We start from the raw sequence: 72,089 nt of genomic DNA, 5'->3' as shown, positions 1-72,089 counted from the left end.
GAACCATAAAAGTTACAGTCTCTCTAGGGAATGGAAGAGTGACTGAATGTTTTCTGAAGGAACTTGTCATATACTTCTGGGACAGGAAGAGCCGTCAGAACAGACCTAATGCTTAAGAAACAGCGTGGGAAAAGTTCAAAGGCTCATTTGGACCTATGCATCTCATGAAAAATAATTGAGACGGTAAAAATGAATGTAACAACTAGGAAGAAAAATAACCAAAGTAAAAATTTTCAGTGGCAGAGGGTTGAGACAAGAATGAATTATTTTTGTAGTGTGGGCTTGAGAGTATGTGATTGTTCATCTGCAAATAAATACCTGCCATAAATATACTAGCCATCCTAATTAAATTAAAAGGTAGGTAAATATTTGCTTAAAACTATTTTGGTACAAGAATTATATTTATGATAATGTCCAGATTTATGTCTCCAGAAATTTTATTTATAAGTTTTTCTCCTGATATATGTAAAGAATCAGTTAAAATTCAGAGCATTTTTATTCCTGTTGTTTCAGGCTTTTGCAGATTGCAGTTGCAGAAAGAAAAAAGAATGTGTGATCTGTAGTGATGATGGGAAAACAAATGTTAATATTCAGTCCTGGCTAGTCTGGCCATGAAGGAAGCAGAAAGGGACATTTTTCTAGAGGGTGCAATTCAGATTGTTTTACAGAAGCAAGAGAAAGCTTAGAGAAAAAAAAGGAGAAGGAAGAAATGGTTATAAGAACCAAAATCTTCCAAGCCCTTTTTCAGTTCTGATGCAGATCATGAATACATTTGCCTGACTAAAGACTAAGTTTAAAAGTAATGTGCTAGCATTTAGCTCTGAACTTTTTGCAAGACTGTCACTGGGAGTGTTGTACAAGATAGGACCTACATTCTTTAAGTCAAATAAACATAATGAACAGATACAAGTTATATCCTGGAACTCTATGCTTTCTTCATATTTTTTAAATGTTAGGAGGATAAATTGGAATTGGGAACTTTTAATCACCTTTGTTGTAAGCCAGTCTCTTCAAGGGGCTTCCGGAGCAAAGCAAGCCACAGCCTGATTGATCATTTTTAAAGGGATTCCATTGGCCACACATGTACTCAAAGCCGAGTCTTTTATATTTTCTGTGACAAAAGTAATCCTGGTTAGGTTCACAAGGTGAATATAGAAAAAAAACCCAAGAGAATGAGAACCAGAAGAAACTTGTATTTCTCATTTTCAGGCTTACCATACACAGTGTTTCCCACCTTCAGTCATATGGGAATTCCTCTCCCACAAAAATAACTGAGTAACCAAACCTTTTTGCTCTTCTTTTCTCAGGGGACATGAAACAACTAGAAGCAGTCAGAAATGCTGGATAGTCCTAAATAAGAAAACTGTGGAAAACAAAAACAACTCCTAAAAACTTTATACAAACCCTGCATCATCTTCATGTAAAAATTGACTTTATTGTTTACTGCTGCGCTCTGTTTTAAAAACAGCAGTAATAACAAGGAAGAAATTTACAGTCATTTAAACACCACGGACAGGCTTTGCTAAGCTGCAGTGCTTTGGCTACTGATAAAACAAATTAGCATCAGAGTAAGAATAGGACAAGATAGTGCTATGACAGAAATAATATAAGGAATACTAAGAACCCAGGTGTACATAATTAAGATTGTAATTCAAGCAAAGGGTTCTGGTGACATCATTTATCAATGTCACTGCAAACTCTCAATGGAATTACAGCTTTGTATGTAGAATTCAGATATACGCGATTTGTTAGAACACATGAGGAATGTTTCTATTAAAAGTAGACAGACAATGTGTTAACCTCAACTAGTGCTGGTGACAGGATGAGATACAACAAGAAGAGCTTTATTCCCTATTCCATAGCAAAAGAAGGATGAAATAGTCAAAGTATTTATAAGATGTTTAGAAATGAAATGTATTTAAAATACTGACTAAGAACTTCTTCACCCCAAAAATAAGCAGAAAAAGTTTTAGTTCTAATGTAATTCAACATGTCAATAAAAAACAGATTTTTACTGCAAAAATAAGCAAAGGAACAGCCAAAACTACTGATTTGTCCATCTCACTGTGCAGCACAAAGTCACATTAAAATAAGTTAAAAAAAAATTTCCATTAAAGGGATCATATAAAATATTTACAATTAAACATACAGTAAGACTAGTAGTAAATTATTAATTGCAAATTAACTCATTTTTAGGAGGAAAAAGAGTGAACATTGGTGCTTGTAAATACATGTGCTGAAAGGAGATTATAATCTTTACTCTTTCTGAATGCCTGATTCTGGCTTTATTCTTATAATCAGAATACTTTTATGAACATAATTATGAAACAGACAGTCCTCAGTCCATGAAAATTTTAAAAGCTTTAACTGAACTTAAATGCTAATTAATGTAAAATCATTTTCTTAAATAATGCTTCTAAATATAATTTCAATGCAAAACTACTTTTTAGTCAGTTACATTGTGGATTTTTCAGCCTCACCCAGATGCCCACAGACCTTGCACAATAAACGTGAACAGCATCTCCTTGGGAAAACATCACTCAGGAACATAGTGATGCATCCCAGAAATACAGTGCAGAATGGTTTGAGGCATGATGGTCTGAGGCTTGACGCCTAAATGATTAGAGAGAAAGATCCTAATCAATGCAGTGCAGAAAAGGCTTCCTTTGACTTGGTAAACTTAACGCTAAATCTCACCTGCATGAAGTGCCTACAGCTATAGCTATAAAAATTCATTAAATTAGTCAAGGCACTATGGGTTTTTCAGTTTTGGTAACTTTCTGAAGTACTCTAATTGAACCCTATATATTGCATTGCATTTTAAGTGTTTAAGCAAAACTTGTGATGCTCTTGAATACAATCTGAAATGTGTTTCTCGATTCTATATGGTCACTGATAATATCATCAATTTTTCAAGCTTGTCATTTGTACACTGCAATGCTATCTCAAAAGATAATATATTCTCTGAAACTTTCAGGAAGTGCTGACTGACGTAATACAGTCATGGGGTATTTAATTCTCATTAGAGAGTTGTGGGGGTTTTAGTTTTCTGTTGCTGAAGTGCATAATTTTTATGAAAACTGAAATGCACAACAACTTGGGAACTTGTAGAGTAGCAACACTTCTAGTCCAAGTTCACAAGTCTCAAAGTCTAGCTTTGTATATTATGCTTGAAGAGAATAGCTTGAACAGGAACAGTTTTGACCTTGAGTAACTTAATTTGGAAAGGAAATTTGGCCAAACTAGCTCAATGCGGGAGTTCTCATCAAGGATTAATGCAGGGGATCAATATGAACTTTTTATAGAAGACTATTTTTGAAAGAGGACAACAAAAGGTTAGAGTACTTTAAAACTCAAAAAAGCAAATTAGTATGACTTAAAGTGGGCAGTATAGGAATGAGAATGGAAAAAAAGCAGGGATCTTGATTTTATGCCAACATTTAATAATACCATACAACTAAAATACAGAGAAAACTGACTTTAAAATTATATTTTTGTATTTTTTGCAACCATAGCTGAGTTTATAAACATTTGGCTACTCTGTCCCCTCGCCTCTTCATGGTGGTACTGAATGACAAACACTCGTGATTGCAAGTGATTGATGTTACTGTCACAATTTTTCTATTTTCTACAAGGTCAAAATTGCATATAAACATATGTCTTTATTTGAAAATATAAAGACTTAATTACCTCCTAAACAAAAGAGTTATGGAAAACACGTAAACATAGCTCTTCCTTAAGTTCCTGTATGCACAAATCCCACTCCTGAAGTGTAAGAGCTCTGGTAATGGGGAACCAGGCCCCTTAATAGCCCTGTCAGTGGCAACAGATATTTATGCATGACCTTATGTTACCTTACCTAAGGAGCAAAAGGAAAGATTGATCCACCTCCCCATCTCTGTCTCCTTTCCCCTTGCCTCTCCCTTAACTACAAATCAAACTCTAATATGGCTTCTTAGCCCAACTCACATCTGACATTTTTCTCCACTGTCATGTGGCAGACTCACAAGAGCTGAGTACCTACCCATGTGCCATTGCTCTTCAGCAAGCTCCATGAGCACTGGGGGTGTTTAGGAAGTCCAGAAGGCATGTCCAGCTACCTGCAGCCGTTCCGGCACAACCATCTGTGACAGATTCCAGTGCATTTTAATCCATTTCAGAATACTGTTAAAAGCCTGGTTAACATCTTTGTAGAAGGCACTAAGGGTGTTTTAAGAAAAAGTATTCAAACCGTCTGCAAAATTAAAAATTTTCTTGCATGGTTATTTAATTCAGGGTCACAAAATGTTCTGCTTCTGACACTTGCTAAGGCAAGTTTACAAGTAGTCTCCTTTCCTTAGGCCTCTTCAGTCTTGACCTGTGCTCTTTCGAATCAGAGCAAGCTAAGTTCCTGAAAGACAGCAAATGGTTTTGCCAGATAAGCTATCTTATTGGGATCTTCCTCTCATCTTCCCCTTACATGGGCTTTTTCCCTGAGGATGAGCCAGTGGCACCAATTCTCTTTATTCAGATTGAGGGGAAAAAAAGGATGTTTATCAGACAGTGGTCTCTCACCCCTGAAATTTCAGTTCTTTGTTCTCCTTTTCCTCACTCATTTCTGTCTTTCGTAATCCCTGCCTCCCATTTGGGTTCCTATACGCAAATATTTGGTATTTCTGCTCTTTGGACTCCAGTTCTTGTCTCCCATCTCCTTGAAGTTTACTGTATGTTTGAAGAGAGATGAAGATGCTTCAGGTGATGGAGAAAGATCATAATCCTTTTTCTCCAAACCTCTCCATTCTGGTTTGGAAGTTAACTGGGGTTTAGTGGCATTTTCAGTAATGGCTGGTTGATATGCTGTTTCCAAACATGAACTCTGCTTTCAACAGCAGAACAATAAAGATGTAGTACTTAATAATGAAGAACAGCATTTTTTATTTTACAAAACAAGCCTCTCAGCTTCAGTGGTGTTATTCATGAATAACACCTTGTGCATATGCATTATGAGACAGTGCTTAATTGAATGATTGCATAATATGTTGTTCCACAGAATAAAATATGAAATATTCATTAGGCCAGAGAGGGAGTTAGAATGCCTGGTGGTTAAATCACTCACCAGGGAAATCCAGCTCCTACTCCTTCCTTCTAGTGAATATGTAAGTAGTTTATACAAAAAGGCTTTAAAAGCAACTAGGATTGTTTTCCCCAAAATCTGTTATACCCTCATGGCCAGTGTATTATCCCAAAAGGCAGAAGTATGCTCTGACTGGGGCATGGGAGGACACAGTTAAACACAGATCACCTACATCCTTTCATGTAGTTAACGGAGTCAGATCTGCCTTAACCGGGCAGCTGGGTTTAATGGAACCAAAAACTCCCTACTGTGTTTACATTTCAGGAAATGATTGTCTTGGTATAGGTGCCTCATTCAGGAAAGGGTTTCCAGATGTGACTCCAGAACAGAAGGAAGAACTTTATGCAGTCTAAATCCACGCTCAGTGAAGTCCCTCTGAGGAACATGGTATAAGCAGTCTGTGCATATCCTTAGCTGGAAGTGAAGGGTTCTCCACTCACTTTTAGCTGCTTTGAGTCAACTGCTAAGAACCCAGCTCACTTCATGCCTTGAACTGGGAAAAGGGATGGTGGTAGGATACCAAAAATATTGTAATAATCTGTAATTCAACATCTAAATCCCATCGAAGATCTAACCTTTGCTAATCTGTCAGGTGGAAAAATTTTAAGGAGACATATTTAGGTAAAGTAATACCTACATAATGCTCTCAAAAATTCAATAGATCTCATAATCATCATGCCTGTTGGAATTTTAAGAAAGCTTATTGAAGTGATAGGGGAAAAGAAGTATGAAATGGATAGTATTAGGAGGAAAATAATGCTTCTTAAAAAAATAATTAAAATTATTTACATCTCAGACAACAGTCAGCACTGTCAAAAGTTATGTACGTGTTTTATGAGCTACTGGTAAATAGCAATAAAAAAAAATGGCTTTTGATTTTGTGTAGAGTATCACAGAGAGGCATTCTCCTGGCATATTTATTTTTGCATTCATTCAGGAAATAAAAGAGAAAGTGAGATTGGGGAAATAGTTCACTCTGGGGAGACAGAATCAGTCAGAATAAATAAATATGCCCAAAACAATAACAGAAGCAAATGTGGCACCAAATATCACTGATAGACAAAGAATGCATTAATTCAGCATTGCAAATTACTTTTGCTTAAGGCAGATGTACTTGGTATACCCTCTTAATTATTGCTCTTCTCATCAGTTTGCAACTCAAAGCACATTATCTCAGTAGCAATTAGGAAATGATATAATTATATGAAGCTTTAGGAACAAGAGAAAGCTTCTGAATCAACATGATAGATAATTTTTTTAAAAAGTTTGCATTGTAACAGGTGCCTGGTACACTGTCCATCTGGAGAACCCATTCCACATCTTTGGAGGCTCAGGAAGCAATCTGCGTCAACAGACACTTGATTTTTATGCCATCTTTTCAACCCACCTTCTCTTTGAGTGCTCAGCCTCTTCCCAGGCATGGAGAAGACACAAGTAGGTGTGTGGTGAATTAAAGGGTTCAGCTTCTTGGCTCCTGTTCATCCACAGAGTGGTTTCCCTCAAGGACATTCTGCTTATATATACACATATGCATCTATAGCTCTAGAGAAGATCTCTCTCAGTACCTGAGTGGTCCTAGAAGAAGCAGCTGCTGTACAAAGGCAAGGAGCAGAAACACCTGTGTGTTTGTCTGCTTTTGTGTTTCCAAAGGATTAGAAATCTATTAACATCTGTCATATTAGCAGGACAAAGTCTGAGAGCCTATATGCTCTCTCATATCATCATCATCTCATATCATCACCCAGGGGCCAGGAGTCTAAATCACTCTTTTCATTCTTCACTCACCTTCATGCTCTGATGAGCTATAACATTATTAAGAATATTTCTAAATCCACCTTTTACTAAAAAGTCCAGGTTGTTTCAGCAGATCAACCTGAAAGATATGCAGGTTCATAGAAACACACTAATGTGAATATTTATCAATATATGTGGACTGGCTAAAGTTCAAGGTTTTATGAAAGTCACCATAGTGAACTTCTCTTCAGTGTAAGAGCTCACAAGAATAAAAAAATTTGCTGCCTTTATATTCTTTTCGCCAGTGAGTTTAGGATACTGCCCATGAGTGAAAAATAGTGAGTTGCCTTCTCTATTCAGTGGTACAATTAGTTAATTCAGCTGGAGACTAGCATAAATACTCACTAAAGCTGTTAGTGCTGTTAAAATCATCAAGATGACTGTGGTATTAAAAAAATTAACTACAGATATGGTACCCTTAATATTTTGGGTAGTCACTTTGAAATTGATACTTCCCCATCTGCTGTGAGTTATGTAGTGACCAGATCAATTTTCTTCTTAAAGACAAAACAAGAAATAGGGTACTTAGTTTTGAGAGGTACTGATTTTTTTTCAGCTTTAAATGGAACAGTAGGTCTACAGTCAGTCATAAGAGCCATTTAAAGCAGGTTTATATTTTGTGGGGCAAGTAAATTTTCCCAGTTGTGGCAGTAATTTTATTTTTAGAAATAGTAAAAAAGGAGATAAATATTTCGCAAATCAATCAAAGAGGGAAAGAGCTAAAGATTGAGAGATTTTCCAGCAAGGAGCCTATTTATTATTTTATTTACATTTGGCCTCTGGAATCTTGATTTTTGGTAGAAATTTTGCCAGAACACAGAAAATCTTAACATGTGTAAGTATCAGTGACTTTATTCACCTGTCCTAAGTGGACATCTGTCCTAAAATATTACAAATTTCCATGTTTCATCTTTTTTCCTTTGGAACACAAGGCAAGCTGTCACTGTTTACTTTCACATTGGTATTGATCATCATTATTTTAGGAGTATATCAGCCTAAGAGAAACTTTTTATGCATTTAAGTAGGTCGAAGTTTGGGATAGTTGCAAAGTTTCTCAAGAACTGGCCAGACAGAATTCAAGTAGAGCCTTGGCTTAGGTATCTACAAATCAGACATATGAAAAATGAAGAAAAGCTGCATTTGCAGCTTGCAATTCTTTTGTTACTGAGAATATTGCTTTAAAAAGATTTAAATATTGTATTATAGTAATGTAAGAGTTTCTCAAACTATTCACGTGTGACAAGGATGCCATGCTACTGTTGCTTTCCATGGAAGGCAGTTAATTCATAAAGAATATTTTATTTCATGTCAATGTCAAAGAGCAGATATTCCAGCCATTATCATTACAAACTGGGTTCCCACCCTTTCCAAATGGATATTATAGTAATCTGAAGCCAACATGTCAATAGTAACCCAGAAGACTGTGGCTGGAACTGATAATGCCTGTGAGACAACAGGAATATGGAGGGGACAGTTCCAGTAATTTCCATGTTCAGCCTATTTTCCAGAATGGTATGTCAGACTATATTGTCTGGCTAATAATATGCGTTTGGCTTACATCAGAAATCCATTTTTTTCTGGAAGTTCATCTGTTCCCTTTCAGGTAGGCGTCAGCCCAAATGAAGAGCATAGCAGGGAGTCAGAAGGTAGCTCTGATTCATTCAGGATGAGGGAGTGGCCATATGAATGGATGAAGATAAATCATGATAAAACATGGAGGGGAAAATAACGGCAGAATTGAGACTAGGACAAGAGGTCATAAGTACAGCCAGATCATGTTACAGCAAAATGACTGTGATTTCAGGACAACACACCAGAAAGTTTAGGTGATCACAGGAGGAATTTGGCTGATTTATAAATTAACTGAAAAGAAAAATCAGGTAACCATACATTTGAAGTGTGCTTTCAATAGACTTCTATGTTCTATTCAGATTTCTGACTTGAGAAGGAATATAATGCTGGCTGCTCCCATGGAAGCAATTATTGATAATGTGGGTATTTGGCTGGGGTAGGAAAGTTGTTGCCTCACTGCAGGAACTTTCCAGTGAAGGCATTATTAACTAAGGATTCCACTTCATGATAAACTGTAAACAGAAATGAGAAGGGAACAGAAGACTGCAAAGGAAGTTGGGGGCTACATTTGAGTAAAGATACAACCTCCTTTTTCATTTTTCAGTCCTCTTCAGGGGAAGGGGGCCCATGGATCTCAGGAGTGATGCTAAGGCCATGTTAGCAGGGTGGAGGGCTGATGGCAGTTTGCCACCACGTGGTGTGGATTACAAAGGAAGTATGACCTGCACTGGACGAGTCATTGCCAGATGGTTCCCAGATGTGTTATTTATGAAGTCACGGCCTACTTAAACCACATTCCTGGTGTCTTGTCTTCTTTTCCTGCAATGTCCAAGACATTAATGAAGGAATGTATGAGAACCAAATAGCAGACCAGTTGTCAAAAACCAAATGGCAACAGAAATCCTTTCCTGTCTCTGGATATATGTAAATACATATTAGATTAACAAAACCAGCTTTAAACAGCTGATCCCTGAAGAGTCATAGAACTGGCAGTAGTGCATTTTAAGGACAGTACTTATCTTGGCCTCATTATTCCCTTGTGAATCTCTACCATAAAACTTACCACATCATCCTTGATGATTCTGTTCTTATAATTTCTTCCTTCCAAAGAGCCCTCTCTCCCCTAGCTTCCTCAGTGCAGATAAAAAAATCTTATATATAAAATCTAGGTCATTCTTTAAAATATCAAGTAAATCTGGATGAATGCTGTAGGATTTCAGATGACCTGACAATGTCAAATATAGTTTGTGGGTTGATTGGTTGGTTGGTTTGTTTGCTTAGATTAGTCAGGTCTGGAAACATGCTGATGTGACTGACTGATCATGCAAGTTTCTTACCAGAAGGTAATTTATTCAGTTTGTGTAATGCATCTGAGGTAATGCAGTAACAGTGCATTAGAGCAGAATTTTCTATTGCTTTTGTTGGTGTGGGTTTTTTTGTCTTTTGTTAGAAATGAATGGAATATGATTTGGGTTTGGTTTTTTTTTCCCAGTTGCTATAGTTATGAGAAACAATTCCTGAATCATTGCTAAGAAGGTAGAAAAGAACACTGCAAACAAGCTACCGCTTTGTAACATCCTAGAGACAGAACTGTAGCAATATGACTTGACATACAGAATAACATCAGTTGGCACAAGTTTTATTGATTACTACCTATCATGTGATGGGCCCTCAGGTTTTAATAAATAAGCTAGAATTCTGCTGGTACAAGAAGTAATAGAACTATGTTTAAAACAATTCAGAAATATTTATTTTGAATACAGAAAGCTCATGACAGATTATTTTGCATACAACATTTTTATGCAAAAAATCAGACAGCAACCTGTTTGCTTTCTATTCCCAGAAAGTATGGGATATATATTAACATTGATTTTTCATTACAGTGAGCTGTGTTTCCTTCTCAATTTATTCCCTTGGTGAGCAGCTTTCCTAGGTGGAGGCCAGTGTAAATGAAATCTGAATATGTCCATAATATGAAATAGTGCTGCAAATATATTTAGGGTCAATGGGATTTTTCTATTTATGTAGTATTCTACTTTAATGTAGATACCAAGAAAAATGAAACTCCTGTAATCCATTTCAGACAAATGCAGAACAGCAAAAAAGGATGTGTGCAGCACATTTTGTATAGGTACAAGCACTCAACGATAAAGAGATTAGTTGTCTTCATTACAACAAAACATTTTATATCATTCATCTGACTGTTAGAAGGAGAGAAAAAAATATGGTTATCATTATAGAAAAACTCTGTAATCTGTTAGCTTCTTGTTAGAAATATTATTCTTTGTTAATAGGATATGAAGTTAATTGTATATGAAATTAATACTACATGAAGTAGGGAAGGGAACAGTGATACAGAGATACCTATGTTTAGGCTGAAGGCATGTGGCATTTTACCCATACATTAGAGGACATAGAGCTCACAGATTAAGAGCTAATAGTTTGACAAAGAAGTGAGAGAGTAACTTATTGAAACAAAATCAAACTAACTACCTGGCTTTTACCATTGTTTAAATACAAGCTTCTTTCAGATATGTAAGCCAGGTTAAAATCATTTTAGAGCAGTAACAACTGGCAGGAAAGAGCACATCAGCTGCATCACAACTCCCACAAGTGGAAGTTAATTGAACAATGCATTAAAATAGTCTAATAATTCCATGTATTTTTAGACATAATTCTTACAAAATCTGCATTTCAAAATAGTGGACCAAATTAGTTTATATCTTCATAATCTTATCTCTCCTGATTCCCAGTTAAAACTTTATTCCAGTACAAATTCATCATTGTTAACTGTACAGTAAGTGCAATAGATTTCATCAGTATGATTAATCCCAATATATTTTTTAAGAAGAGAGTACACAATTTTTTTTTTCCTCCTATTTAATCTATGTTCTTCTAGGACTGGTTCAGAGAGGAAGTGATTTATAACAGCTTCCATTTGAGTTTTGTAAAAAATTTATTAATATGAGGAAGCAAAATTCTAGTCTAAACTTTTTGTTCTTAAGTCCTCAATGCCTGATGATGAAATGTCTCTACTGTTTTCTACACCTTATGTAGGGATACCAACAAGGATTGTGCAGTTTGGAGTATTATGTGTGAATACATGTGAGCTGGCAACAGGTAATGAACTAACTGCTAACTAGTCTTTCCATTACATCTTTCTTTGCCATTGCAGTATGACCTAGATTGAATTTCTTACTCACTTAAGATTTTTCTGTTCCTCCTTACACAGTCCAAGGTTCATTTTGATTTCTGAATATTCATACTAGCCAACATGCCTGAATTGCTGGGAGCTCAGAACAACAAATCTCCTGCTGCTGGTGGCACAAAAGAGCTAGTAAAAGATGGTTAGAAAGAGAGGAAGAGACTTGAAAATGAAAGAAGACAAATCAGAACATTAACATGAAGTGATCTGGATGAAGGGACAAGTTTGCTGAAGAGACAAAAAAGTGAGGAGTGGTTGGTTTGTCAGAGGGTTGTGTGGCCATCCAGAGGGCTGAAAAGAATCTCATGAAGTTCAAAAAGGGGAAGCAAAAAGTTCAGCGTTTTTATTCAGCAACAACCCCATGACCTGGTATCTCCTGGGTGGCAGCCACCTTGAAAGCAGCTTTGCAGAAAAGGACCTCAGATTCCTGTGTGAGCTGTAATATGCCCTGGCAGCAAAGAAGGTTAGTGGTATCTTGGGCTGCGTTAGAAGAAATGTTCTCAGCAGGTCAAGAGATGTGATTCTCCCCTATTCCTCAGCACTGGTTGAGGTATTCCCTACCTGGAGTATTCTGCCCAGTTTTGGGTTCTCTGGTACAGGTGAGACATGGGCATATTGGTGAGAGTCCAGTAAAAGGCCAGAAAGACGACAAGAGACTGCATCTCTCCTCTGAGGAAAGGCTGAGACTGAGAGCTGTGACTCTTCAGCCTAGCAGAAGTCTCAGGTGGCTTTATGAACACCAGTAAATACCTGAAGGGATGGTACAAAAAGGACAGTCGGGGTCTTTCCAGCTGTGCCCCGTGACAGGACCAGAGGCAAGGGGTACAGCTGGAAATACAGAAAGCTCTGCCTGAACACCAGAAAACACATTTTCTCTGAGAGTGTGACTGAGCAGGGGCACAGGTTGCCCAGGGAGGTTGTAGAGTCTTTCTCCTCCAAGCTTTTCAAAAGGCATCTTGCAAAACTCTTTAGGAAGCCCTGCTTGAACAGGGGGCTTGGACTGGATGACTTGCAGAGGTCCCTTCCATCCTCAGCTACTTGGTTGTTGTGTGACCTTGAGTAAAAGGAATTCACTACAGCAAAAGTGCATTAATTAGACTATAAATAATGCTATCTATGGGATTTATATATTAGTCTTGGTCAAAATTATCAAAATATGACCATTTTTTTTCATGGTTCATTAAAACTTGTCTCTATAAATAAAAATTTTTACTTCATTTGGCAAACAAAATCCTTCACCATTACTCATTTTATGCAAGTTTTTTTTTCACTCTGTAGGATCCAGAAACATGACCATGAATAACCTAGTATCAACTTCCCACTTGTTCCATTAACATTTGAAACTTCATTTTGTTAAGTTTTCATTAATACTTTTTTAAACCTAGAAAAAAAAATCTAAAATTACAAAATGGCAACATTTACCATGCCAAATGATTTTTAAATGTATCCAACTTACACGGATTTCTAATTTAGATGCTTTTATCATCCTTGGGTTTTAAGTGTTGGGCTGTAATATTGACAAGATAATTTGCAGAGCATTACTCATGCCATTTAGCTTAAGTCTTCACTGTTTCTTATTTCCTTTTGGAAGTTTTTAAAACAGAGATGATTACCCAAAGAACAAGTCAGATTCTTTATCACAGTGAAAATTACCAGTAATAGATTAAATTTATAGATATTAGGAAAACATTATTTTAAAGTTACACTTACAAGAGTGTTTGTTGCTTTACACAGTGGTTTTCAAGGGCTTTATATAGTTTCTATTATTAATGCATGTTGTTTGACTGGGGAATGGAAAGAAAGGTTGAAATCTGAGACAATATTAAAATACTTTAGAAACTTTAAAGCATTATAATAGCTATTTCAATAAAACTACTTCAAATATTTCTTCAAGAAGGAAACAATTTGGAGTTCAAGTTCAGCAGCATAATAACTGAAAATGTATAACAGTACTCTTATTCCCATCACTAAACTATAGATTACGGTCTTTTTCAGTTGTTGCCATTATAAATCCCTGTTCCCAGGGGTGCTAAGCTATCATAAAAATTTGCTTTGGGCAATGCTTTGAGATAAGTTCTTCCAAAAATGCATAGGGGATTGGCTTGCAACTCCCACTTGTGTTAATAGGACCTATCAAGGCAAATCTCTCATGTATTCATGGGAGAAAAAGCTCCAGAGTATAAAAAAAACTTTTGGCCTGAGGATTATTTGTTTTTGATATATATCCTGATAAAAATATGCTCTAAAACAAAACACTTCAAGCCAGTGATCAGTTCTTTTCTGGGTCTGTTAACACTCAGTAGATTTTGTATAATTGAAATTCCACTAATGAAGCCTGCAACATAAATTATTTCCTAAAACTTTGTGGAAGAAAGAATAACAGTTTGGCTGAAGAAATATAAATTTTCAAGGCAAGAATATATAATTAACTGCACAGAAACATTATATACTAAGCTTTATGCTATTTTCTATCTAATCCAAAATGCTGGTAGAACTTGGATACACATCCTGTTCATTAGGAGGTGGGAATATAGATTGGTGTGGTTGATCTAAGTGTCCCTTAACTTCTACATGCAGCTTCACATTTTCCACTTTGATGTAGGTTACAGTGGTATATCAGCTCATCTTCCCTCTTCTGGGAGAAATTCCATTCCCCCAATTCCAACAGCTCACATTTCATACAGTCCACCCATGAATCAGGTCATGGGTTTACTATAAATGAGTGTGCTGATAAAAAAAACTTGACACACTTCATCTTCTAAAAAAATCTGGTTATGTCTGTGTCTCTCATGTCTGCATTCCCCAACTAGGTAGGCAGTAAAATATACCAGAAACTTCCACTGAGAACCATAATTTTCAGTTCTCCAAAGTTCTCCTAGTCATTTACATTAAACATACAAGTGTCTGAACATTGTAAAAGAAGAAACACTACACAGAAATATCAACTTCATCAGCTTCAGCCATTTGGAAAGCTTAATTTTATGCATTCTGAATAATTCCTTTAAGGAACTCTTTCTTCACAAACTGTTTTGAGATTGCAGGGAAAAGAAAAATTAACCTTACAATCTAAGGACCACCTTTGTGAGCACCACTTTTCTGCCTACACATTCTACATTATTTTTCTTAGGCAAGGATTTCTATAAGAACATGCTTATGTCAGAGGTTGACTGTGTCTGCTCAAAATACTTCTTCAACACAATTACAACGCTATAAAGTCATCTCATGAGCTGGGAAAAGTGAGCAATTCTGCATATAATAGATAAGGCTAAACATACTCTTTCTTTTCTGTAGGCAGATATTACAGATCCACTTCTTTTATGCTTCTTTTCATTTCCATACATCTTGATGGTAAACAGATGGCAGAAACTTTAAATAGTACTTGAGGTGAGATCTCACCAATGCCTTCTACAAGAGAAATCCTACTTTCCTCTCTACTGCAGATATCTTACTTGCCACAATCTCAGATCATATTTTTCATTTCAATAGCCCCTTCATATTGTGTGTTCATGTATTTTATGTGACTGAGTAATAGTGCCAAACTTTATCTTCTTCCTCTATTATTTCCACTCTGTAAGCAACAAAGCCTTGTTATTTGTCCTAAACCCCACACCTACTACTGTTGTGCATCATCCCATCTCTTGTCCATTTTGCTCTGATACTCTGGACCTCTCCTGTGTTAATTTAGTATCACTGCAACTATTTTAGTTTTCCTACTAACAGTTTCCATGAGCAGTATCACCTACACTTCTCTTACCCATATTACAATTCTTGCACTAATCTAGCTTTGTTAACTTAATAAGCAACTTCCAACAGGAATTACTTTGCAAATCTTTACAAATCTGATGCCCAGATATATTTTAGCTAGTACATTTTCTTTGCCTAGAAAACCCTTTAATTTAGCCAAGAAAAGTACAATTACCCTGTATGATTGGCTTTTGCTGAACCTACTTAGGATTTTTTAAATTTCTGATTTATACAATTAATTACACTATGATCCAGCTTTGTTCAAAAACCTCCATGATGTAGGATTACTATGCCAGTAATTACCCAGATCACATATCTCCCTAAAACATATACATGTTTGTTTTCCTGCAACAAATACAATTTGCAGTCTGATGAACTCCTTAAAAATACTTGCTACCAAATTAATTTACTATAAGAAAATCACGAGAAGAAATATGAAAACAAAACTTTAACAACATTTTTTGTGGTCATGTGGAAAATATATTTCAATAATCAGCAGAAGGTTATCAAATTACATTTTGCTGACCTCTGGTTTGCAGTGGGTAACATCTAAAAAATAAATAAGTCATGAATATTATAATCTGTCTACTTTTAATGTACTCCATCAAATTTAAATGAGACAAAGGATTAAAGCTAAAATTTAAAATCTTAAAACTAGAAGGGCTTATTTTTAGCCTTAGGACAGCCCAGCATTTAAATAAGACCAATTGGAACTGGGAATGAAAATGAACTCTTAATTTTATTAATCTCCTTACACTGTTGTGCATTGTTCTGAGTCACCAAAATATGCATAGCTTCTGAACAGCCTGACACTTTGCTTTGCATTTCATGCTATATTTTAAGAAATATGTATCATATATCACTTGTTAATGGTTTCTGTGGGAGGAGATGAGTAATTAGGGACTTGTGAAATTGGGGCAGGGTACGTTTTTATAACTGATAACATAAGCTCACAGGATGGCTGCAGTTCAACAAAGGGCTTAGCTCGCACTGTTCTATAAATAAGCACAGGAAATTAGATTAAAATTTTTAAATTAGATTGCCAAGATTTTCAAAAGTGACCAAAGGATCTGTGTGTCTTGCTTTGGGACCCCCACTATGAACTACTTCTCAGAATCCTCATGTCTGACACCTTTTGAAAATAATTTCATTTCAGAAAGATTTTATTTCTTCAGCCTTAAATATATATATATATATATATTTTTTTTTTTTTTTTTTTTTTGTGAAGGATTTAGCTAGACTCAGAAAAAAAAAAACCAACAAAGAGAGCAAGCAGGACTACTCTTATAATTAATTTGTCTAGTAACATGTTATATCTAGCACTTTATGGCATTTAAAATTTTCTTTATAAGGATGAATTATAGTCACCTAAGTCCTTCTGTATGGGTTTTTTAGTGTAAAGTATTTGGTTTTAATATTAATAGGAAGAACAGTTCTTACAGTCCTTACAGTTCCTCCCTCTTCACTATTGTGTTGAAATTTTATTTAGAAATATAATGAATGTTTAAATTTTGTTGGTTTTCTTTCCTAAACATTGGTAGAATACGAGATATTCCCATTTAGAGTCTTGGAGAATTTGTCTGGGCTTTGTAAATAAACCAGTCATATTGTTTAGGGCTTAAATGCTTGAGTTTCCAGCAGAGGAGGGAGGAATGGAGACATTTTTCCTCCTCTGGTGTTTAAAAAGTAGTCTGATATCTGACAGTAGATACCTACTCAATACAGCTAACATACTAAAGCAGGCTTGTAACTACAGTTTATGACTATGTTGTGAGATTCAAGGGCACTCTCCAAAGCCCTTGGAAAGCTCAAACTGTGTTTGGATTTGGTGCTGTTATAGAACCAGGGGCTCTCCACTCCACCTGGCTATGGTTTGGTTTCCAACAAGAGAAAAGTGGAGGCCAAGAAAGACACTGGTGTGGATGATGTGGATATCATGGAAATTTTCAAAGTACACCTTACCTTGACATGTGGACTATATTTACTACAACAGACCCAATTTTTAAGAAAGCCTGGAAAATGGTCGATACAGTTTTCTCTTTTGCAGATGGGATTTGGGAATATCCTGTGTATGTATCTGTGTTACATTTTTAAAAGAGAATGAAACACATACTCCAGAGAATGAAACTTTATTCCCCTTTTCTTAAATTGTGAAGGATCTTTTCACTCAGTACTATGTCATTGGTTTAGTTGTTTATGAAACAAAACAGTAAAAAAACAATGTTGAGGATGGAAAATGTCCTAATAGATGCTACACATGAACTGAGCATAAATTAATGTTAGTAACATAGTAACAGATATAAAGCAAAAACAAGGAAATGGTTGAATGTAAGGCCTGGTTTTTCTTCTGCTGCTGTTCGAACTATTCCAGCTGTTGTTATCATTTCAAAAATAGGTCCTAACAGAACTGAAACACCTAAAACCTTATCTAGTACCTGCATTTGAAAATTGTACAGGGAAGACAGTTACATGTACAAATATTTAATGAAAGAGAATCTTTAAATTCTTATTAAGAAGATTGCCAGCTGCATAAAAATGGAGATTGAATAGACCAGCCTCTATTCCTTGAATTATAAGCCTGTGTAAAAGGATTTGGGACACCTGAACAAAAAAGATAAATGGACAATTATTGCAGTTGAAATTGGAAGCAATTTAGATGAGCCAACTGGCAAGTAGGGTTTTTGCTGGTCTGGTCATACAGAGGGCAGGAACAAACAGTATTTGTGGATAAATGTGAAAAGTTTTAAATTTTGAAAAAACAAAAAAATAGTAAAGGAAATGTGACATGTCCTTGCACTTCTAACTCACTACATGAAGTCAGGCTGAGGGAAAATGTCAGGTAGGTTTGTCACCAAGAATAAAGCGTGTCCTGAACTAGCAACTCCTCCTTTTCTTTCTCTCTTCTGTCCCTAATAGACAGATATACAAATTACAAATTACAGTACCAAAATTAAATGTCCAAGCAGCACCTGGCAGGAGTCTGCATGTTGTCTCATTCCACTCCTGTGCTACTCCATGTAAATCTGTATTGATGGTACCACACATTGGCTAAGCCTGCACACCTACTCCTTCTGCCAGTCCTTCCATGTCTCTCAGAGATCAACTTATGCATCCAGCTTTTATGCATGAAATTATTGTAGTGTGTGGAGGGTAAATAATGTTTAAGAGAACAGTTGAACTCTATTAACAGCTTTGAAGGTGGGAGGGAAATAGCAGAAGAAGCCACATTTACTTTGATGACACTCTCACTGCTCAGCTGAAATGCAGGAAATGTGGCTCCCAATGCTGTTCAGAGACAATCTGAATGACTTTGTGAGTATTTTGATGCAAGTGGAGATAAAGACTCAGAACAAATTCATTGTGTGGAGGAGGAACTGCACAACAGCAGATCTTTTTCCTCAGCTACTGAGTCTTAAAGTCAAAGTTCCTTTGTGTGGATCTCTACACCATATACCAAAAGTATATATACTGTATGTTAGGTATATATGCAGGCTATTTCAGTCAGTATTCTAAACTCTTCCTGTAAAGCCTGCTTCTTTGCTATGTGTCTGTACAGCAGTTCGAATCTATGAGGTAAATAAGTAAAATTATGTCTTTAATTTTCTAAAACAGGTATTATACAAAATAAAAGATTTTGTTTCTCAAGAAGAGTAGACAACTGTTTTCTTATATGATACATTAAGGTTTACATTCTTAAAGGGTTTCCTGGACTCAGGCCCCAAAAGCAAGTAAAGTGGTATATTGTAAGCAAAAATGGAAGTATTTTTGCTATTACTAAAAAAAAAATAATGAAGTATTTTGTCTTTGTGTCATCGCTCAGATTTGAATATAAAGACACCAAAGAAAGTCTAATTTTTATCAGCACACAGTAAAATAAAATCTTACTTTAAAATCTGAACTTTAAAATCATTTGGAAATGATGCAATTGAAGATAATTTAGGTCCAGTAGATAAAGCTGAAGAAGAAATAAGACAAATGCAGAAACTACTACATTTAACAATGCATCAAATGCCATCATCTCTTATTTTTGACTCAGTTATCCTTGACATCTATGGAAGCTGGTCTTCAGCATCTCCAAAGGCTGAACTCCAAGAAGATAGAGAACAGGCAGTCAACAGAAGAAAGAAGAAGAAATATTAATTGGCAAAGTAGTTCTGCCAAAACATTACTTTGTTACCTTTTTAGTTGGAAAAAAAAAGGGATAACATCTTGTGGAAAGCACAGTGATGCACCTGCACAGAAAAGAAACAAATCATTAAAAGGACACATCTAGATGCTATAAACTCTTATATCTTTGACGGCTGACAATCCTGCAGCTGAATCTAGAGCTGTTGCTGTCTCCTCACAGGCATATGTGAGTTGAACTTCCAGGAGGTGTAAATCACAGAGATCAAATCTCTCACTTCTACCCGTGGGTATATTAAAAAATGTGGATATAGGCAGGTGCATCTATTACTGCTTCTCTCTCTGTTTTATGTATGACGCAGAGTTGTCAGTGCATGTTTGGGGATCCTGGTGCCTTTCAGGAGACATACATGAGAGGATGGCTGCTTTATAAAGTTCTCTTAGACATAAGCTGGCTGTTGCCATGCTCTGCTCTCCCCAAGCAGCTGCATTTTGGGATATGCATATTACCAGACTAAGACATATCTAAGAAATTTGCAATAGTAATAACATTATTGGTAGAAAGCAACATGACTACCTGTTCCATCCTAATTCTAGATCATTCTCTTGGATTTAGGTGCTGAAATACTTCTTTGAACATATTGATAGAGCCTGATTGTTTCTGTTTGAGAAATAATCACATTTATTTATTATTTAGTCTTTTTTGTGAATATAAAGTTTAAAATTAGTTCTTCCCTATATGTTCCTAGGAAACTACTAATTTCTACATAACTGCTTTCTGACCCCATATAATAACTATGAAATTTATCCAGTAATTGCTGCTCCAAGGTTACTGAGAAGAGAACTTGCGTTTCAGCAAAACCCCAGGATTTCAGCAAATAAGTCATCTAAGGTGCAGGACGAAAGAGAGTGCAATAATTTATACAGAGCTTTATTTTGGTTTTTCCTTTACACAATAGAAATTAATTATTTTTGCTAGTTGTTGGCAATTATTCATGTTGTATTTCTGGTGAGTTTGGATTCATTAACTAATATACAGATTCGAGACCTGTGTTAAATTAAATTGGAATATAAACAAAATAAGCAATCCAGAATAATATCGCATCATATAAAGATGACTAAATAGTGATACTATCAAGAATTCATGTTTTGTTAGCGTTTTTAATTTCTCACACAAAATAATGAACAGTAATTATTTCTTATTCACTTTCCTTTTTGGTAGGTGATAAAAGCACTGTTCAAGAGAGGAATCTGTGGTGTCAGCCCTTTCCCATTTGCCCAGGAGCCCTTATTCAAACCAGAAATAAAATGGTTAAGTAAAAAGAAAAAAGGCTTGGAAGGGTTAATGGGAGCAACTATAAACTTTGGATGCACAAACTATTTCCACATTAGTGCTATCTTGGTTTTTGGTTGTTGTTTTTTTTTTCTGTGCACACAAGGTACACTTGCTGTTGTCCAGTAAAAAGTAGCAAAACCTTTTTTTTTTTTAACTGTATTATTTTACTGGATGGTGGACAAACTGTCAGTTGTACATTGTGTTTCTTACATTCTTCCTCAAATTTGAGCTGATTATTAAAATAATATTTAAAAATATTTTTTGGAAATTGAAACACTATTTTGGGTCATACTGTCTCTTTATAAGCTGTCATTTCAGCTAACAATGTTATTTCACCAACAATGTATCCTTCCTGCACTGTAATTGTTTTAGGCATGACTACTTTCTCATTGCATGCAGCTACTCTTGCTTATTAGAAATAGTATGTGCTGTATTTAGCTATAAACCTATTCATAAAGTACTTCATTAGAATTATTTAAATTAGAATTAGTTAAGTGATGGGTTGCTAAAAAGAAATGCCTGGATTTATTATTTATCAAGTAAAACCACCATACAAATATTTTACGCTTTTATGATTATTCCATTCCATTTAAGATGGAATGATTAGTTTATTTCAAACTACCATTATTTCAAGAGCATTTTGTGATTCCTATTCTGTTACTACAATTTTTTTCCCTAGAAGACTTAGCAAGATTTGTAGCTAGCATAAGATTTTGTTGTTACTAGTAGGCTGAATGATCAGCATCCAGATGGACCAGTAGCTCATTTCCTGTCTTCTGCAGGTGTCTATTGACATATAGGAAGCAATTTCTTCCTGGCAGTAAAATGATTTTACTTGGTTTGGATGGACAACCTTGTTGACTAGTTTCCTTGACACTGACATGAATCAATAAGGACACAATCCATTCTATGTTCATGAAGCTGAGGTGGTCATCACAGTAAACTGCTTATTATGCATTACCACTTACACCTAAACGTGAGAGAGGAGAGCCAATGTCTTGTAGTCTTAGATTCCAAGCTCTCTAACAAACTTGGACTGCTGGTTCCAAGAATCTAAGGATCATAAATACTGCATGCAAAATATCATACTAAGGTTTTCAGGACATAATACCTGTTTAAATTGACACAAATTAAATCAACACGTGGACTCTGTTGGAAGTTTTGGTACAATAAATCCTAGTAAACCCTTTTGTTCCTGCTTTAATAAGTTACCTTTTCATTTAGGCTGAAGTTTCTTCACCATCAATTAAATTTATTGCTTAGTTTTCTCCTATTTTAATGTGCTACATATAGAACATCTTCTCCAGTATCTTACCTTTAAATCAATTCATTGCTTCCAAATCAGTTGTCTCATCTTACCTTAGTTTCTACAACATGTCTACACGAGACTCTAAGAGCTAAATAATTTCTTTTTTTGTTCTTTGGTTTTTCACTTACTGGGTTTGCACATTGGAAACATTTTCTCTTGTTTCTTTGTATCTAGAGGCTTCTAATCAAGTACACCTGAAACCGTTGTGTCCTTCAGTTTTAACTGCTTGATTTGGTTAGCTTTACCTTGAAGACTTTCAATTCTCAATGGCTTTTCAACATATAAATTAAATGTTTCACCTGAAATTTGATTGAACATAGATGCTTTCAATACCTTTACTCATTATCTCTTAAGTATGTTCATTAATCAACATTTCCTATTTTAAATAAAAATGTATTATTCTGACACTTGTGATTACGGTCTCCTAGCAACTTTCTCCAACCTGTCCTTTTCATTTCTGTGGTCTAAGGCCAGAAAGGAGTGAAGATAACTCTAATTCTGCATGTGGTTTAATCCTTTTCTCCATGTGGTATAACTTTAATTTGTTAAAGGAGCTGATATCTATAATTTCATTGGACTAATGATAAAGTACAGTATTAAACTTCCATTCTACATGTCAGTGTAACCTATATCGTGGAAAGAAAAATCTTCTCCCATATATTCACTTGGAGCCTGCAGTTAGCAGGCTGATTGTTTTTCACACAGAAAACTCCAGCAAGGCATCTTAAAGGAAAAACTTAATTCAATAGGTTTTTTTCAATATCTCAGTAAGAATCAACTTTTTTTTTCATTTTACATGCTGCTCTCCTCAATCCAAGTGGCTGCATGAGGTAAATTTTCTTGTCCCCAGTTGCCAAGTGCATTCTCATTTTTCAAGTCCTCCTTAAGCTTTTCTCTGAAATTACTTCCTCTTCTTTTTATGTCCCTATACCTATAGGTTTTTTTTTTCTCCTGGAACATATTTTCGTGTCCTGTCACAGCTCATTCTTACAAAATTGTGTAAACTCTTCTCCTTAGGTGCCTGATCTTACAATCTCTGGCACCCTGTGGGACAGCTGCACTGCTTTCAGAAGAGGGAAGTCTAATTCTACAAGAGTAGATCTTAAAAATAATAGTTCATAAACCACCATATATCTTTATACATGTATAAATTTACATATGAAGGAACCCATTCTTCCTTGCTATCAGGGTGCAATTTCTCATTTTTCACCACACTTGAATTTAGGGTTCAACAGATCTGTTTGTGCTGGCTTGCACTTACTCCATAGCTCTATCTTCATGGATACACAAGGAGAACGCATGACTAATGGCATCAGTGTTCATCCTTTCTATGTAAACCAAATCTGTGAAATTAAGTCTCTGATCCCGTTCTGGAATTCAAATTTGCTAGTCATCCATATTGTTTACAACACAATTTAATACAGACATGAAGGAAACATTCTGTAAATTTTTGAAGGAGTGAGAACTTGCATATGCTGAGGGCTTTAGTATGGACTCAGGCTTTTATTTCTATAATCTGCATAGGGCAAATACAGGTAGCTTGAGGGCATTGTCCTCTAGGGGGTATGACAAATTCAGTTTTTCTTTGTTGAGACAGTCAACATCCTTGTCCTGTGTGATTTTGAGCCAGATATAAGTTTAGGAAGAAAGAGCCTAGGGGACAGGCTTTTAAGGCATGCTTAAACCCAGTCTAGGCTTTGCCCCATTGTCTTTGCAGAGAAAGAACTTGAATGGGAATGAAGACATTATTTCTGTAGCACTGTTTTTAAGAAATCATGGATTCTAGCCTGGAAACGTGGGCACCAGGAGTTTGAGCTCCTTTGCTTGTTCTAACAGTCACAGGAGGGAAACCACTCAAGGATTCTGCCTGGGAAAGAAATGAACTGGAGAAGCAACAAAGAAGTAGGGAACGTGCTGGGGCACACAAAGATCCTTCTGCAGCACCAGTGATGTCAAAGTTGAAGCTGATGCTGCTTTTATGACTCCCTAATTCTAGTGGTGTCTTTTTTTTGTGGGGGTTAATGGAAGAAGGCAGCATGGATCTTGTCTGTTTTTTATCTACTATTGAGCTCAGTGACACTGAACAATCTGAGAATACTTGCAATACATGGAGAATACTTACCATGTGAAATGCATCTGAAATTACTTAAGAAATTAAGTCTCTCTGGTTGTTTATAGATATAAATGCACCCCGTTGGGCTTAGGCACTCAAAGCCATCTTCTTATGATGGGTAGTGAATTTACTAACATATATGAGAACAGTGTCATGTATACTGGCCAGAGCACCAAAAAAAACCCAGGTCCAGACAGGTTTAATTTTCCAGTGTAGGTATAGTGAAGCTGTGAAATGTTGAGTTCCTGAATCTGATCTGGTCAACAAAAGTCAATCAGGTCTGTATTCTCCTGTTTTCTCAAACTTTGAACAAATGTTTCTTCTTTAGAACTTTCACCATTCATTTTTTATCATCAAATTACACACTATTTTTTTGGATACAAATACAGGATAAGGCACTGAGGAAGTGCTCATTGAAACACTTCCAATCATTTACCAGCAGTTCTGGATAACTAGGGAGATCCCTGTTCAGGGGAGGTTGGCAAATGTGGCACTCATCTCCAAGAAGGGACAGAAAAAGAACCTGGGGAACTACGAGTCTTTCAGCCTGACCTCAATGCCAGGGAAGATCATGGAGCTGATCATCTTGAGTACCATCGCATGGCACGTGCAGGATGATCAGAGTATCAGTCTAAGCCAGCCTGCATTTGTAAAAGGCAGATCCTGCTTGACTTCATCCTACCTGCTGCCTCACGTCAAGTCCTGTGTGTAGTTTTGGGTGCTACAATGTAAGACATGAAGCTGCTAGAGAGTGTCCAATGGAGGGCAACAAAGATGATGAAGGGCCTTGAGGAGCAGCTGAGGTCACTCGGTCTGCTCAGCCTGAAGATGACACTGAAGGGAGAGTTAAGGGACAAGCACCCATCTCTTCTCTCTGGTGACAAATGACAGCTGGCTGACCAAGAAGGCCAGTGCCATCCTGGCTTATTACAGCAAGAGTGTGGCCAGGAGGACAATGACAGTGATTGTTCCCCTGTATTTGGAACTGGTGAAGCCAGAGCTCAAGTCTGTGCTCAGTTTTAGGCCCTTCATTACAAAAAAAATATTGAGGTGCTGGAGTATGTCCAGAGAAAGGCAACAGGACTGGTGAGGGGGCTGGAGAACAAGTCTTCTGAGGAGCAGCAGAGGAAGCTGGGGTTGTTTAGCCTGAGGGATAGGAAACTCAGGGGGATCTTTTTGATCTCTACTCCATGAAAGAAAACTGTGTTGAGGTGGGAGGGGAGGTAGTTTCTTTGCCTGAACAAGAAGTGATAGGATGAGAGGAACTGGCCTCATGTGGCACTGGGGGGACTTAAATTGCCTATTAGGAAAAACTTCTTTATGGAAAAGGTTGTCAAGCATTGGAACAGGCTTCCCAGGGAAGTGGTTGAGTCATCATCCTGGAGGTATGTAAACGATTTATAAATGTGGTACTTGGGGACATGGATTGGTGGTGGACCTGACAGGTGGTAGGGCAATGGCTGGATTTGATGATCTTAGAGGTCTTTTACAAATTAAATAATTCTTCGATTCTGTGATTCTAGATTGGATCTTACTGGTTTTATTGATCCACACATGTTTGGAGGAATGTTCTCTCTATGCTACTTTAAGAATAGCAGCAATGGATAAAACAAAATGGGAAATAGGAGACTTACAGCAAGACTTAAAGCTGTATAGAACATTTACCTGCTGACTTAATCTGTGCATTTTGCTACTATCAGCTTCTTCTCTAAGGGCTAAATTCAACCTCCTCTTGGAGATATATATATATATAAAAAAAAATTCCTCCTACTGGAAAAAACAATCTCTTTCTGGTTCCTGCTGCTTGCCAGCTACTGTTCTGGTTTCTCTGCTTCAAACTTTCTCCATACCTTTTCACTTTCATCCTAATATATTCCTTTGTCTCCTTTCCCTCCTTCAGCTATCAGAATTGAATTTTGTATCTACATAAGTTAATGCAGTGGAAATATAGTAGGGTGGATTCTATATGTTATACAGAATAGAATTAAACAAAATTGCACACACTTGTAAGAAGTAGTTTTTAGGTCTATCCTTTATTTCTGGCTCATTGTGAAAAACAGAATTGAATTAACCAGTTAATTACTGGTTCTTAGAAAAATAAACTATTTTTTTTTTAAAGGAAGAAAAAAGGCAGGTTTATTAGACAATGAAAATTAGTGGCTGATTACTATGGGAAATTTCTATATTTTTAAGGATTAAATGAGAAGGAAAGAATGAAAGAAGGAAGAAAGAAGAAACAAAGAAGAGAAAGAATGAAGAAAAGGAGAGACAACTATGTAACCCAGTTACATCTTGTTTAACCTCAAAGGAAGATTTTGCTCTCCTGCAAGTTATTCACTTATGCACTTGCTATGAAATCAGCATTGTGAGTAAGTTGATAGCCTGTACAGGGAAGGAAAGAATGGCAAGCTGATTACTTTATGGTTATTTCACAAAACTGATGAGACAGCAAATGATATTCAATCCTATTAAAAAGACTAAGCACAGTCTTTTTTCTACACTTAAAAAAAAAAAATTCCTACATTCCTTGTGCTGGGATTGGATGATATGATTCTACAATTCAGGGAGTCTGCAGAACATCTGCAATGAAATTGGTTTTCTGTGGAAAACTGATGAATCACTTACTGCCAATGACTGGAAGGAAAAGTACTTGTTTATGCCCTTATGTAATGAATTTTTATGAGGTGAAGTTTGCTGTTTATAAAAAATATACTTTCAGTCGCTGCAGATGTAAAATAATAGAATTCAGAATTTAGACCACCACATTAGTGAAAAGGCAGTCACTAACAGAATATCATCATCTACAAGCCAAAAAGGGGCTTTTACTTCTGTAATAGAATTAAAATTTCCATCCATTCCATAAGGTCTTACAAGAAGGGAAAAAAAAAAAAAAAAAAAAAAAAGCAAGGACAATATTAAGAGCTACCTTTGTTAACATATCATAAAATTAATACTTTTACCAAAAAGTATGTGTTCTGCTTCAAAAAAATCTAAATCATGTTCACGAGCAGTTCCTGAGAATGTAAGCAGTGTCTCTCTATAATCATGGAAAATCAGTTAAATGCTTTTCCTTGAATGTCCCCCAACAACCCCTTTAAAGCATGAGTTAAAGTAATAGCTTAGGTGTAAGAACTGACCATTTCCCCATGAAAAGCAACTTCTCACAATCATATGCATCTTTTGAGTGTTTAATGCCTGCAAATTAATTAGTGGAGCTACTTTAAAGAATTAACCAAAATGTTTTATTCTTACATTCAGCAAGAGTTGGGTTTTATTGCTACAATCTTTTCATTTCTTTTAGAATCTTGAGACATTTCTGTAAAGTATTTCACAGCTTGAATGTTATTTCTTTTTTGATCCTGCCATGTATTTCCAGAAATAGCTGTAGGTGACTGGAAATGTGCAGATATCTATTCTTAATGACTAATGCATTTTGCATTTCTGCAGCAAAAGCTGTTTTGCTGTGTATGTGAAAAACTTTCAAGTGCCATTTTCTTCATACTTCTAATCTCCATATCCTGATATCTATATTGGTTCTGCAAGTATGGATAATGCATCAGGTTTTTTTGGATCAATTTATATTTTTATGAAGTTGGGGTTTTGTGGCACTAAGCAATGATGCAATGAGCAACCTGCACTTTTTTTGTGCCTTGACACTCTACTACCTTTGAAACTGTTGTAGGGTGACTACTGTTGCTGCTGTCAGTCACAGGGATTGTGAAAGGATGCGAGATAAGATAGCATACTGCAGGACCTTCTGCAATAGCCAGAGTTTGCTTAAACCTGGAGGCAACCAGCCAAACACAACTGGACTGTTACCCAATTTTCCACAACACATATAACAGAAGCTGTGCCACTTGGCTAATTGCCCATCTCATGCTTGCATCTGCAGCATGCTCTGGATATTCCAGCATTGCTTTTGGAGAAGAAATATCACACACCACATGGGACTGTTTTGTCCTCTGTATATGGAATGAACAGCAGTAAGTGCAGTTTTTGCATACAATAAGCCCTCTGAAATCCTCCTGTTCCTTACCCTGCAGCCACATTCCTCTAGAGCTCTGATTCTGATGTCCAGCCCCTGCCTCCAGTTTTGCCCTGTTCTTACCATTTTAATACAGAATAAATCAGGGATAGGTTGCTATTATTGGTAGCGTAGCAGTCATGGATATGTTACAGCCTCTATGAAAAGTGTCCTGAAGCAATGGTCATTACTTGTTCTTTATCTTTGAACCATGTGATTTTGCTAGGTGGAGCAAACCATGGGATCCACAATCTTTGGTAGCAGCCTAAGTCAAAAGAGGCTGGAGTTAGAAGTTATGAATAAAAACTGCATACACATCACCAAAGCTTTTATTAATTACAGAGAGACTGTTTTGTGGCAATGGTAATCTCTCGTGAGAAACCTATTTAAGTGCAGACACAAAAGCATTTTAAGAAAAGCTTAATTATCCCTGGATCTGCATTATGCACACTGCCTCTTATGCCTTGTCACAAGTCATGCATCTCTACACAGATAATTGGCTCACATAGTATGTTCACAGTTTCTGTTGTGGTTTAATGCATCTGAAATTAAGATGAAGACCAGCGACAAACTGGGTGTCAACATCCATAATACCAAGCCCTTACTGCAACCCACACAACCATGATGAAAAACTTTGTATCAAAATTGGGTACAATGGGAGAGAATTCATCCAGAGTAACCACGTAACAGGCAGTAGACCTCAACAGAACAGGACAAGTTTCAAAACTCTTCAAAGGTACTACATAGTCTCATAGAAGAGTCAGTACTGCCACAGATGCAATTTATTGTCTTTGCCTGCTGCAACAGGCACTCTCCTAGAGGCCAATCCCCAGGGAGTGCCCTGCCTTTAGGCAGAAAACCCTGATCCTTTATGCACCCTGTCTTCAGGCCACAAAGGAGAACTAACTACAGAGGGTATGCGGGCCATCTTGTTAGGGAATCAGGTACCTGAAAACTACTGAACTTGTAAAATGTGAGCTTTTTTCCATTACGACAATGTACCTCCAAGGATTATCCTTGACACAGTTACTGCATCAGAGGTATCCCTGCCAACTGCACAACCTGGAGATGCTATCTAGGGTTATTTCCTTGGCACAGTGTCTCCTGAAGGACTATTTAGATAAGGACTTTAAACAAAATGGCATACCAGCTATTGGCAAGTAAAAGCAAGGGAACATGATGGGATGCTTTGGTCACGTTAATGAAAGTTGACAGTTTTGCAGTCAAGAATTTAGAGAGAAGATTGCAATGAATACAGAAAACACTGGAAGAGAGGAGTCAGCTTTTCCCCCCTCTCCTGAGCTACTCCAACATGCTGTGATTAGTTTTCCATTACAGGTCTTCCAATATAGCCTAATGAAGAGCATTTATGAGACTGACAACCTTTTTTCCTCTGAAGTATCCTTGAAATATGTCCCTGAAAGTAGACAGGTATGAGATGAATGGTAGCACACCAGTCAACTTTATTATACTTTGCACCAGTTTGTTCTCTTAGGAGACCCATGATCAGAGAGGCATGAGCTAAGGATTTTATACTTATTAAAAACTGCCTGCAAGACATAGAACTAACTGCACCTGCTGCTGTACAAGTCTGCCCACACCACACCTCTTATCTGAAACAGATCTGCATATTTGTACGCAGATCAACGGAGTTTGAGAATTCTAAAACCCCATGTGTGCTCTAGAGAACAGAAAAGATGACTAGCTGGCTTTAGCAGATGTGCTACAAACCTGCCTGCACATGTTTGTGATTTTTCTGGTGCCAGTCTGGGAGGGATTCTACACACAAATGTCCTCTCCTTGAACGGTATTTGGCCACGCTTGTGCCAGCTCCTTGCTTTGGAAGTGCAGTCCCCTGTAATGGCAGAAACTTACGATGGGGGTGACAATTTAGGTGAAAGTTTTAATGTTGTCAGCATGCAAAACTCTCTTGGGAAGTTGACGGCAGGCAGCTGTAATCTATTCAACCAGTTCTACTAAGAGTTCCTTCAGGGAATAGGTAAGGGGTTGAAGCACCATTTTGAAACTGATTCTGCTGTTTTGGTTGCATGCACTACAACTTGCAGCAGCTCAGGTTACCATACTGTATTAAAAGCCAATGACCATCAGTTTTATTATCTGTCGTGGCCATAAGCACGACCCTTTCCTGTGCCGTCGTGCCACAATATTCTCTTAGTACAAGACAACACAGCTTCCTAGCAAACACACAGTGAAATGTAACATCTATGACTAATCTACTCAAAAGAAAAGTGAAGAAGATAATTTGCTTAAACCTAAAACTGAAGAAAGTTTTAACGAGAAGTCTAAACTAGTTTCGCACTTTGCATTTTAGTCTCATAAATGGCAGTATGAAGTCATCCACTGAGTAAGAAATAACCACCCTTCCAGAAAAACTCTTTTAATAAAAAGCCAAACTTCAGGACCTCCTGTTAAGAAAAGTATCATTTATTTATCAACTTGGTTTTCATAAGAATGACACATCCCAGATAACAATTGCATTAATATTCTCAAGTAACAACATTATAATAGATTGAGCAAATACATAATCTTTCATCTTTCTTCACTTTGTCTCTTTACTAATGCTGAGATCAGCTTTGTCCATCATATCTCACACTTAAGAAAAAGTAACTATTTCCAGGTAAGGCAGAAATCAAATACTTTTCATCTCTTTTCTTTTACAGAAACTCCTGCTTGTAAGTCTTCTATAAAATTATTTATATAAGACTTCCCTTAAAACATACAGTGTAGATGGAATGGTGATGGTATGTGGAAGTAAAAATCAGCATTCTTTGACTCCTTTAATCTGAATGCGTCCTGAATCACACCTTGTGGCAACTCGTAATTCTCATTCAAATGAAGAAATGAAAAGTTTTCTAGTATGTTTATGAATGTAATTAGTCTAATGTAATTTATTTACACCTTCATTTTTTGATTTTTGATAATGAAATGTTCATGAAGCACACAAAGCCAACAGAACACAGAAAAACTGGTAACAGAAGGCTGTAACGCTTATCGAAGACTGAACAGAAGTTCTGGCCCTTTAGCTCCTCTAAATTCTAAGCACTTATCCTTTTCTCTGATGCACATATGACTACTCGCAATTACATTCTAATGGTAGCTGAGTAGTAACCCCCTTTTTTTTAAAGATTAACATTCCAAAACAATTGTATTCCCTCTGCTGCAGGAAGTAGGACCAGATGTAGCAGTCCTTTGTTAAAGCAGAGTTTAAACCTGAAAAATATAATGCTTATGAGGACAAATTATCAAGGTAATTAATATGTACAACTAATTATCCTTTGATTAATCTACAAATTATCAGTATTTGCCTGTAATATCTTCAACTAAGACTCTTCTGCAGCTTACAGATCACAAGACACAACAAAACAGAATTAAATATTAAAAAAGTACATATTTAAAGTGCTTCAGAAAAATGCTGAATATTGATTTTGAAGTACTAAAAAGATAAGCTGGTAGTGAGCATATTTTTCAATATTCAAGCTGGAACCCTGGTCTCATTAATCTCAGCTGCAACTACTACTGAGCAAAGGTTTTACCATATGGGAGACAAAAAAAATCTGTATCTGACATAAACAACCATTCTTTTCCCAAACCACCCACTTCTGTGAGTTGCTTGGTACCTGCTTACTTGCATGGAAAAGGAAAGACCTAAACCCCCACCTTAATATCTAGGGTCTTAGGATAACAAAACCTGTTTATGCCACAACTTTGTTAATGTTATGGGCTACAAACCCAACACAGTGATGAGGACACACTACAGAAGTAGAACAACACTTTGCTTAAGTGACTTATGCAATAAGTCAGCACAGGTTAAGTATTAAAAGTCTAAATCCAGAAAAAAAAACGAACAGTAAAGTGCAATATAGCAGAGCCAGCAGAAAACAGCTGTTCAAGTACTAAACTGCTTGAAACAGGTTTTGTATTTATAGTGTAGCAGGGATGAAAAACAGAGTACAAACTTTACCTGAATGAAGCTCCAAGAGACAAAACAAACCCCAAGAAATTCATACAGCTTACGCACATCAAACAGCAGGACAGAAGCAGGTGGAATGAAAAAGGAAGATAACTTTCTTTCATATTCAAAAAATTAAACATTTCTAAATAGGAAAGAAGCTAACTCCAACGTAAGAAGGACATGACACCTAGCAGAAAGCCAACAGAGCGAATCCATGCTCTTTTGATAAAATATTGCTCTGAAACTTCAGAATAAATGAAGAGTCCACAGCAAACAAAGGTCTGCTATGATTGTAAGCTACAAACACTGGATTTTGGATGCATACAAGTCTTAATTAGTAAGTATAGTTAAAGACCAAAGTACCAAAAATCCTAACAATGTTTCTGAAGACATTAGATCACCTTGATGTCAGGGTTGCTAATACGCTTCTTTGGGAAAAGCTATTGAGTATCGTGGATGGACAATTCATACAAAATTCCATCAGGATCATGACATAACTTCAGGATGCTCTCCAAATGACTTGTCAGTTTTCATACTCTAATAAAAACAGGTTTACACCTGCTGGTTCTAATTGCAACAGCAAATAACAGAAATATGGCAGGCTGCTAATATACACATTTGACAGCAAATAACACTGCAGCAAAGTATCTGGAAGCATGTGCTCTGAAGTCTCTGTTGACTCACAGAACAGTAGCAGAATTAATGAAGTTTTGGGCTGCCCACCTGCTAACTATATCTAATTACATCAGATGAAAGCACTGTGTGTCACTCTAAAGATCAAAACATAGAATTTAAGATCTTCAAACAAACAGGCTAGTGGCTTGTTCTAATCAGAATGTAGAATGAAGAATGTAATAAACCATTTCATAAAAGTAGATCAGAGATACTCAATCAGCTGTTAGCCTGCTATTTTTGGGACTGACTATTGATGATTGCCAATCAAGAACAGAGCCACCATAAAGCTATTTATTCAATTTAACTGTATATGTTTTTGACAATTTAAGATTCAAAAGAGGATGTAATGGATTTTTCTGTTAATGAGACTCTTCTGGATAAGACTTTCTGCCAAAAAAAGGACTGCAATTAACAAGAAAATAATCTCATAAAACCAGGTTGAAAAGTAAATGGACAAAGTGTTAGAACAATTAAAACATTGCAAAGCCAACTAAGAAAGCAAACAGTGAAAGCAAAACACAGGAAATTACCTATTTTAATATATTAAACTGCACATAACTGTGTTTGACTTTTTTCTGTATGGAAGAGAACTCTCAGGATTTGGCACTCACTTTAACCACACCAAAAAACTTGAGTGGTAATTCCTACAGACAGCATCTTGTGAGTAAACAGTCCTCTTCAGTGTCTCTGACTCAGAAGAACGTGGGTTACCCTGAACAGCTGCCACATTCCAATGGATGATGGGTTTCATCCCTCAGCTTCTGAGGGAAGAGATGGTAGGCAATAAATACATAATTGAAAATCAGAGACATGGTTACCTGGGCAAATTAGCTGTCATCTCATGAAGGTCTAGAAGGTACACTGTTTTGCTTACACCTTCTTTACACCTTCGTTTCTTTTAGTGTAACATCATACTTATGATGGAATTGGAATATTCTAAATTTTGCAAGTAGAAGTTCTTATTGAACCTCCTGAGAATGTTGTTGTTTCTCCCATGCACCACGCAGAGTAAATCCAACTACCTTCCCCATACCTGCCAAGCAGGGTAAGGCATTACAGCACTGTTACTCAATAAAAACCTAAGACCAGTAAAAATACATGTTACAATAAATTACAGAGTCTCCAAAACCATCTTTAAGCAGTCTGCTTTCAATAATTTCTGAATTCTTCCATTAATCTCTTCAATACATATCATGTACAGTATAAAACTAAACCTCACATCAGATGTGCAATTCTGCCATTTCAATTTTATACTTCAATGGCTGAAGACTGTGTACCTCAGAGCCACATTTAGGACATGTAAAATACATATCAAATAAAAAATTACTTTTAATACAGTAGTAACAAAAAACATGTGGACAGCCTATGGTATGGGGCATGGTAGGCCACTCCCCACATAGTGAACATTCCCTGCAGTGAGCCGCTAACGTGTTTTCACTATTGGAAAGACCTGCGATAGGCAAGCACCAAGAAGAAATTTTAAGTTTCAGTTTCTGTACATTAACGAGTGGTAGCAGATATATCAAAAATTCAGCAAAGCCATGCCATAAGAGCTCCCTGTTCATGTATTCAAATCCTATCTGACGAACACCTTGTGGCTTGCAAAAAACTGACCTAATTCCTAGAATACGTTCTGTAAGTGTTGCGAATGTTCCTTTCTGAAGAAAAATCAGAAAATTTAAAAGTCCACAAAGCTTAAGAAGTCCAGAGACAAAACTAATACAGCTCTTAATTTTGCCAAAAGATTGCTGTTGACGATTGCTAAATAAATCATAACATCTTTCTTCCAACCATCTTCCACCAACAGTGAAAATAAGATACCACAACTTCTGGTGTTTGCTCAGAGGCTGGTATTTCTCTGTCTGAGCTAAGTTATTCTTGTATTGAATATTGAGAATAGCCTGTCCCACAGTTGCATTCTTGGAATAGATAGTGAATTTCCATAATATAAGACATAAAAATGCTTTTACTTCTGGTTCAAAATGAGCCAACACCCCTGGTTTAAATCCATGAAAACAGCTGGTAAACTGGGACCACACTAGTTGTTCCAGTGCTTTGTTTAGTTCAAGAGCATCAAGTTGACTTATTCTGAGCACAGGATTCACACTCTTTTCATTTCCAATGCTGGAGGCCATTTCTTCGCAAAAAAACTTTCTAGAAATAAAACACAAATAAGTTTTAGTATAATGGAATATTTCCTATTTCTGTTTTTATTAAAGATAAAAAACTTGTAATATACCAGCAGCAGGCAAGAAACAACAAACAAAGTTCTCAGAATGCTCTATAAATATGTTATTAATATGCCACAATCCCTTTCAGGATGCTTTACATTAATATAAAATTATTATACATTCAAATTAGTTTAAAATCTCATTTTCAGAAGAAATTATACTTGACTATTTCTCACAAACAGTTAACATTTGGTTATAAAAAAGTGTTCAACATCATCTAGATATTAAGAAAAATCCACATATTTATATATCTATAAGTATTATTAAACGTACACATACATTTTTAAAAAATATTGCAGGGCATAACTAATATTCAGTTGAACCTTAAAATATATCAGAAAGCTGTAACACTATATGGTGCTTTATGGAGAAATAAGGAAAATGAACATACTAACCAAAAAATCTGGAAAAAAACAGTGAAGCAGACTAACTGTTGTCATATGAACACTTCAATTACTACAGTTGAAAGCAAAACCTTAGAAATACTGACAATTTTAGGAATTACACAAAGATATGGATGAAAACTAAGGTGGGAATGAATAAAATTTTCTCAATAAAGGCAGTGAGTTGTTTAGAGAAAAATCATATGAGATTAAAGAAATATTCAGCATTCAGACATAAATTATTATACAGTACTTCACTGAAGTCTGCATGTGTTTTCTAGAGTATTTTTGACAGGTATGGGATTGTGCTGCTTGTCATATTAACATTTCTATGCAAGACGATTAATGTATATTAGCAACCTCAACAAATGTACACTATTCTTGATCAAGCATCATAGAGAAAAATAACAGTATTTTTTAAAATGGATTCTTTTAAATGTTGTTGCATCTGGAAGTCTGACTGGGAAGTAAATGCAATAAATTGCCAAAGCAAAATACAGGTAACACCTCAATGCAAAATTGTGGGGTAACTAATTTTTGCTTCCATTTGTCAAAAGAAAAAACCCAAAAGTGATTTAGAAGTGTTTTAAGACAGTAGGCAACGTATTTCACTTTCTAAACCAGATTCTTTGCATAACAGACCTGCAAGGAGTTCACAGACTTCTGGAGAAAGTATGGGAGGTAGTGCCTCACATTCTTAATGATAAAATAAAATAAATATCTTGTAACCATACAAGATTACTGTGAGTAAAAGATGCTGTGGAGGATCTTGGTAGTAATGGTTGCTAATGATGCCAAGAATAGTAAAAATAAAATCCTTCAAATGAACAAAAACATCATCCGTGGCTTTCCTACTGCTTTCCATATTTATACTTAGTTATTACTGCAAGGAAATATGATTTTGTTCTTAGCGTAGGGTGTGTAACAGTAGTTTCCAATTAACTAAGACAGCTACATGGGTAGAGCATACAATACCTCCACTCACTTTTTTTTTAAACTCCTCATTCCTTATTAGCAGGCAAAACATGGCTGAAGGTAGTATAAGGCCACCTCCTCTGGGCAAACAGCTACAGGGTTCATTGCATGAACCCACTTTTCCAGCTGGAAAAAACAGGATACAAAGGCTGTACACCCAAGGCTGTCTTCCTCACACTTAAGTATTTTCTGCAGCAGGAACCAAAGCACAGGAAACATTTTCCAGTATAATCCAAATAACTTCCCTCTAATTTATTATCAAAGGGTCGATTCAACCCCTACTGGATTTTGCTGCACCACTTAAAAAATTCCAGCACCAATGACCATCCACCCTCCTATCCCTCATCTTTTCACTACACTATAATTTTAGGAACCAGAGCCTTTGATAACCATCTGCTCTGGAACATGTCACTGGTTATTCACTCGTAACCCTTAAAAGTCTAATGTCTTCTTCACTTTCTCTTCTACTCATTTCACTTTGTTCTAGTTTCACATAATTCCCAACACACAAAACCTCCCTTAAAAATGCTGAAGTTACTCAAAAGGGACATCTTATCCAACAACTTCCTTGATCCATCTACTATTTTCCAACATCAGTTCAACCATCTTTTCCAACTGTTTTTCATTACCACAGGTGCTGTGAAAAATTTCTGTTGTAGTTTTCTCATAAATAAGATAGACTAAATATTTACAGATTTTTTTCACCCTATTATAGATAAATTATCTAAAGAAACCTGAGCAAGTGAAGAATGGATCATGAAATACACATTGGCTGGGAGCCTGTATGACTGCACACCTGCTCCAAAAAAGAGGATGTGGGGATTCTGACAGGCAGCAAGCTGAACACAAGCCACCAGTGCATCCTTGCAGCACATGAGCACGTGTATAGCCTGCAGTCTGAAGAATGTGCATGTTACCCTCCACTTGCCATTGGTGAGTCTACACCTGGGATACTAAGTCCAGTTTTGGCACTTTTCTATGAATAGTACAAAAGAAATGTCAACAAATTGGAAAGAGTCCTGTAACTCATACCATCAGGGAACCCCAGGTCCCGATATATGAGAAGAGCTTGAAGGAACTCAGAGTGTCCAACTTGAAGGATAAGGCAGCTACGAAGTGGTCTATGAATAATCTTCTACTTCCTAAAGGTTGCAGAGAAGATTAAGTCAAAGTTTTCTGTGATATGCAATGAAAGAAAGAAAGGCAACCGTGTGTTAAGTCACTACATGAGAAATTCCAATTGGACCCAAAGAAGCTGGAACATTTTGTCTACCAAGACTGAAATCTCCATCCTTGGAAATTCTTGAAACTTGTCCAAATGATGCCTGAACCTACCTGTTTTAGCAATTAATTTATTCAAAATTTTTACAGAAGAGTACACTAAATGTTGTAAAGATCTTCTCTGGGACTTGGAGCTTGACATTCCCATTGCCTCATTGCAGAATCTAATTTGTATTTTTTTTCATGCCCACCATCCTATACAGAACTGTATTTGGATGAAATAATTTCATTGCATCTGCCAGAGTGCGCTGGAACGTTGTATATAGAAAATGGGAACCCCTTTTGAGACAACACTCTGAGCAGCACAACTACTGTTTGTTAACCTTTGAAATTTTGCCAAATCCAACAAGTCTCCTTTTTATAAAAATCACAATCAACACCACATATACTGCTTAATGGTGTCATGTTTAATATCTCTTCCCAAATTACCACCTATCAAATCGATTGAACTTTTAGTCACATTTATACAGACTACATGGAAAAGGAAGAATACCAAACAACAATAATGATGCAATCTTTTAAATTATGTTTGTAACATAGCTATGTCAAAAGCAACAACAACAAGCTTTCTTTTTGATGAATAATTAAGTGTTCTAAATTCAAGCAATAAATCTGGACTCTGTTCCGAAGTTCTTTCCGACGAACATTTAAAGCTTGTCATAGGCTACGGCTTGGCTGTTAACTGGACCCTGCAAATTACCCAGTGATTATATCCATATACTTCTGATTTCTTCTGATTTTAATGGGCAAACACATTTCAGTGTGCTTTGTGTTCTGCTATCCACTATGCTTTCTTCTGAATTCAGGCTTTATTGCACATAAATGGAAGATATTTGCTTTCCACAGGCAAATATTAAAAGGGACAGTTTAAAATCTGCACTGTCCTATGAAAATGTCTTTAAAAGTCCTAATGATCTGAATAAGAACAACAGTTTCTTTGAGAAGAGCCCTAAATTTTAGTCTCAATTTTGCCATGGTAGGAAATTTCCCTTTAAAAATTAATTATATACAAAGTCCTTTCAGAAATTTCAGAAATTTGTTGGTTTTCAGTTTACACTGTTTTTGAAGACAGTAGTACTACAGTAGAAATAAATGAGAACTATAATAACGTAAAACTAGATAAAAACGCACTCTATAAATGTTAAGACATTTATCTTGTACTTTTTTAAATGTTATTTTTGCCTTTTATATTTTGCTGAGCTAAACAGAATATAGAGAATGCTCGTTTTTGTCCACGTTTTTTTATTAAATTATATTTGTCAAATCCTTGCTGTTTTAACTCTCTTATTCTAAGTTGCTTAAAATATAAGAACTCAGAATCATAGACCCAGTAATGGACAGGTATCAACATTCAGATATAAAATAAACAATGTGTGATGAACCTCTTACATAAATACTCTTTAATGCATAAGAGTAAAGACTGGTACTTTTAAGGTGCTCCCTTTACTTTCTACTCTCAAAGACATTGTATAGAAAGAAAAAAAAAAATAATTGCCTGGCAGAAAAAAAAAAAAAAATCAAAAAATGTTCCTTTCTTAAATAACCTATATTTTGCCTGTTTTGTCTTTTTTTAACCAAACAAATAAACAATCTCACTTGTACAATACAAAAAAAAATTACTGTGTATCACAAGGGAAAAAGGAATTTATTCTGGTATATATTAGTGCTGTTATTGAGCATTGTAGAAATTATGAATGAATATATTTTATTTGGAAACATGTTATTGACAGAAATCTATCAATAGTAATGTGAGTATTGTCAACAGCCTGTCAATATTAATGTAATTATAATTAAGGGGATAACATGGATTTTAGCTATAATACCAAGTAACATCTCCTGCATTGCTGCTATCAATATAAGCATTATTATTGACCTGTTCTGGTACTATCAGTAGGAGATGTATTACCATCAGGCATATTTGTCAATGCATTCTGCCCACAAAAATTCTACATTTAAATTTACAGGTCTGTAAACTTTGCCTGCAGAAATATACAAATACAACCTCTTGGGTGCCATTTTTTCCACAGGGCTTTTATACCGTGGATGAGTAATCAAGAGGTTTCTATCTCAGAGCTACTGCAATCACATTCCCTGCTCTTCTAGCATAATCATTAGATGACAGATAGACATATATGCAGAAGCCTAAAAATAATTTTAAGTATGATCTGTCAAATCACTTTTTGAGAAGCAAAATAAAAACATATTTATTAAATTAAAAACCAAAATTTGTTCCTAACAGTTGGCAGCCAGTCACTAGTGCTGTCCCCCAGGGATCAGTCCTGTTTAATATCTTCACTGATGATCTGGATGTGGGGATTGAGTGCACCATGAGTAAATTTGCAGATGACACTAAGCTGGGAGTGTGTGTCGATCCCTTGGAGGGTAGGAGGGCTCTGCAAAGGGACCTTGACAGGCTGGACAGATGGGCCAAGTCCAACATGAAGTTTAACAAGTACAAGTGCTGAGTCCTGTGCTTTGGCCACAACAATCCCCTGCAGTGCTACAGACCAGGAACGGTGTGGCTGGACAGTGCCCAGGATGGGAGTACTGGTTGACAGCTGACTGAACATGAGCAGTATGCCCAGGTGGCCAAGAAGGACAAGAGCATGCTGGCCTGTATTGTGGCCAGCAGGATCAGGGAGGTCATTCTTCCCCTGTACTCAACACTGGTGAGGCCAGACTCTGAGTGCTGTGTCCAGTTCTGGGCCCCTCAGTTTAGGAAGGACTGTGAGACTCTTGAGCGCATCCAGAGGAAGCCAACGAGGCTGGTGAGGGGCTTGGAACACAAACCCTGTGAGGAACGGCTGAGGGAGCTGGGGTTGTTTAGCCTGGAGAAAAGGAGGGTCAGGGGAGACCTTCTGACTCTCTACAGATGCCTGAAAAGTGGGTGTAGTCAGGTGAGGGTTGGTCTCCTCTTCCAGGCAACCAGTGACAGAATGAGAGGACACACTCTTAAGCTGTGCAAAGGGATGTTTAGGTTAGACATCGGGAAAAAATTCTTCACTGAAAGAGTGACAGGACACTGGCATCATCTTCCCAGGGAGGTGGTGGAGTCACCATCCCTGGAGGTGTTTAAACCAAGACTGAACATGATACTCAGTGCCATGTTTTAGTTAATGAGGAGGTGTTAGGTCATAGGTTGGACTTGATGCTCTAAGATCTTTTACAATCTAGTTTATTCTGTGAATTTAAGAATATATTTAGGATGTGTAAGTAGCACATCTACTAACTTTACTGAGTTTGAGATTTAATTGTTTTACACAATTTCTTCTGTGTAGACAACACATGTAGTCTAACACTGTACGTACATGTATGCAGATGGAGTGGGCTACAAGAGACCACCAAATCCTAATGCAACACAAACAGCACGAAGGCTTGAGAATATATTGACACAAGTTTAATTACCAAGAAAGCTAATTCCACAGTTTGTTCCAGTGTTTTATGACCCTAATAATTACAAAGACTCTTTTTCTCACATTCAGTATACAGCATGTTTAGTACAAATCAGGATGGTTTTCATTCCATAGCAGAAATCAGGAACAATGAAAAGGAATTTCCATTTTGCTGCACCTTCTAAAGAGCAAAAAGCAGCAAGGCATGTAGGCATGTGAGAGGACCAACTACCCACAGAAGATTTGCCAAACTAGACAATATCTGCTTTCCTACGATATGCCTGGTATGATCTAGAAAAACCAACCCAAACTAGAAACCCAAGTAAAAAAATCCATGACAAAATAACAACTTTACCTTTATCCCAGCAGTAATATACCTTGAGATCTACTATATCTTCATGTCTTTTTCTCTCATTTTTCTATCTGAATAATTATTTCCTGTTTTGGATTCACATAATTTGAGCTCTTCATGTTAAATGCCTGCATTGTTTTTCATCTTGTTGATTTTACACTTTCCAAACTAATCAAGAGTATTTTGGATTCAGATTTTATGTTTAAAACAAATAAAAAAAGAAAACCCTAAATTTTCAACCTTTCCAGCTTGTATCATCAGTAACTTTTCTAAGTATGTGTTCTCTTCCATCATCCAACTCACTAATGCCTTTCATCTTGACAGGGTACTATAGATAATTACTCTGTAAAGGCACTCTTTCAACTTGATGCTGATAACATCAACATCTAACGGAGACAATATTGATATTATGTTTCCCTAGTTTGCTCATGTAGGGAAAAAGACTTTATTAAAATCAAGCTTTATTGTACCTAAAGTTATCCTCTTACTAAACTTATTATTCTTATTTAGAAGAGAAAAATATTGAGGTTTCTTACAAACAGGTCTCACCAAACCATACTGGCTGTTTTACCATCTCTCTTCTACACATCATTAGATACAAATTAATTGCTAAACTATTTACTCCTGAACCTTTATTTGGAATCAAAACTGACAGTTTCAATAATTCTCTTAACAGAAGAATAAAGAGGCACAAAACCAGATACACACAAACCCATTTTGCTGGCTATTTCCACCCTCTGGGATATTAAATAAATAAATAAAATCAGCGGTGCCTAATTCCTCAATCATTCTAGGATGAATTTTATTAGGATTTGCCACTTGAGCACATCTATCTTAAGCTTCCTTAGGCTATTCTTTCTGTGCTTTGGTTCCACTCTTATTTCCTGTCTAAGATTAATTTTATGAAAGTAGCAGGTCACAATATATCTCTTTTACAAAGTATGAAGGAAAGAATCAGTCTTTGAAAGTCTGTTCCTTGTTCTCCCTTCTTATTTAATAACAGATCTAGGTAATGGACTTATCCCTTCATGCCTCCTCTTACTCAGATTTTTGGACCCTTTCATTGATTCTTTTCTTGTGCTTTGTAAATTGAAACTTATTTTGTTCTTCAGAGTCATTGATTTTATTCTTACATTCCTATGCTATTCTTTTATATTCATCACTAATCATGTTGTATTATTTCTGCCTGGACAACTCTTTTAATTCCCAGGCCACAGAAGAATTCCTGATATACAGTCTCTTTTAACAATCACTATTACTATTTTAGTTTATAATAATGAACTATCTCTACACAAAGAAACAACAGGATATACATTAAGGGTAACAATTTTGCAGCCTTTTCAACAGACTAGCTTCTGCCAAGTCCCAGCATTGAGATCAATGGTCCAAGCATGGGGAAGCAGAACATAGAGTGGACATGCTAGAAATCATCTGCTCTTTGGAGATAACACTAACACACAGCTCCTTTTTCCTTCAGGAGCTACATTTGGTATTGTACAGTCAATGTTGCCATACTGGGTAAGTGTGAGAGCAGAGAAGCAAGCCATAGCCTTGGTTTACTATCCCTCTTTTGGTATTCATAAAGTTAGGGTACCAACAGATAGCAATGAAAACTACTTTTCCACCCATCACAAGAATGCTGAGATGATGTGGAGTGTTCTACTTTCTTCTTTGTGGAAATGCATATCATTTAACTGTTCTCTTTGGGTACTCTCAATAGCAGAGGATATTTTAGATGTCAATTTAAAATCAATAAATCTTAAAGATGAGAAATCAAAAGATAGATATTCACTTAATTTTAAAACCTTCCTTTACACCAACTCTCATAAGACAGAACATGGACCCCAGCTGCTCAAAGCCTCATGTCTCACCATTAATTCTCATTTCTTTCTTGCTTATCAAGTGCAGAGAGAAATATCCTCAGATCAAAGTCTAATTGGGAGCCCCAACTGTGTTGTCTCTTAATCACCGTAAAATTAACTTATCACTATATCATTACCTCAAATAACCTTTAAAAAGATTGATTTTGTATTACTGTGTGGATTTCTATATACTTCAGACAAATACTATCATTTTCTAAAGAACATAAATTGATTCTTCAACTGTTTGGAGTAACTGCTAACACTAATTGAAAAGTCAGTAACACACTGCAATCACAGAAACTATTATTTATTCCTTATATTCCTGGGAGAAAGGACTATTTCTCAAAAGAGATGAATTCAAGGAAAACACTGAATGACTGTGTAACAAATCAACTCCATAGATAAAATTAAGGATTTTATTATGGAGTTTAAGAGAACAACTAGAAAATAATCCCAGAATCCTAAATGCTACAGTTATATTTAAGATCCAAAGACCAAGCACAAGACAATGACACATTCAAATCACAGGTTGTTTTTCCAATTTTAACTCAGTAAAATTAGATTTTCATAAAATGAGATACAAGAGATTAGCCACTGCTGAATGCCTGGAGACAGCAAGGAAACATAACGATAGCTCATTGATTTATCTTCCATAAACTACCTGCCAGAATCAAAATATTAGGGCTTTGAGTTACAAAATCAAAACCAGCTCAGAAGAGCCAGAATTGATATAACAGTAATGAAGAGCAGCAGGAAAGTGCTGCACTGTTAGAAGCTGTAAATCAGTAATTTCTGTCAGCATTTGATGGAAACTGAAAATCCCGCATCAGTGTAACATATCCCCTCGATGAATGCTAGCAACCAAGACTATGACTGGCCACTCCTAAAGATATTCTGAATGCTAAAAGCTTCTACTGAATTCAGATAAATTTGTCATCATTCAGCACTCTTAAAAGACAGATTATTAGATCCAAACAACCAGATCTGATAATTACCTCATAACTAATATTTTAAATGCTACTTTTTAAAATTTGTGATGCTAAATTCAAGGCTATAAAACCTCAAAGTACATTTGTATTCCGCGTAGCATAGAAGATAGAGACAGCATCATTCTATCAACTTTTTTGATATGCCCTAATTTTCATTTATTGGAATAAACAAGAAGATAAGCACATAACAAGTTAACACTATTATTCTTAATCCCATATCCTTTTTCTCTTCCTCCCTCGTCTTATTTAGTCTTTTGTCATCCTGCTCCTTAGTACATCAAATTACAAATTCATCTCTAAAGGGACGTGTCAGTTCCACTTATAAATTCTCATTCTCTGTTACACTAAATGAAATCTAGCTGTTGTTCCTTTTAAAGCAATCAGCAATAAAAACCCGAAAGTGTAAAAAACAAAGCTGCATTGTAACTTGAAGACTTCCAAAAAACATGGTTAAAAATCCCTTGATCTAGATGCTGAGCAAAACATGTGCCTAGTATACAATAGGCTCTTTTTTCTTTGGAACTAGGTAACAGGAATTATTTGGAGACTTCTCCTTCCCTTTACTGTTGATGAACTAAAATGATGAAGAGAGATTTGGTCAAAGTAGTTGACCAGAGTGGCAACTGTGATAGTTGGCTGGGAAGAAACAGCCCCTTCTAAGGAAGAGGCAAGGATATCTGACTAAACCAGGAGGTATAAAAGCTAAACAAATCTAAGAATGAAGTTAATAATATAGGTCTCAGCTGCTGATGTGACCAACAGGATGACTGGGAGACTCTTATATTTGAAGATATTTTGGGTGTGATAAGGATATGAGGTTCTGGTACAAGAATGGCTAGGTAATACTGCAATGCATGTGCAGCAGTGAAAAGAATGCAAGGCTTAGTAAATGAGCCATCCTTTGTGTAAAGCAGGTGAAATATCACCTGGTGGCAAAGGTGTGCAGCTCCATTTCAGAATGGTCCAATGACAGAACATGAATGCACAGTTGTGAGCACAGTGAGGGCAGTTATAGCCATAACTCTTCCAATGAGGGCAGTTATAGCCATAACTCTTCCTTTGCTAGTTACTGTTGCTTTTCTGAAAAGTTGATCTTACACCTCATGATATATGTAACATCTGCATTCCATTGTTGTAAGGGCACTGTATCTCACATCACCTTATTTGTCAAGCACCGTGTCAATCCCAATTTTATGCATCTTTTCCATGCCCCTACGTACATTTCTTCCATTCAAAAATAGCTAAAAACCAAAGAAAAAGTTATCTAACTTAAATTCTTATTTCATAGCTCTGTGTCTGTTCTGCTCCTACCTGTCTGATTCATATGAATGGATCACCAGGTAAGTATGGAGATGCCAGGATGAAGATTGGGAAGATACATACAAGAGATTCAGAAGCAACACTTGCTCTATATACTCTGATACAATTTACCACAGATGACAGAACCCTGCAATTTTGCATTAAACACTTTATGCTTATCATTTATGAAACACAGTCACTGCCCAGATTTTATTCCAACTTTCTTCCTTTTTACATACATATGCATACCAACTGCACAGTCATGAATATTCAGCAATATGCAAGTGCAACAATGCTGATCCAAGAACTCCACTGCAGGAACATAAGGTCCTTTAACCTTTTATTAGAAATACTTATTAGATAAGAATGGTAAAATCTGTCCTAAATGCCTAAGTCATAATTAACCCCTGTCCGCACCTGTACCTAAAGGAGGACTCTATGTAAAAACAGTGTTGTTACAGACTGTATATATTTATGATTTACTAGAACCAGTAACATCCTGTATCAATAAAAAGACAAGACTGTTCACTCCACGTTTTAAGTTTCAGCTTTTTATTATATAGCATAAGTTATGAAACCGGTGTAAGGATAAAGAACAGTATTTTACTTGACTATATGTCTCATTTTTCAGGCCTGTGTTCTATAAAAACATAATGTAATGTAATTTTTGACAGCTACAGTCACTGTCTCCTATTTTTCTTCTACTGTGTATACTATGTCCTTATCATATAGATTAGCACCAGCACTCATTTGAACGTCTATTGAAGTGTTTTTGCATGTTCAACTGGCAAAAGCCTGACCTATTTAAACTTATTTTTCTGCAGATTTAGTACACAAACAGGTCACCACAGAATCAGATAAGATACATGCAGGACCAGTAAAAAGGAACAACAGGGTCAGGAAAAACAGGTAATTGTCAAACCAGCAGCCTTTGAATCTCAACATCATACTCTAACATCCACCACCAGTCAACAGCAAGACAGAAACTCAAGCCTTTTGTTTGACTTGAAGAACTGTTCTTTCTTCTTCAAGCTCAACGTGCTGAACATGCAACTAAAACACCACAACGCTGCAAATACAAATAATGAAACTTTTAGCTGTCTTTCAAAACTAAAAAGAAAATAAGTATTTGTACAAGTCTGCTGTAGGATTCATTGAGACTTGCAAGTGAGGGGCTACTCTGTTTAAATTAACACTATGTGATTCCTTCCTACTTTTAGCTTTTTTTTGTATGATTGTACTTTGAAATGTCTGGCATACACAATGACTACTAGGGGGGCTGGGAAAACTTGATGTGCTCAGTGTCCCCAGTCCTTGACAATTTTATTACTTGGTAATTACAGGAACTTTAAGCACACAAGGGAAGACTGATCTGCTTCCACCACACTTCTCCTCAATCCTAGAACTTCATTAGCATTTTAGAATCAACCGAATGGTTGCGTACATGTATTACAAGTAACAATTTAGAAAAGGGATAATTTCCTTGCTAGGCAGCCTGAGTTGTATGCTGTTACAGCTTCTGAAATCCCTCTGCAATTCCAATGTGTATCTCCCTTCATGATTTAGATATGCCCCACAGTGTCATGGCATTATATTAATTTCCTTTTCAGGAAAAGTTTTCCTCCTTACCAAACCCCTCCTGTGATATTTTTTGTCTGCTTCTCTGCCTACATAATTATTACTTTTGAATACTATTATTTTAATGTATTTTTTAAAGTTTTCTTAGAATTTAAATTTTGATTAACTCCTTTCTTTTCTAGCCCCACTTATAATCTTAGTAAAATCCAAGAGTGGAGATAAGGAGTGTCAGAGACAAGATTTTTAAGGACATTGTTCCCAGGCAGCTACTGATACAAACATAACAAATATTAGAAGCATTCAATTCAACTTCCTCCTAAAGGCAAAAACCCTGCTCAGGTCCTCCATTGCAGAAGGAGGAAGTGCCCAGACCCAGTCAGAATCAACCTTGAATCAAGAGTTGCACCATTGTTGTAATTCCTCTTTCTTCCTATACTGTGTATGTCCTCTTCTTCCTCTAATTCAAAGTTCTTTATCTTAATTTTCCCCCTTACTCTGAAAAATCTGAATTTAGTTTCCTTTCAAAAAAGTCTGAAATAAACTCAAACTTCTGAAGTTCTTGTATTCTACCTACAAACCAAAAAACCCTTACCCCCATCTCTAAGAGCGGCATGCTACAAACAGGCAGCGTCCATTCCTGAAGATTTTTGTAAAGTTTAGACTGGTGATGCTTTTAGTGTAAGTCAGCTGTATGGCTGCAGGAACAACTTAGCTATTTAAGAAGCTACAGTACAGATAGCCTGCTACCTTCTCTGTGCATATACAGCACAATCTGACTATGAGCCTGCATCTTTTTAGTACAATGCATTGGCCATTTTAAATTTTTTTTTTATTTGTTGCTTTTAACTTTACAGAGAGTGTTGTACAGCAGCCAATGTTGAGAGCATGCTTGTTAGTTAAAATGAGAGGGAGAGAAGGGGTGTGACTCTCTTCAGTGGTCTAAGTGAAAAAGTATGTACGCTAATAGGTGTCTTAAAGGAAAAAAGCCCAACCCTATCTCTAAAAAAACACCAGACCAAGAAAACCCAATAAAAACCTCAAAACAGCATAAGCAGCCTGTCTGAAAACACCATACTGAAGTAAACTTTTGTAGTCCAAGAGAGCTAACAAGTTGTAGTGGCTGTTGTCATTAACTGCAGCAGCAATACAGTGAGTGAGTCCATTTCCAATTTACTATCATTTAGGTTGAAAATTTAAATTAACTTTCTGGATGCTCTGAGAAATTGCATGAATTCGGATGTTTTTCCTAAATAGGTAACAGTTGGGAATCAGACCTTGCTAGGGAGAAATTTACATTAAGATATTCCACTGAAAGATTGATTTTAATTGACAAAATTATCATCTTCTAACTGCCCACATTGCATCATCCAGATCATTAATGGAGATTTTAAACAGGGCTGAACACACTACTGACCCCCGGGGTACAACAACAGTTACCAGCTTCCAGCTAGACTTCACACCACTGATTGCCAATCCCTGTGGTCCATCTGCTCGACACATTTTATGCTGACCTCACTATTTGCACACCCAACCCATAGTGCAGCAGCTTCTCCACGAGGATGTCACAGGAGACACCGCTGAAAGACTTACTGATTAAAGTATCTACTGCCCTCCCTCCCCTTGCTTACCAAGCCAGTCATTTCATTGTAGAAAATTATCAGGTTGGTCAAGAATGGCTTCCCCTTGGTAAATCCATGCTGACTACTCCTGATCATTTTCTTTAATGTGTCTTAGAAGGGTTTCCAGGATTAGCTGGTCCATCACCTTCCATCCCTCTGGGGGATCAAGGTAAAGCTGGTCAGGCTGTAGTTCCCTGATAATTTCTTCCTGCCCTTTTGAAAACAGAAAAAACATTGACTTTCCTCCAGTCTACAGGCACTTCTCCCAGTTTCCTCAGTCTCCCAGTCCTATGATTATTGAGACTGTCTTCACAATGGTATCAGCCAGCTCCTTCAGCACTCATGGGTTCATTCCCAGAGCATTACCTATGTCCTATTTATGTAAGTATTCTCTGACCTACACCTCTTTCACATCTTCCCTGCTCCAGACTTTTCCCTGTGTTCTACACCTCCTGAAGGTCTTTGCTAGTAGAGATGGAAGCAAAGGCAGCCTGCACAACCCTCAGCCTTTCTCACATTCCCTGTTCATTCAGCCATGAGACCACATTTTCCCTAGTATTCCTCCTGCTACTGGTGTATTAACAGAAACAATTCTTGCTGCTTTTGACATCCCTGACCAGATTCAACTCCAGGTAGAGTCTGACTTTCGTAATCACATCCACGCATGCTCAGACACTGCCTCTATACTGCTCCCAGGTAATCTGCTCCTGCTTTTGCACATTTACTTTTAATGTCGGACTTTCATGATGAGCTCCTTGTTCATCGATGCACAGTTGCTGGCATTTTAGCCTGACTTCATAAGTGTTGGGATGGACTGCTCTTGAGCTCTGAGGAGGTGATCTTTGAGTATCAATTTGCTGCATCCCTCCAGGGCTTGACCCTGGGGGATTCTTCCAAGTAGATCCCTGAGGAGGCAGAGCTTGCTTTTCGAAAATCCAGGGCAACGATCTTACTTTCTTATTCTTAAATCCAGCTCTCAGAGAAAGGCGGCACTAATATCACTAACCGACTGAATAAGAAATAGATTACATTAGTTTCTGTCAGAGACCATATAGCTTAAAGGAAACATTGCTAAACTGGCACAAACACAGTGAACTTCTTTATTGAAAAAGTTATTACCTAGAGAGCCTTAAAAGAAGCCCTCTCTGCCCAAAAATCACTAAATACCTAAAAGGTTTAAGAAAGTATCAAAAATGTATTATAACATATCTTACTCTTCCGTTAGACTGACATTAATATGGAATGATTTTATTGGTAATATATGAAGAACATTTATTATTAAATACAGTGCTATCTTTTTAATTCAAATGTTTATTCACATTTCTTATTATCTTAATTATTATTATTGGAGCACATTATGCTTACAAGCTAATTCAATGAAATTGCATTTATGTCTGAGGCTTATCAGTTAGTGTCAGCTGGACACAATTTATTTGTTTTTTTACATCTTCTTGATTGTTGTTTTCACTGAATAACTGCAGAAATTCCAAGTGCAACAACAATGTTGCAGAATTTTTAAAAATTTTGCAAAAGCAGGCCATTATAGCCAATAGAGAAAGAAAACACATGGCTAAAAGGTACTTAAATTATCATCTCAAATTGCTGACTGATTTTGTCCACTGTTTAATTTACTACTAATTTTCCTTAAAGAAACTGTCCATCTTTTCCCTTGTTTGTACCCCCCTCCCTTTATCTCTGAACCTAATGGCTTTGAAACTACCTTCACACGTTTAAAAAGTAAGACATTCTCATTATCTTACATTTTGAACATGCAATTAAATGTTTAGGGTTTTTTCCCCCTTAACCATGTGCTTCATTACTACATCCAGCTATATGTTAATACTGGATTCAGATATCATTCCCTACACTTTGATAATTTATATATTGAAGAGTCATTTATTATACACCATATTCTTGGTATTAATGTTATGTAGCCTTTAACCTGTTTCTTTCCTTCCCAAATGTTCTCTAGGTAGCAGGTTTTAGCCATTTTCAAGACTATCACCTCAAAAAACTATAAACAGAGAAGATAAAATGTCTTTCTTGACTTATACCACAGCATATGTTGTCAAAGAACAAATCAAGGTCCTTGGATTAGTAACAGTGTCAAAAACTATCAGAGTATAAAAATTACCTTTCCTGCCCTATTCTATGAAGGGTTCAATTGAGTCTTTATATACTAATAATACCTGTTGGAAAGTTTTAATTTAGTCTGTTACAGGAACATTTACTTCATGTCCTGGATCACCTTAAGTATCAAAACCTTTCTGTGAGTCACTACAGTCTTTAATGACATTAAACCTTAATGTCATAAACATAAACCATACTGTCATAAAACAGTCTTCACCTACAGACATGGGTGAATAATGAAAGAGTCTAACAGGAGACAAACAGAGCTGCCAATTTTTTTCAGCAATGAAACAAAAATATTTCCTCTCAGATCTAAACACCATCCTTGCACAGAACAGACATGTATCCAGCCTAATATCTAATACTCTCTGGACATTAACTGAGGCACACCATCCTAGCTATCTGGGAAGCCCTTTAATAAGTAGGTAGATCCATAATGCATCTGAAGACCCATTAACTAAGAAATATTTTTTTTAAAAAATAAATTCAGAACATGATATTTTGTATGTCTGTCCCATTATACTAAGAGTTCTAAGATTAGCTACAAGATATGTAAGCATAAGCTGATCAAATACAAGAAAGTTCACTACTATTACTTTACATTTTTCAATATTTCTAAGAAAAGGAAAAGATAATTTGACACTCATGCAGAAAAACATCTAATTTTAATTATTTACTTAATTTAAACAAGATTAATGGGAACAGATTTTTTTAATTTGCTGAAAAGGATATGTAAAACCCTCAAGTTTGAACAAAGATAAGCCTAGGAGTTAAAAGGATGTAAAAATAGAAGCAAAATGCTAAGCAGAGTTACTCCAGTTGCCTTGGCCCCAGAGTAATGCAATTTCACAATTCTCTGTAGTCAATAATAAACATCCTCAATTCCTACTTTAAAAACTGCAAATATGCATACGTAACACTGGGGTTTTTGAAATATTGATATACACACAATCTCTCACTTCTCACATGAAAAGGCTCAAGCACCCCATCTCTTTCAGACTCTCCTCAAAAAATCCAGACTAGTAGGCAAATATAAGATCCTTGCAAAACCTTCACAGACAATATATTTAAATGTATTCCACTTTCCAACTCACAGACTCAAAATCTTTACGATATGGAGAACACTACAGTCATCATGACAATTAAAAATGTAAATCACAGAATCCTAGAATCATCAAGATTGAAGAGACATTTAAGATCATCACGTCCAACCATTAACACAGCACTAACTCCAAAAAAGGATTCTTACTAACACCTAATGCTAGAGGCACTAGCAACCAAAGTAGGCATTTCAACACTAGCATCATCATCTATTTCTGTACTAATTTCCAGAAGAATTAAAATATAGGTGGCAAAGCCCTTCAGTACTCTTGATTATGTGTCCTACTGGTTTACTCAATTTCCACTAAAAATTAAAAATAAAAAAAGCTTTTAATGAGCTAATTTATACATCTTACAGATGTGAATTTAACCCCATTGCAAGTAACAGAAATTGATAACTTCATGCAGTATAAATGAGCACTAAAAAAAAACCTCAAAAAACCCATTTAACTTTTCCTCCCTTTAATAGCTTATTTACTACTCTAATTAAGTATCAGCAATGAGACTTTCAGTTGTTTTACTACTAATCACTTCATTTGATAAACTAGTCATGATGGACAGGCATGAACTGAAAAACAAGCTGCTGCTGAGGAGGAACTGCAGCAGAAGTATGAAAAACAACCTGTAGGAGAAAACACAGATGAAACAGATCTTCAAAAAGAATAAAAAATGCATTAGTATTTAAAAGAAAACTTTATTGACAACTGTTGTTAAACTGTATGTCAAAAAAAGCTCCAAAAAAGCTTGACAAGAACTAACCTCCAAGGAAATCAAATGGCAAAGGACTTTGGACTCAAATTATAGTACAAATTTTATCATTTAGTGCAAATTAGTCATACTTCACCTCTGACCTTAGCGAACACCTCCCTCACACTGATAGGTAAAAGATCATAGAAGAAATACACAGTGCTGTGGTTTCCAGTATGGACAATGACATAAACAGAATTTTGTCTGTTTGTCAAAACACATCGGCCATTTATTCAGAATAAATCCACATTTGTTTTGTGGTGAACCAATGGTTTTTACAGGCTGCCCCAAACTGGATTAAGAGAAAGTGGAAAGCTGCCATCCTCATTTTTAGGTTTCTTTGCCACCTACAGTTGGCAGTTAGAGGAATGACCCTTGAAGATTATAAATGTTTCAGTCTCTCAGCTGATACTAGAATTCAGATGATAATACCGCTCTGACTGGATATTATACCCTCTCATCTCCGCAGAGGCCGTCACCAGGCTCTGTCCTCTTCTAACAGGCCTAGGCACAGCTGGAAAGCTCCCCGTCACTGCACGCTGCGGCACCAGGAGGCTGAACGCCCGCGGGACTCACGGAACGGGGGCGGCCGGGAAGTGCAGGAGGCCAAACACAAGTTTTTATAAGCAGGCCCTGCATGAGCTCCGGGGCCTGAGCCAAAGGGACTGCTCCGGCCTGCCAGGCCGCGGGAGGTGCCTGATGGGCTCCGCCGAAGGCCATGGCCCGTGCAGCGGCTCCCGCCCGCCGCAGCCGCTCCGTCTCATCCCGCCCCGCGCCCCGACTGACCTGCGCCGCTGCCGGGCCCAGCCCTGCGCGACTCCGCGGCTGCGCCGGGCTCAGCCTCGAGCCTCCCAGCGAAGCTCTGGCGGACGGAGCCACCTCGGGCGCTCTCCCCTCAGCCGCCCCGGCTCGCCGGCACCTTCCTGCCAGCCGGGTCACAGCGGCAGCTGTCCAGAGCGGCCGCACGGCCCGCAGTTCGCCGGCCTGCGCCCGGTGCGGCTGCGCAGGGAGCGCTCCGGGAGACCGGGACGGCGCGCGGGAAGAGCGCTCTGCACGGCGGCCGTGCCAGGGCTGGCCGCGCGCTGCTTGACTGACAGCCCGAGCAGCAAATCAGCGGCCCTGCGCGAGGCAGAGCAGCCAATGGCGACGGGGAGGCGGGGCGGGTCCGGGGCCGCTGATGCCGGGTCGGTGGGCCCGCAGGGACAGGGATTGTGGTGCCGCTGTTTGGGGCTCGGCCGGTGCTGGTTGCGGCTCCTGCTCGCTGAGGCCGCTCGTGTGGGAGTGAAGAGACTCCTGGCCTGGGGTAGCGTGGTCACCGAGCAGTTTGGAGTCGAGGGCAGTCTGGGGTGGAGTCCTTGGGGAGGCGGGAAGCCTGTGGAGCGTTTGCTGGCAGGATTCACAGGTTTGTGAAAGGAGAAACAAGCAGACTGGGAAAGGAGCCTGGCAACAGTTCCTTAACAAAAAGCACTGCAGGCAGTATTTCGCAACCAGTTGCACTGTTCGGTACGTGGTTGCTCGGTTAGTTACTGGCATCGGTGTCAGGTTTTCCCTCACGGGCTCGAAAGTGTTTTAGGTGATTCAAAAGCTGTAATTTAATTCTGCTGTACACCTTAGGTGAGGCAAACTGAACTGTGAAGTTGGATATTGTTGTTTTGGAAAGCAAATTAAAGAGAAGTCTGTGTGTTGGGGGGAATTGTCAATGTTTATTAAACAAAAGTTAAAAGATACTCAAATAGTGGTTTATTTATTTCCAAACCACAGCTATGTTTAGTTTTGACCTATTCACGAACACAGATTCACAGGTGACATTAAGGGTTGCGGTTCCTCCGATAACATCCTGAGGTTATCCCTCCTGAGGAGGCTGTGGGGGCATTCCATAGGCACACACTGTTGGATTCTGTACTTGTTTGTTTTGGATGTTTTTCTAACTCAAAAGAAATTAAATAGCACTCTGGACTACCTCAGGTATCACAAGATAAAATGCAGACATTTATCTATATCTGGAAAGAACAGTTTTGTTCAATATTTACATATAGTTTTTCACAATGACAAAGCAGTTAGGCAAAACAGATGCCTAACTTTGTTAATAATGAGTAATTCCTCTTTTAGAATACTTGTTTGAAGTGAATAGGGCTAATTCACATGACTGATTTCACAAAAAGGGATTAGATCTTTTTGTATGAAAAGTGCATTTTAAGCAAAATGAGTTAGCTATCTTTTGAGCTAGAAAGACTTTTGTTTAATGGAAAGACATTGTAATGGAAAGCTTATTAACCTAATTAAAAACAATCACTCCCAAATATTTAAATAATATACTATGTACACCAAGATATTTGGGGTAATTTTTGCTATGTTTTTAAAACAAAACCATGTAATAATTTACCTCTGCTGAGAAGTAGTTAATTGAACCATGGAATTAATTTATTATCATTTTTATCATTGTGTATTTGAATTAGAAACAAAGAAAAACACTTCCTTCTGTGGGGCACTGTGGAGAAGTTATCATTTAAGATCTTGTGAAGTGAGACTGTGTCACATGGGCATAGCAGAGAAAGGCAACAGAGCAGCTTAAGAGTGAAGCAATATGCTCTTTCTTGGGGCTGTTACTGTGGCTGTCTCTGGGAGCCAGCTTTCTAGGTGAACCCTTGCCTCAGTTCTGAGGCAAGCAGAGGCTTGCAGAGCCAAATCACCCTACAGATGCAGCTGGCTATCTGTGTCCTTCACAGGAGGTCTGGACAAAAGCTTGCAGGGCTAAGTCAACGCTTGGAATACTTACAGACCCTGTAACAGGAAGTATCAGAGGGCAGTGCTGAACAAGTCTAACTTGTAGAGTAAGAGTTTTGACATGAATTCTGGAAGCTGGATTTTAGAACAGTTCATGAGTAACTCTTGATGAAGACATCTTTTTTTGTTTACTCCAGTTTCTGAAATAAGCAGTAAACAAATAAGGGTACATCATATCCGAAGTGTGTCTTCATTTCTGTACTCATCTGACACACATTTCCTCCCACTGTTACTTCTGCTCTGTTTTTATGGAGATCATCTGGCCTTCATGTTCTCTCTTCATTCTCTCTCCCCTTAGGCCTGGATGTGGATAAAGACAGCAAATTCCTTGCTGAACAGGTTGGTTTTACAGGCCGTATAACCTTATAGTTTTGGAAACTGGAAAAGAACCTGTTTGCTGAAACCTGAAAAAAAAAAAAGAGTTTTCAGGTATGCTCTCTAAAGAAATAGCAAACTAAGATTACCTTTCTCTTTGAAACACTTTAAACACCCTTTCCTCCATGCAAGCAGTACTTAAATTGTTGTGGTTTGCTGGTGGTTCAGTAATCAAAATGTTATTTGTAGTGTCTTTGTAGTAGGCTGCACAGATTGGGAGTTTAGTCACTGCTGTTAATATTCTTCCTGAAGCAGAAAAACCACAACTAAGGGATTGAAATATGAAGAAAGAGAGGGGGATGGAAGAAAAATGAAAAGCTAAAGCATACCTTTGTCCAAGGTTTTCATTTGTGTGTAACCTTCCCTGTCATTTCTACCCTTCTAATTCTTTCAGGATATGATAGAAAAATGTCCCCTCTGACTATAGAAAAGCACTCTCAAATTTCTGTGCCACTACTTGAAACACGATGATGCTTTTAATGCAGACATTTTCCATGGCCTTAACTGCTCACAGGTCTGTACCAAACCAAAGTAGCCACTGTGAATACCTTGCAAGTACTGTTCATAAACATTTTTATAATGTTTGACCTTAAGAGTGACCTGAAGATTAATGGATATGTTGTATCAGTTTTAATGGGTCTCTTCTCCCTTGGATACACACATGTGACTCCCATTAGTCTTAATGGGAGTTATATGTGTGCCTAGAGGTTAGACAAGATCTCTAAAGGTGCTGTTATGCTCTCTTGTATTAATGATCTCATAATTGCTGAGGTGCTGCACCTTTGCATTGAAAGCAAACTAATTAAATTGGTCTAGTCTAAGTTGGTATACTAGCATATCTGGCACGTCTGTGTGTTTTCCTGTGGGTCCCTCAGTACACAGAGGTAGAAGCCAAATTGAATGCAGAATTTAAATTTTACTTGTGACTTGACTTTCTTTGTAATTGTTTTTTGTAATCCAAAATTAATTCATGAGTTTGATTCCTAAGAAAGATGATTGTTCATGTATGTACAGAGGAAGAAGCTGAATGTGGTGTTTTATTTTATCATGAAAGCATATATTGAGAAAAGGGACTGAATTGATACTCATTTTGATGTTCCAAATCATGCACTTTGAAAAAAGACAGTTAGGTCTAGAGGATTAGCATGAAGCTTGATGTTGAATTTTAATTATGGCTTTGTTACTCATTTCTTCCAAGAGCCTTTAGACAAAGCACTTCACCTTTCTTTGATTTCCAGGTATGTAAAATATCTGCTTGCTTCTTAGAGTTGCAGACATAAATTAATATCTGTTCTGTGCTTTGAAATTTTAAAAGTGGTATCTTTAACTATATTCTGCTGGAATAATCACTGAAGTACAGAAGGAGGAAAAAAATCATAGTAACCACCTGATACAGCCAGGCAGAAGCTCTAGTGATGATGCAGATCTCTTGAGAAGGAGTGATTCTGTTCCACAGTTTGTGATGCATAAATCATCACTGGTGATGAAAAATTTTTGGTGTTATGTATATATATATAATCTATTGTTTGGGCCAGGTTTTTCAGTGAAAGTGATTGTACAATAGGCAAATTTATATTGTACAGACATTTGACATTTTTTTCAATCAAATAATGATTAAAATTTGATGGTCAGTCTGGAAATTTGTGCAATGTACTCTGTGATTGTCTCTGTACTTTTGAAAATAAAGCATGATGTAGTTTTCTTTGAAAATACAAATTTGGGGGAAGAATTTGGGATTTGTTGGCAGTTCTGTACATATTTTAGTTCTATGTCTGATTACTCTAACTGATGGTTACTCTAGTCAGAACTCAGTTCTGTAAAACTGTTCTGTTTTATAGAACCTCAGTTCTGTAAAAGGGTAGCTGAGCTGGTAAAGTATGAGCTTGCATTTTGTGCCTTAACTAAGAGTTGTAAGCTTTAGTATTCCAAATATGTAGATGGTTTAGGCATTGGCATCCTTGATTTTTGACTGTAGGTGTTACTGAAACAGTGCAAGTGGAAAACGTTTCTGATACCATCTCAATCCATCTGAACTTGTCTCAAGTGAAAACGTGATTGGTGATATCATCTCAGTAGCAATTTGTATGCACTTGCCCCCAGCGCTCTTCAAGATTTTAGAACCTTGTCATTAGGTAGTATTCCATACAGTTGTTGTGAATACCAAGTATATTAGAAGTTACTGATTATGGCTGTGGAAAAGGTCTGGTATGTTGCATATGCCCATACAATTTTCAGGATGCTAATAGATCACTCTAGATTAATGATTCCTGTATGAAATTAAAAACAAAATATCAAAAAATATAACTCAACAAGCTTTTGTTGCTTTTGGTAACTGGTACTTTTTATTACCTTTATTTTCACACTTCAAAGATGGGAGAAATGGGGTGATTAAATTCGTAAGTGGTCTATGGAAAGACTGAGTTGATATGCTTTCTCAGGCTTATGTTGAAACTAGGTAAGAAAATTAGTAACTTAGTAGAAAAATGGTAGATGTCAGGGTGTGCATGTTAATAGGTTAAAAAGGGCCAGAGCTTGTCTTATTATTTTGTAATTTTTATGCAATAAAATTTAAATATCACTGTGCTTTCTATTTTTTTTTCAATTTTTCTGTGGGATAAGGAACGGAGTTCAATTCTGCCTTCTTTTGTGGATGAATAATGTGTCCCATTCAGTTAATTTTGCAGCTACTGTCACAGAAAAATGCTGAAGGACTTCAGTGATTTTTAACTCAATTTTCATAAAACACATAGCTGAGGTAAAGGGACTAATCTTATTCTGAGTGGAGGTAGGTAATGGATAATCAGGAGTATTTTTTGGGTTTTAGGGGGTCCATATAAATAATAATTTCACCATTCTTATGCAAACTTTGCAAATTATTCATATTTAAAATTAGAGATTTTCACCAAACACTTCTTTGGAACATCATGGAATAAAAATTTAAATTGACTATTCATGTACTCACATATGCAAAATCATCTATGTTCTGCAGATGTCTAAAAGCAGAACTAGATTTTAGAGGAAACCTGCATTGTATTCTGATATCAGCAGCAACTTAGACCACATTGGTATCACATCAGTATAATGTTTTAGAGCCTCTGCCAATTTAAAAATCAAATTGATGCTAGATTTGTATAGAACAACACATTTGACTGACAGAAAAGGCTGTTATAGATGGATGTGATGTTATATCGTTGTATAACAAGGGTTTTGACTGACAGTTTAACAATAGTACACTTTCTACCCCATATATTCTAAATGATTGTTATTACAATACAAAACAGTTTTGCACTTGCTGTATATAGATAACATGTACACTTTTTGTGTAGTAACATTCAAGAAGAGAGGGTTTCTTTTATGTCTTAAAGATGATGACAATTAATGAAGGCTCCATCTGACACTTATAACCAATGTCAAGGCTTGCTATTGTGGTGCATGGTAATGTAAAAACTATCAGGGTACTTAGCTCCTGTTGAAGGATCAGCATAACTCTTGACACATGCTATATGGTGGATGAAATAAATCTCCTCAGAGAGCAATAGAAATATTTCTTGAACTGAAGACTTCCCTTTCTGTTTTATAATCCCTCTTTTCAGCTTTGAAGTTCTTTGCATCACTTTAAAATGCAGTTTTAATCTAGAAAGTAACTGTGTATAATGGTACCTATTAATGCAACAAATATGCTTTCAGTGCTTTGCAGTCAACATTTCTCTAAAGATTCTTCTTCAGGATAATAGTTAGAAATAAGAAAGATATATAATTTTTTGTATTTGGATATTGTTCATTTTGGGGAAACCATTTTTTAATATTTATCCTTTTAATTTAAAATTTTAATTTTTAATTCTTGGCATCATTTCGCAGCACTTTATACAGGTGTTTCCTACTTTGTGCTGATTTTCACAAGAGCAGGAGAAGTACCATGTGTCTATATTATGTTTGATGATAATAAAAACATCAATATTAACATCTAAACTTCTCTGTAAACTTCAGTTTAATGTTGCATGCAACTAAGGAAGAAGGTATACTCTTTTATGAACCTCCCAACAATCAAAAATAGAGAAAGAATTGATGGAAAAAAATGGGACCACATTGATCAAAACATACCTACCTCTTATCTTTTTGATTATCTAGATTTGGAAAACACGATAAATACAAAGATTGCTTTTACAATATGTATTTCTTGTTTAAACTGGCATGCTGTTAAAGATATTTTTCTTAAATGACTTTGTCTTTGGTAAAGGAATTAAATAGATTATTTTTTTCACCTTGTTATGTATGATCAGTGGGATCTTGGTATCTCATATTTATTCAACAAGATTTTACTTTTCTGTGGAAGGACAAATTCAGTGTAGAACTATTATTATTATTATTATTATTATTATTATTATTATTATTATTATTATTATTATTGAATTATTTGTTGGGGCAGTGATGATGATATTTCCTGCAAAACACTAAAAAGGTATTTAAAGAAAATTTGCCCCGTTACTGGTGGTGTCATTTCAACTCTTTGTCAGTTTTAGGTGTAATACCAGTACCTCTCTAGCAGTGACTTATGATTTGAAGGAAGGAAGAAAAGTAATTTGGGAAATAATATTATCCACTTAGAAAATGATGCCTCAGAAAAAAAACTGTAGTTTTATCAATATAGACTGCTAAGTTTTAAAGTGAAGCCAACTAAAAAAATTCCATGATGTGGAATTATATTGATCTTCACAAAGGACATTATGATAACACAGACATCTGGTACTTAATTTGAGAGAATGCTAATGATAATCGTCTATACAGGGGCTAACTTGTCAAGGTTGTTAAAGCATATCCTTTGCTGACTGGAGATGGTTGAGTTTTCAAACAGACTGAATTCCCATTTCTTAGCAGGATGTGTTGGTACAGAATTGTCTTCTACCTCCTCTCAGCTGGCAACATCTGATTAACACAGCTTTTCTTACCCTGACATCATACCCACCTTACTTTGTGTCCTGATTTTGCTCATTGTCCTTCATGAGCAAATATGTGTCTAAAACTGTCTCATCTTAGTTTCATCCCCTTCTGATGATTCTTTTTTTTTCCCCTCTGACCTTTTGTATCATTGTTCCAGTAGCAGTTGTCTGTCTAATCTACCTAATTGTCTTTGGTCTTCCTTGCCTCTTTTATGCTTCTCTCATCTGTGACCTCTCAGTGCTCAATTAGTGAAGGAACAAAAGGCACAGAAGGAAATGTTCCCTTGCTGTCTCTTCTTGTCTTTGGCATTGTAACAGCCTGCAACAGAGGCAACTACAAAGGGCTAGATTACATCCTTCATCTCCTGCTTGGAGAGTACTCAGTAGGGATTTTTTTTTTTTTAAGAGACTTTTGCTTTTGGAATGAACTTTCTGCTGAGCTTATGCAAAACATAATTTGTAAAGATTCTCAGCTTGTCCAAAGGTGGGAGAATTTTTGCAGAGTTCATGAAAGCACAGTATTGAGATAGGGCATAATGGGATGAGCTGTTTTAAACTTTTGTGTTAAATTGTGATGAGGTTTACTCTTTTAAGCAAAACACTTCCTCACTTTTGATAAGGACAAAGCATTTTCTTTCTACTTCACTTTTAAGTAAATTAAACATTTTTCTTGCTGTTTATATGTGTAATTCTTTCCTTTCTTTAACAAAAAGGAGAAGTGTAATCTTACGTGAGGATAGGAACATGTCAAAAAGGAAGGATTTATTATTTGGGGAGCTGAAATATTAGGTTTTAGAATAGGTTAAAGTCTGATGTCTTTAACCATTTACTGTGCAATGAACACCACTTACAAGTATGTGTGAGAGAAACATACACATTTGTCATGTTACCTTATTTTTCTAATTAAAAGGAAAAAAAAATTAATCTCCTTAGCAGAGGTATTTCCTCTCAGAATAAAGGCCTGATTCTGGAGTCTCATAGATATTTAATTTGCAAGATAACATAATGAAAATATGTTAATAGCTTTTTCAACAAGTTAATAGCTTTCAAGTTCATACTAATTAGTTTGTTAAAATATTCTATTGGTAAAATACTTTCTTTTTCCCCCCAGTAAAAGGTAAGAATGTAACGCAGTCTTATAAGGATTATCTTGCAGGTAGTAAGAGTAGAATCAGTAGTATCAAAATTATTAGGGAAAAAAAAATAGCAAAAGAGTCTTGAAGGAAGCTGCCACAATTCTCATCAAAGATAACTTTCTGTCATTTTTATAGTGAAATCTGAGAGAGTGTAGGAGTGGCTCTTGCAGAGTTAAGTAAGCATTCTTGGGAACAAAGATGTGAAAGCAGACTTCTCATGGTGTCATGCTTGGTCCCAGGTGTCCTGCATTCCTGACTACTTACACCACCAACTGCAAGAAGGGTGAGTAGTACCCCATTGTCTACCCATCCTTGGTGGCCAGAGCACCATGAAATTAAAGCATACATCTTCACATTGACAACATAACCCATACCTCTAATTTTCTATAGTATTTCTCTATTGTTAGTGTAATATTTTATTCAGTCAATAGTAATGAATGAATTTTCTTTTACCTTTCTTTTTTCTCTTTGTGGGGTGGGGGCAGGCAGTGAGTATTGTATATCTCCTCCTTCCTGACACTGTAAAATCCAGCTTTTTGCTACTTCCCTCTTCCTTTGGTATCTTTTAGTAGTATCCTTAGATCTCCATAGAGCTTTCTAACCCAGTACTACTTATGTCCTTATATATTCACTCTGAAATACTTTGAATCTTTCTGTATTTGTTTATATCTTTCTCATGTTTTTTTTTTCAACTTATGCTTATAGTACCCTCAGCTTCCTTTTACTTCTGTTGACTGAGCAAAAGGCATTGTGTGCTCGTACTTATTCCAAAGAATGTATTTGCTGAATGAACTGCTGGTTGTTGTCAAAGTGAATAACATCTAAAGTCTTCCTGTTCTACTGTCAGTCAGGGAATTAATAGAGATTATTCTCACTTTTCTATACCCTCCCATTTACTGATTACCACAACAGCTGTAATATCTTTGGGAACTCACATTCTCAAATTAAGTAGAACTAAGTCACTGTATTAAAATTTAAGGGAATACAGTCATAAGACAATTTGGAGTTGGGGAATTTTACTTGAGGTAATTTATTGTGAACAAACATGAATTTCTGATAGCTCTTTTGAGTGTTAATAATAATAAGATGACAAGCAGTTAGACACACACATATATAAACAAGTGATCCTCCCTCTGGCCTGGTCTAATCAGGTACAGACGATTCCTAAAACACCTGGATGACAACTTCATGGTGCAGGTACTAAGCCAACCTGGAGAGATGTCCTCCTTGATTTGTTATTTGTTAGCAGAGATGGTCTCAAGCAAAGTAGAGATTGGTGGCCATCTTGGCCAGAATGACCATGCATTCAAGTTTAAAATCTCTGTTGACAGCAGGAAAAGTGCCAACCTTGGACATGAGGAGAGCAGAGTTCAGGCTGCTCAGGAAACTAGTTAGTGAGGTCCCTTTGGAAAATGCTTTTGCAGGTGCTGAAGTCCATCTTAAAGACACAGAAACAGGCAATTCCAAAATATCAGAAGCCAAGCAGACAAAGCAGAAGGCCATCTTGGCTAAGCAGGGATCTTCCTTTGGCGATAAGGTAGAAAAGGAAGACATATATACTTTGGAACAAGGTCAGGTGACATGGGAAGAACACAGAGATGTTGATTGCCACTCTAGAGAGAAAATTCGTGTGGCCAAAGCTCAAGTGGAGTTGAAGCTGGTCAGAAATGTTGGGGACAGTCAAAACAGTTTTTTAGAATATATTAATAGCAAAAGTCAGTGCAGAAATTACATGGGCACATTAGAGGATGAAGATGGTCACCCCACAAACAGGGATATAGACAAGGTTGAGATGTTTATTGCTTTCTTTTCCTCTGTCTTCAATGCTTGTGATGGACTAAAAGGGTCCCAAGTACCTTTAGCTGGAGGATCATGAATGTGAGAATGATAAACTCCCAATTGACCCTGAAATTGTAAGGGATCTGTTGTTCTAGCTGGATCTCTATAAATCAATGAATTTATATGACAGTAGCTAAACAGCTGGTTGATGTCATCATGAGGCCTCTCTTGATGATTTTTGAATTGTCTTAGGAATCTGTAGAGGTCCCAGTTTTCTGGAAGCAGGTGAACATTGTCCCAGTTTTCAAAAAGGGCAACAAAAATGGCCCTGGAAACTACAGGTCTCTTAGCCTGAAGACTTGCTTCAGTGCCTGGTAAGGTTATGCAGAAGATTTTTCTGGCAGGTATTGCACAACACCTGAAGGACAATGCAGTCATTGGTCACAGCCGGCACAGGTTCATGAGGGGAAGGTCTTTCTTTTCAAACCTGATTTTCTTTTATAACAAGGTAACCCACCCAGCTGATCAAGGGCAGCCAATTGTGTTATCTTTTTGGATTTACGTAAGCTTTTGACACCATCACTCTCAGGACCCTTCTGGATGAAATGTCCAACCCACAGCTGGATAAATACATCATGGGAAGGGTGAGCTCATGAGTCGGGTGCAAAAGGTTACAGCGAATGGGATGACATCAGACTGGTGACCTGTCACTAGTGGGGTTCTGCAGGGCTCCATCCACCTGTGCTCTTCCAAGTCTTTATAAATGATTCAGACACCGGACTAGAAGGAATGCTGAGCAAATTCACAGATTATACAAAACTGGGAGGAGCTGTTGATTCCCTTGAAGCCGAGGCAGCCTTGCAGAGAGACCTTGGCAAATCAGAGGGCTGGGCAATCACCAACCATATGAATTTCAACAAGGGAAAGTGTCAGATTCTGAACCTAGGATGGGACAACCCGGGTTGGATGTGCAGACTGGGGAATGGGAGAGCAGTGCTCTGGAAAGCATCTGGAGGTCCTGGTTGATGGCAAATTGAATCTGAGTCAGCAGTGCCTTGGCAGCCAGGAGGGCCAAGCATGTCCTGGGGTGCATCAGGCAGAGCATGGCCAGCTGGACAAGGGAGGGGATTGTCCTGCTGTGCTCTGCGCTGGGGTGGCCTCACCTTAAGTTGTGTGTGCAGTTTTGGGCACCACAGGATAAAAGAAGATATTAAGCTATTATAAAGGGTGTCCAAAATAAAAGTGGTGAAGGGCCTTGAGGGTAAGACAGATGAGAAACAACATTTGAGGTCCTGTCTTTTATTACCACTTTTAGTTAGTGTTTTTTCTTTCTTATGGAACATCTGTTATAATTCCTAATTATGCAATTAACTGTCCTTATTTGGAAAAAAAAGTTTAAGACTTATATTTTCTTCATGGTTTCTAAGAATATGAAGTTCTACTCAACATGTAAATTTTCATGTTAAAATTCCAGCTTCTTGTTCATTCAGACTTCTCTCAAATTGCTTACTTTATTGTGACTAATGTAACAGTTCAGAAAAACTCCTCTGTCTGAACAGAGAGTCTCATTTTTACTTTGGTTATAATTGGCTAGGTCACTTTGCTTTTATGTTTTTATCCTGATAACATTTTTACATTGTTCCAGAAAATTATTTTCTGGTTCCATACCTTTTGGAGTATATTTTATTCTGTTGGTCATGATAAGGTTTCAGCATTTTTTCAGTCATTTAATCTTCAAACCTAACTCTTTATAGTTATTAGTTTCATGTGAAATCTGGTTTGGTCAAACATGATACTGTTTTAGGTCACTTGTAGGAGATTTATAAAGTCCAATGTGGTATAGGACCTCAAGTTTTAAAATATTGATATAATAATTATTCATTATATACTTGAAACTATGTCGGTGTTGTGCAAAGGAGACAAAATTCTGTTCACATGGGGAAAAGGATGGAGCTGTAGAAAATGATAAATACTGTATTTTCACTATGAGTTAGAAAAATAATTTGACTTCTTCCAGTCTTGGTGGCAGTCATCAGCTTATGGAAGGAATTGAACGAGGCAAAGAAGTTTGTATAGCAAACAGGGTTAGAATTGTACAAGGAGCTAAAATTTGTCTTGGTAACTATCCAAAAGCTATACTCTAACGGAAACCATGTTGTTAGTGTGTTACAGAACCTTTAACCTGTAGTTCAGTCTAAACTTTTAATAAAAGTATGAAACCTTGCCCTTTTCCTCAGCTGTTCCTTGGGGCTACATTTTAAATATTTTCATTCTGTTTAGTTGGTTTTTTTTCAGTACATATTAACTTACATAGGCATGCTTATTATGACAATTAGGAAGAAAAGAGTGATGAAATAATGTTGAAAGATTAGGAATGAATGAGTATATTAAATCACGGTAAATGCCAAAATTTTGAATTACTTTTTAAATTATTTTTTTCTTTGTTTTCAATTTGTTTGTGAGTAAAAATATTTCAGGTCTGTATAAATGACCTAAATTTTCAAAATACAATTTTGCTTCAAACAGCTGAATATTTTGCAAGAATAGTGTGATGAAATTCCTCAGTCCAATGATTTTTTTTTTTTTTTGAAACTAGAACAGATAACTAATGTAAGATCATTCTTCCAGCTTTATGGCTGCTTGTTATTCTTTCTGCCTCTGTGTTCAATATGTATGTTTTTCCCATACATTTCTCCATGAGCTTGGGTTTACTGATTCTTAAAAATATTTGCTAAATTAGATTAATATTATCACCACAACTGAGATAAAATAGAATGCTAATTTAACTAAAGAAGTTTATGAAAAGAGTGAAGTAAAACAGCAGCCTAAAGGAGGTTTCTGGGAGTAGGGTCTTCCATCTGCTAGAAAGCTATGCAGTTTGATGGATGTTAGGTGAAGTTAGGCAGTTTTAGATAAGAATTTTATACTTAGGATACTTAACCAGTGAAACAAATGGTTTAGGAATATGATAGACTCTTTAGAGTCTGAAGTCCTTTAAATAAGAATTGGAAGTCATTCAGTACAATAAACTGTTCCTTCAGCAGGATTTTATAGATTTAATTTGGAATCATATAATTATGTTGTCTGCATTATTCAGGAGGTCAGCATAGATGGTCATGATGATTTTCATAACCTTAAGTTCTCTAAATCTACAATTTTACCCCTTACCTATGTGAGAAAGAGCAAAATAATTATCAAGGAAGGTAAAGGAAGTGCACAGTAGACCTGAACATGAATGATACTGTGACAGAAGACCTGTCATTCATTTCTTAGATAGCTACTCAGAATGTTGTTCCATAGGTACAGCACTCAGCTAATGGAAGGAAGATACTGAAAATAGGAGCTGTGAGGGGATTTTAGAAGCGTATCTGCAACTTGCAATGCAAGCATATTCACAGTGTGCTACTAATGAAGTTATTAGGAGTGAAACTACTGCTTCTATATATTATTTTAATATGGCATGTAAATATATTAGCTGATGATATAGTGTTAATTTGATTTTCTCTACTGTGAGCATTGCGTTGCATGGCCTTACTGTGCCCTTGGAGGTGTAGTTGACTTTCTTGAAAGGTTTTTTTTTTTCCCAGCATTTTCTCCTTTTCATGCAAGGAAGAAACATCAATTAAATGTATAATGCATTTTGTTTTATTTTGGAGCAACTGTAACTTTTCTAGGCAATTCTTGCTTTTAACTGGAGTTTGTTAGTTTAGTTTGATAATGGATTTTGTGCATTTATGTTGTCTCTGAAAGACATTCATTTTTACTGCTCGTCAAATCATTAAAAAAGAGTAACCAGCTAAAAATGATGCTAATATGACTCTGCTGCTCATATTTTGACTTGTTTGTAGTTGGTAGATGTATAGACTATCAATACAATTAGTCATATCTGGTTTATCTTTTTAGAGGTAAAAGGTTTGACTGAGAATGTAAGGTGACCACTCCAGCATCTCTTTAACTCCTTTAGTATGTCTTTTTTCAATAATAAAGCAAAATTCCTGAGCTGCAGGTGGAAAGACACTTGCTTCGTCCTTCATTTACAGTCTGAGCATGTTTGCTTTCTTCAGGGCATTCTCATGGTGTAGTGAATCCTTTTCCTTGTTTCCTGTGGATAAGTATACAAAAATGACCACCTTGCTGAAAACAGGAAACCTGGTCTGTAAGTTCACAAGAAGGTAGGATGGGAGTGTGGAGTAAAGGAAAAGAACTTGGTGCTAAGTTCTGGTGTCATTGAAAAGTTTTTCATTGTCATCCTCCCTCATTCTTCTAAGCTGGGAAAGAAAGAAATGCTCCTGTCTTCCTTTGGAGGTTCTTCATTCTCCTGAAATGGACGTCAGTCTCAGTAGAGATGAGAGGCAGCCATCTGAACCATGGAAAAAGAAGCAGCTGTCAGTTGCAAGAAGCAGCACCACTTCATCCTCATGGGGAGGCAGCAAGCCTGATAGTCAGCCAGGTCTTGCAGCTTCTCAACAATGTTTTCATATGCATAAAGCAAAATGTGAATATAGGATGATAGATGATTTTAGAAAAATCTCCTGAAAAAAAAAGAAAAAAAGTCTTGCATTTGCATAAAGGTACCAAGGCTTACCTCTACCTCTTTTAATTGTAATGTGGTTTTCTCAAATAAAACTTCGAAAATGAAAAGCTAAAAACACAAGAATCTGTAAAAGTAGCTGATATACCATAACCAGGCAAATTGTTCTCCATCTGAAGCAATTTTCATTGTGCTTATAAATTACTAGATAGAGTCTGCTATCCAAGTGCTATGTCATTTGTTAGAGTTTTCGTTAGGTCTAGCTGTGTGTTGTGTAAATTTTAGCTGAACTGGCTAGTAGTGTGTCACTATTGGCCATGCCTGATGTTTCTACCCTGAGACCATTTTCTAGAGTTATAGAAGGTAGCTTTGCCAGCTATCCTGGTGGAGTGATGAATTTACAGAGGTAATACCCAGCATAAGCAAACAGTTTGTCCATTTCAGCCCTGAAGTCTAAAAAAACCTAAAATGTAAAAAAAAGTTGAAAAAAATTAACAAATTAAACATTCTTTTATGTCTTGTCTTTTAAAGGACAAGTATCTTGGTAACTTGTATGTAAAAAATTAATTCAAACTTTAAATCTATTTTAAATTGGCCACTTATATAAATAACATATGTGTATATATATATATTCATTGTCTAAGTATATGTTATTTCTGTGATTTATACTTGGAGTTCAGTATATACAAATGAGATACCATAAGAGATTGTGTTCCTTTCTACAAAGCAAAATCAAGAGTGGAAAATAAGATACTATATGACATGGTATTTTTATTCTTTAGTGTCAAAACAAGATATGGATAGTTTATTCATTTTAATGTTTGGTTTAACATGGCAACATTTGTTCTCTTCCTAGTATGTTAAAAATAAGATAATTTTCATCCTGTGCGTACAAAGCTGCAGACTTTCTGTTGCATGTTGCTGTGTGCTGTGAGTAGTAATTTTTTTTTGTTTGTTTTCTGAATCTTTTGTAAGCCATGATTGCCATATTGCATGGTGCTTCTTGCAGAATGTTTTTTGGAGCAGATAATTAACATCATGCAGTAATTTGGAATAAGTGCTGTTAAAAAGCAAGATAACATCCCAGTTGTTTTGCTTTCTTTTAACCATCACAGGTGGTAAATAGAAAAGATAAATTAAATAGTTAATTTGGGTTTTCATTTTTATCCACTTTTAGTCTATTTTGTATTTTTATAGCAATTAGGTTTAGTAAACTTGTGTGTGTGTGTGTGTGCAGATTATAATGGTTTTTCTTCCTGTATTGCTTCTCTTTTAAGACAATCACAAAATTTATTTTAGGAGTTCTAGTGTTTCTCTATTTCAGACAAGGTGCTAAACATAACCTCATTGTGTACCTCTTTTGTAAATTTTTTAATATAAACTTGAGACTTTGTTCAGGATATTTTCTCTCATCTCATATTTTTGATACATTTTTTAAGCTTCCAAAGGGAAGTAGAAAATATTTTTTATCTATTTTGCTTGGATATAAATAATAAATGTGTAATTAAATTTAATATTATAGCTTTGTAGCTAAATGTGCAGCACTGTTTAGAAAACAGGTTTTTGGTTTTGCTTTACACTGTATGAGAAGAGTATGTAAAATTAATTTATAACAGCAATGAAAAAAAGGTATCTTGAGATGAGAAAGTAAGTTTAGATCAGATATTAGGAAGAAATTCTCTGCTGGGTGGGTGGTGAGGCACTGGACCAGGTTGCCCATTGAAGATGCTGATGCCAATGCCTGGCAGTGTCAAGGCCAGACTAGTTGGGGCTTGGAGCAACCTGGTCTAGTGGGAGGTGTCATTGCCCTTGGCAGGGGATTTGGAGCTTCATTATCTTGAAGGTCCCTTCCAGCTCTCAGAGGGTGAAATGTTCTGATTTATGGCTTAAACATTTTTATGAGACTTTTGCCCATTATAACAAAATTATATAAAGAAGCTCCACTATGGAAGCACAACCAGAATGGGCCTCCTGACTGAAACCCTGAACTGTGAGACAAACTGCCTAAGGCTCTTCAAGATCAGGAAAAGTGACACTATTGTTGAAAGAATCTCCAGTCTGGAAAGTAATGGATAAGGCCGGGAAAGCATTGAGAGAGCCAAGCGAAGCAGCTTCAGGATGGAAGCCATAGCCCCAGGCTCATCCATTTCCTGGTTTGTGCAGACTCCCACCTCAACCCAGGGGGAAGGAGGAGAGGTTTTGGGTGTGTGAAGTAGCCTCTGGTGATAGGCAGTGAACACCCATCCTCCCTTACACAAACTGGCTCAGCTGCGGAGGCCTCCAGCCATGGGAAAGGCACATCTACAGGCCATTGACATGAGTGGCAGCTGAGGGGGTGTCATGGTCCATCCAAGGCCCTCCAAAGGGTACCTCGGATCCTGCACCAGAGCACTGTACATGATGCAAAATCATGCAACTGGCCCAAAGTCTTGTAAGAGACAGTGTCAAATTTGCACCTCCTTAGGGTAGGTACCTGGGCATTCCCACCTGGCCCAAATGTATATTAATCCACTGGATTATTTATTTTTTGGTGGGGAACCATCACCACCAAGAAGGCTAGATGGCAGGGATCAACAAGACATTATTGGGACCCATGGAGTGCTGATATGTTTCTATTTAATCTGTCCTCCTGTCCTGTCTCCCAAGCCTCCATCCCTTTTCCTATTTTTTCTTTTTCTTTCCTTCTTTCTCATTTTACTATTAAATAAAATATATCAAATCTTTCCTGTCAACATTTAACCTTGCTTGGTTTTAATCTTGTTTCAGGGAATATTCAAACCTCAGGATTCTATCCACAATCCATAGAGAGCTCACTTTGCTCTTCTTGGATTAGAGCAGATCATCAACCAACCCAAACCATTCCAGGATCTTCTGATTCAATGGAAATATCCCTGTTTTAAAAATGTGCAATTTAGAACAAGTACAATACAGATTGTGGATATACAGGAAAATATTGCATCCTAAATTTATAGCTTTTACATATCTTTATGGGTCTTTGTATGGATATTTTTATTCTGGAAAAACATGGCCATGGATAAACTTCTAGAGATATAAATATCATCATATCTAGTGATATAAATTCATAATTACATTATGTAAATGAGTTGAAGTACCTGCATCATGTGCGAACTCCCATATACTGTGCCAGGAAGGAATTCAAGTTGGCTATGCTAATGGATTAATTCTCCCTGTCTGAATATAAAAGGAAGCAAAGTGGAAAACAATGTAAAAAGCATGCAAACATTGCTATAAAAAGTGAAAACTATCAAATATTTTTTAATTTTATGTACTTTACAAAGAAACAATGAAGTTATTACTTGACTGTATAGTGCTTAATTGAATATTTTGAAAACTTTTCAAAGTAAAGCTTTTATATTTTGAAAACTGAAACCAGTCAAATCTATATATTTAATCTGTTATTAAATAAAATGTAGTTCAAAACAAGTAAAATTCTAAATTTAAGATGTTCTACATATGGCATGTGCCTTAGGATGAACAACAAAACAGAGCTATCATGGGACTAACAGAGCCCTTAAAAATTTAAAGTACCACCTCTGGTAAAAAGAAAGGTGTGACTATCCTGGTTATCTCAGTGCTGTAAACCTTCCTCTCTGTGTTGAGGGAT

General features: G+C 36.7%; 1 protein-coding gene across 3 annotated transcripts; it reads right to left on the bottom strand.

The window, feature by feature from the left end:
• Window positions 1-30,759: 30,759 nt before the first annotated feature.
• On the bottom strand, window positions 30,760-53,977 carry PEX2 (peroxisomal biogenesis factor 2). 3 transcript variants are annotated; one of them, XM_088065097.1, is made up of 3 exons: window positions 53,709-53,977; window positions 48,954-49,157; window positions 30,760-35,137 (listed from the first exon to the last, which is right to left on the bottom strand). In XM_088065097.1, exon 3 carries the CDS (start codon window positions 35,116-35,118, stop codon window positions 34,204-34,206), a length of 915 nt encoding a protein of 304 aa, XP_087921223.1. In that variant the 5' UTR covers window positions 35,119-35,137; window positions 48,954-49,157; window positions 53,709-53,977; the 3' UTR covers window positions 30,760-34,203. The 3 variants fall into 3 exon arrangements, with proteins under 3 accessions (XP_087921223.1, XP_014113151.2, XP_014113162.2); XM_014257676.2 differs by lacking the exon at window positions 48,954-49,157; XM_014257687.2 differs by lacking the exons at window positions 48,954-49,157; window positions 53,709-53,977 and adding an exon at window positions 37,605-37,654.
• Window positions 53,978-72,089: the final 18,112 nt, after the last annotated feature.

The sequence above is a fragment of the Pseudopodoces humilis genome, chromosome 1 (assembly GCF_049639895.1).
Source record: "Pseudopodoces humilis isolate 2021_Gansu_Grassland_sample_001 chromosome 1, ASM4963989v1, whole genome shotgun sequence".
Classification (NCBI taxonomy): domain Eukaryota; kingdom Metazoa; phylum Chordata; class Aves; order Passeriformes; family Paridae; genus Pseudopodoces; species Pseudopodoces humilis.
Note: the sequence above shows the minus strand (reverse complement) of the source record. Positions and strands in the feature narration are given on the sequence as shown.

Excerpts from the sequence above, each read along its gene's own strand:
- PEX2 (XM_088065097.1), bottom strand. The coding sequence starts at position 35,118 with ATGGCCTCCAGCATTGGAAATGAAAAGAGTGTGAATCCTGTGCTCAGA.